General features: G+C 51.6%; 2 protein-coding genes and 1 long non-coding RNA gene across 3 annotated transcripts in view; 2 read left to right on the top strand and 1 right to left on the bottom strand.

The window, feature by feature from the left end:
* Positions 1 to 10,594: 10,594 nt before the first annotated feature.
* Positions 10,595 to 12,465, top strand: LOC132535220 (uncharacterized). The gene is made up of 2 exons (XR_009546989.1): positions 10,595 to 10,701; positions 11,850 to 12,465. It is a non-coding gene; the product is annotated as an uncharacterized LOC132535220 (long non-coding RNA).
* A 4,029-nt stretch (positions 12,466 to 16,494) lies between these two features.
* On the top strand, positions 16,495 to 31,618 carry SEC61A1 (SEC61 translocon subunit alpha 1). The gene is made up of 12 exons (XM_007526862.3): positions 16,495 to 16,637; positions 16,909 to 16,976; positions 19,629 to 19,694; positions 19,790 to 19,868; positions 20,749 to 20,880; positions 22,579 to 22,688; positions 22,943 to 23,096; positions 24,406 to 24,566; positions 26,257 to 26,454; positions 26,703 to 26,894; positions 27,210 to 27,286; positions 29,650 to 31,618. Exons 1-12 carry the CDS (start codon positions 16,631 to 16,633, stop codon positions 29,834 to 29,836), a joined length of 1,431 nt encoding a protein of 476 aa, XP_007526924.1. The 5' UTR covers positions 16,495 to 16,630; the 3' UTR covers positions 29,837 to 31,618.
* A 5,363-nt stretch (positions 31,619 to 36,981) lies between these two features.
* The window catches only part of RUVBL1 (RuvB like AAA ATPase 1), a 37,978-nt gene continuing 4,756 nt past the window's right edge, over positions 36,982 to 70,203 (bottom strand). Inside the window, exons 2-11 of the mRNA XM_060180289.1 lie at positions 68,681 to 68,767; positions 64,111 to 64,243; positions 57,140 to 57,291; positions 53,136 to 53,225; positions 52,268 to 52,417; positions 50,331 to 50,394; positions 48,620 to 48,818; positions 42,077 to 42,179; positions 37,963 to 38,054; positions 36,982 to 37,340 (exon numbers count right to left, since the gene is read on the bottom strand). Coding sequence (XP_060036272.1) covers positions 37,181 to 37,340; positions 37,963 to 38,054; positions 42,077 to 42,179; positions 48,620 to 48,818; positions 50,331 to 50,394; positions 52,268 to 52,417; positions 53,136 to 53,225; positions 57,140 to 57,291; positions 64,111 to 64,243; positions 68,681 to 68,767 — 1,230 coding nt within the window. The 3' untranslated portion in view covers positions 36,982 to 37,180. The remainder of the gene's footprint in view (positions 37,341 to 37,962; positions 38,055 to 42,076; positions 42,180 to 48,619; positions 48,819 to 50,330; positions 50,395 to 52,267; positions 52,418 to 53,135; positions 53,226 to 57,139; positions 57,292 to 64,110; positions 64,244 to 68,680; positions 68,768 to 70,203) is intronic.

The following is a 70,203-nucleotide window of genomic DNA, read 5'->3' on the forward strand; positions in this document are numbered from 1 at the left end:
ATTTATTATTTATTCCCTTTTGTTACCCTTGTTGTTTTATTGTTGTAGTTATGATTGATGTCGTCGTTGTTGGATAGGACAGAGAGAAATGGAGAGAGGAGGGGAAGACAGAGTGGGGGAGAGAAAGATAGACACCTGCAGACCTGCTTCACCGCCTGTGAAGCGACTCCCCTGCAGGTGGGGAGCCGGGGGCTCGAACCGGGATCCTTACGCCGGTCCTTGGGCTTTGTGCCACCTGCGCTTAACCCGCTGTGCTACCGCCCGACTCCCCTTAATATTTATTTTTATCTATTTTCTTTTCATTAGAGATACAGAGAGAAAGAAACAGAGAGAGACCAAAGCGCTGCTTAGCTCTGGCTTCTGGTAGTGCTGGGGATTTAAGAGTCTCAGGCATGAAAGCCTTTTGCATAACCATTATGCTATCTTTCCAGCCCTTCTTAAGAATATACTTGTACACAAAATATCCTAAGCAGGAGTGGTCAGAAAATTCCCTAGAAGTTTCAGGGTGAGGGCAGCCCCAGGTTGTGACAGCTCTTTCCCAGGGCTGAGCTGAGTTGTGATGACTGTGTCCTGGTTTCCAGCTGTTAGCCCAGGTCGGGGCGATAGGGCCACAGAAACATGCTACTTACGACCCTACTTCAGCCACCATGAAGGAGGGGTCACTTGGACCTGAAAGACTGTACCCAAGTCAGCGAGACTCTAGGAGACCAGGGGCCATGCCTGTCACTTTACCATTGTGCCCCAACTACCCACATGTGCCTGGCACCTGGATGGATTCTGGGGTAACCATGTGTGACTGGCTTCCTCTCCCTTTGCTGACATCAGCTTATCCATTAGCCACTTGAGAAAGGGGACCACTTCCTGTCCCTCATGTGACACACATCTGGCCTCTGTCTTTTGCACCCATATTCACCACACACACACACACACACACACCCCACTCAACACTTCCTGGCCACAGAAACCCTTTCTTCAAATGCATTTGCATTTCGCCACCCTAGGAATCTGAGTTAAAATGCATAATGCCTCTCTCTGGAGCAGGGTCTTAAACAGATTTTTTTTTTCCTACAAAGACAGAGCAGTTCCTCTGAGTGGCCTGTGCTGGCTGGTGGTGGCCAGGGTTGAGACAACCCCACAGGTCCCTGCCTCCCGGCCCCATTAACAGTGCCCTGCAACTGCTCCACCTGGTGGGCGGGAGCTGCCTCACCTCCAGCCTCCAGGAGGCCTGGATGGCCAGACTACCTTTCCAACACCTTATGTTCCTCCTGTTCAGAAAGGGAAGAAAAAGCATGTTGTAAGGTGTAAGACAGGAGTGAGAAAAACGCCGAGCAAAGAGCCTGTTAGCTCTGAAAACACAAAACATTCTCAAGCAGCCATCATTACCATCACCACCACCACCACCACCACCACCACCACCATCACCAACACAACCATCACCACCACCATCGTCACCACCACCACCGTCACCACCGCCATCACCACCATCATCACCATTACCACCACCACCACCACCGTCATCACCACCATCACCATTACCACCATCACCACCACCAACACAACCATCACCACCATTACCATCACCATCACCGTCACCACCACCAGCACAACCATCACCACCACCGTCACCACCACCATCACCATTACCACCACCATCACCATCACCACCACAACCATCACCACCACCATCATCACCACCGTCACCACCACCATCATCACCACCACCACAATCACCACCATCACCACCACCATCACCACCACCACCATCACCACCACCACCATCACCACCGCCACCATCACCGTCAGCATTTTCCAAGCAGCTCCGTGCTTGAGTTGAATCTCTCATGATTTTTGGGAGGCCGAGCAGGTGTTTTTGCGAGTGTTTCATATACTGCGGTCCCAGCCCCTTCAGTTGATGTGCCGGGAAGCAGGCTAGGGTGAACTTCCGTGTTTATTTGAGGTCCTGGGTGCTTTTGCACCTGTCAGTAAGCGTGAGAATCCCTGCCCTCCTCTTGCCAGATGTCATCAGCAATTCCATTTTGAAACGCCTCCATTTTGAAATGCCGTTCTCACTTGCACTGCAGGCTGTCCCAGCACCTCGTGGAAGGCTCTGTGCAGCTCGACCTGTCTGCTAGCTCTTGTCTCTGTGAGGCAGGGTTGCCTGACACAGAGCAGCAGAACACAAGAGGGAAGTGATTTGGATGCTGAGGCTGAGAGAGGCCCACAGCTGTCGCCACACCCCCACGCAGCTTGTGTCCATCGGCCCCATCGTTTGTACTGACTGGCTTTCTATTGAGCAAACCCTTTGGATCCAAACTTAGAAAATAAAACTATACTCATGAAGAAAGACTTTCACTGTGTTTTTCCTACTGCTGTGCTTTGAAAAACTCATTTGAAGAAGGGGTCTCTGTGGCCAGGAAGTGTTGAGTATTGTGGGGGGGGAGGGGGGAAGGGTGATTATCAGGAAGAATATGGGTGCAAAGGACAGAGGCCAGATGTGGGGGGTGTCACACGATAGACAGGAAGTGGTCCCCTTTCTCAAGTAGCTAATGGATAAGCTGATGTCAACAAAGGGAGAGGAAGCCAAACATCAAAATGTCACACCTAGGAGTTGACTGTGTGTGTGTGTGTGTGTGTGTGTGTGTGTGTGTGTGTGTGTGTGTGTGTGTGTGTGTGTTTCTGGGCATGCATGTGTGGCATATGCATGTATCTTTTAAATCATCTTATAAGGTAATGATGATGTCTAGCGCATTTGTCACGTATGTGTGTGTACCAATGCATGCCTAAGGGTGTGTGTGTGTGTGTGTGTAGTGATGAACGTGTGGACTGGAGTGTGTATGAGGGTTTATGTGACGCATGTGTTGTGACGTTAAATGCTAGCCTCTGAAGAGAAGCTCGAGCTTTCTCTGGTGAGGAAAAGGAAACCATGACTCTACCCTCACTGAGCATTTCTTTTCTTTTAAATGTTTTATTTTTTTATTCTCTTTATTTATTGGATAGAGACAGAAATCAAGAGGGTGGAGGAGATAGAGAGGGAGAAAGAAAGAGAGACACCTGCAGCCCTGCTTCACCACTTGCAAAGCTTTCCTTCTGCAGGTGGGGACCGAGGGCTCAAACCCGGGTCCTTGTGCACTGTAATATGTGCGCTCAACCAGGTGCGCCACCACCCAGTCCCATGTTTTGTTTACTAACTGATTGGATATGGACAGAGAGAAATTGATTTGGGGGGGAGAGAAAGACACCTGCAGACCTGCTTCACCATTCATGAAGCTTCCTCACCTTCCAGTGGGAAACAAGGGCTTGAACCCAAGTCCTTGTGTGTGGTGACATGGATGTCCAACCAGGTTCTCCAACACCCAGCCCCCTGAGCATTTCCTTAGAGAGTATGGATTGCACAGATGACTCTTTCTCTGGTTGGGATGTGTTTAGAACTTCTTAAAAAAGCAATATGTAGGGGCCAAGTGATGGTACACCTGGCTAAGCACACGTATTACAGTGCATAAAGTTCTGAGTTCAAGCCCCTGGTCCCCACCTGCAGGGGGAAAGCTTCACGAGTGGTGAAGCTGGGCTGCAGGTGTCTCTCTGTCTCTTTCCCTCTCTACCTCCTCCTCTCCTCTCAGTTTCTCTCAGTCTTTCTCCAATATATTAGTAAGTAAATAATATAGTTTTAAAAAAAGACAATATGTGCCTTTGCCAGTTTGGCATTCCTAGTCTGGCTTTTTTAAAAGACCAAATAGCCCTCTGTCTGATGAAAATAACATGCCCCCCTCTTGTCTAGATCCCAGGCCCCAAGATGCAACTTCCTGCCTGTGAACAGAAGACAGCAGTTCCATCTTCTCTTTGGCAGAAGCCCTCCGGCACCTGAGCCGTGCGCCGCACCTGCCAGGCCACTGAAGTGTGAGCTTCCCTCCATCACTGCGGTCACCTTAGCCGGCTGCTTGCTCACGCGGTGGCAATGCTTTTTCTTTTTTGGCCTGTGTTGGCAGAAGCATTTGCTTTTAATTATTTTCCAAAGGGTGTGTGTGTGAGTGTGTGTGTGTCTGTCTGTCTGTGTGTGTGTGTCTGTATGTGTCTATGTGTATCTGTGTGTGTGTCTCTGTGTGTGTGTGTCTGTCTGTCTATGTGTGTGAGTGTGTGTGTGTCTGTGTGTGTGTCTGTGTGTGTGTCTCTCTGTGTGTGTGTGTCTGTGTGTGTGTGTCTCTGTGTGTGTCCACCCCTCCAGGACTACAGGAGCCTGGGGACTGTTGTTTTCGACAGGTTATGTTGTTTTCGCCGGGCTGGCTTCAAGGGCGGGTAACAGACGACCAGGGACTCATGGTTGAGCTGTAGGCAGTATCTCTTTATTCATGCAGGACACAGCACAATCTAAGACGAGCTAAGTTAAACTCAAAGTACAGTACTGTAAAACTCACAATGCTGTCTTTATATATACTTGCCAAGTAAGGTGGAAACAGGATGTGACATAGAGAGGGTGGAGAGAAAAGTGACTGGTGAAAATCAGAGTGTGACAAAGAGGGGGCAGATTAGGCGAGAATCCTATCACTGAACCACAAATGCCCTGGAGGGAGGGTGGAACTTGTTAACAGTGGTTATGTAAATAGAATGAAGTGGTTATGTAAATAGAATAGTGTTAAGCAGGGGGGATTTAAACCAAATGAAACAGAAGAGGTCTCATGCATACCAACAGGGGACAGAGACAGGAGGGGGAACGGCACCTTCCTCTCCGTACTCTGCACCACTTCAGATTAGTCAGCACTGCCTGCTGCGTCCAGCCTCTGGACTTCACACCAACCTACCCAGCCTGTGAGAAGGCTGCTGCTCATATACTTGTTCCCATTTTAGAGATGAGAACCTGCGGCTTGACTCAGATCACAGGCTGGAGGCTCGAGAGTGTCAGGATTCCTGCCCCTTGGGAGGCAGCAGCTATCCGTAGAGGAAGCCCTGGCCCCACCCCCACCCCATGCTGTCTGTGGGTCCCGGGTTTCAGCCGGCCAGGCTCCCATGCCAGCTTGAGCAGCTACAGCTCAGTTAGGAGCTGGAGGCAGCAGGACGTGAATCTCAGAGACAAGATAAATCATCACATGCGGCCGGCTGCTAGGCCTGCCCTGCTCTTGGGTTACACTCGGAGGCAGCATATTGAGAAAGGAAAGCCCTGGGGCCACCTGCAATGTCCCTTTGGCCTGCTGTGTGGTGGGCGGTGGCTCAGGGCAGTGGCTCAGGCCGTGAGAGGCTGTCGTTTCCTTAGAGCTGTCAGAGAGCCATCGCCACACCCTCTGCCAGCCTCTCCGGCCAGCCCTCCCTGTGCTTCCCAGAGGCGGTATCCCTGCTGCAGTGGCTGCCAAGGAGTCGCTGTGTGAAGCAGCTCCTCCCTCTGGTGGCTACACTGGACAACGGTGCTGACTCCATGGTCCTGACACATGCCCTCCAGGAGAGCCGGGTTTAGGGCACTGTGTCAGTCCCTCCTCGGCCTCTGTCTCGGCCTCCTCACCACCTAAGTCCCCTAGTCCCTTCTTCTGCTTCTACCCCTCATCTGACTGGTTTTACTCCACTTGTTGGTTTACAGAGCTCTGTAAAGCAGCCGTGATGGCCTTGGTTTTCCTGTCTCCCTCCTAGCCTACTATTCCCATCTCTTCTTACAGATACGCTGATCGCCACTGGACTCTAATGAAGAGACACTCAGCAAACCTGGGGAGAGGGACTAATGGTTGCAATTTACTCTCAGCTGCTCTCTGAAGAGGAAGATGCTCCCCTGTTATCCGGCTAAGCTACCTGCCGAGGTTCAGAGAGCACTAAAAGCCTGGCTTTGAAGTGGGGCCTCTGACCCCAGAACCTGAGCTCCCGTCTCCACGTCAGACTCACGGCATTGCCTCCCTGTAACTTTGTTCCTTCTTTGCCTTGAGGGGGTACAGTCAAGGAGGGAGGAGGGAACCTGGCGTCAGGCCCGGCACCCTGGCTTGGCAGGGCCCCCCCCATGTGGACCTGGCTGGGAGCCGGACAGATTTGGGCAGAAATGAGAGGGCCAGGGAGTCGGGCACTAGCACAGTGGCTTAAGCGCAGGTGGCGCAAAGCACAAGGACCGGTGTAAGGATCCCGGTTTGAGCCCCCGGCCCCCCACCTGCAGGAGGGTCACTTCACAGGTGGTGAAGCAGGTCTGCAGGTGTCTGTCTTTCTCTCCCCCTCTCTGTCTTCCCCTCCTCTCTCCATTTCTCTCTGTCCTATCCAACAATGACGACATCAATAACAGCAACAATAAAACAGTAAGGGCAACAAAAGGGAATAAATAAATAAGTACATTTAAAAAAAAGAGAGAGGTCCTGGAAGCAGTCTTTCAGAGACAGGCTGCCCCTCCCCTGTTTGTTTTGTTTTGTTTTGCCTCCAGGGTTATCACTGGGGCTTGGCAGCCATTTTCCATTTTATTGGATAGGACAGAGAGAAATGGAGAGAGGAAGGGAAGATAGAGAGGGGAGAGAGAGGGATAGATACTTGCAGACCTGCTTCACTGCTTGCTAAGTGACACCCCCCCACACACACAGGTGGGAAGCTGGGGGCTCGAACCGGGATCCTCGAGTGGGTCCTTATGCTCTTGTGCTTCATACTGTGTGTGCTGAACCCAATGCATTACTTCCCAGCACACACACACACACACACACACACACACACACACAACTTTGTTCACAGCTGCCTGACAGCTTCTTTCCTCCTGAGCACAGGGCTCAGGTAGGACTGACTGGATGCCACCAGGCTAGAGCAGAGCACACGCAGGACGAAGAACAAGGACAAACGGGAGCTTGTGGAGGCCAGAGACAAGCAACCAGCTCCCTGCTATGCCCTGGTCTCACCCTCACCCTGTGGATGCAGCCCATCCAATCACCCTGGCTGCCCTCCCCTGTGCCCCCCCCATCCTGTCACTTTCCACCTGTGCTCCCTTGAGGGCTGTGATGTGTGTGGTTAAACTTAGCGCATCCCTATGCACCAACTCGGACAGATGTCACGGCAGACACTGAGAAGCATGCAAAGCGTAAGCACACAGCTGGGTGGGGTGCCTTACAATACACACCGCCCTCCCCAATCCCAGCTCCAGGAGAAAGACACAAATAAGACCCCCAGGCCAGTGTCCCTCCCAGACACTGCCTCGCCCACAAGGGTAGTTGCTTTCCCAAGTTCCTGATACCAGAGAGGAGATCCTCCCCCCATAGTGGGCACAGGGCATGTGTGCTCTTCTGTCCTCAGCACTACGGGCCCAGCAGCACATCTGCAGCAGACCATTCGCCACCGGAATCTCAGCAGTTTCTTACTCCACATGAGACGTAGCCTCCATCCCTGCCCAGAATCTGAGTGGACTTGTTTATACCTGAGAAGGCAGTAAAGTGACACTGTGAGACTTCCAAGGTTACAAGACCAATGCCACATTTGTTGAGACGCTTGCTGAGACTCCATGTCAGAAGTCTGACTGTCCCAAGGCTGCCGGGTGCCCAGGCCACATGGAGAGGCCATGTGGGGGTCGGCTCTGTCACGCAGCCCAGCTGGGATGCCAGCTGACAGCCAGAATCAAGACCAGACACGTGAGTAAAAGAATCCCAAGAGATTCCAGCCACTAGCTGTCCAGGCCTCACCAAAATGATCAGACTGAATAAGAAAAAAACACAGGGTGGCCTGGAGGGTGGCACGGTGGGTAAAGTTGTACTCTCAAGCATGAGGTCTCAAGTTCAACCCCCAGCATTACATGTGCGAGACTGATGTCCTAGTTCCAGCCCCCTTCTCTAAGTCTTTACAAAAAGAAAGCAGGAAACCCGGAGTATCAGATACAACTGACATTTTTTTAAATAAATGTCTTATGATTATTTGCCACTTAACCTAAAATTCAGCTGTAACTAAGCATCCCCCCTTTTCTCTAAATAGGGAGCCAGGGGGTGAACCCAAATGCCACGCATGTTAGGTAGCAACACTGAGCTGCCTCTCCTCCAAACTTCATTCTTTTTCCCAGGGGAAGGAGAGAGAGGAAGAGAGAAGTGATAGACAGGAGAGGGTGGGGGTGGACAGCATAATGGTTATGCAAAGAGACTCTCCTGCCTGAGGCTCCAAAGTCCCAGGTTCAGTCAATCCCTGAAACCACCATAAACCAGCGTTGAGTCATGCTCTGGTTTAAAAAATAAATAAATAAAAACAAAAAACAGCTAGATAGGAGAGACACCATGACACCACATTCAGGAATAAAGACTCGTCACCCGACCTGTGCTGGATTAGCACAGTCAACGGCCAAGACTTTCCCGCTACGAGACAAGTTCTCAAGATCTTCCCGCACAGTCATTACCGCCCAGCTGTCATCCACATTGGTCTCCAGCTCCCACTGATTCTGTGCTCGGAGAAACTAAGATGGAACTTTCGGAAAGCAAACTGGCGTCTGTTCAGTGATCTTACCAACAAATCTATTCCTGCAATTCCAATTAACTCTGTCCCCTCTGAAGATTCCTACAGGCGCTTCCGCCAAGCCATCTTCAAAGCAGCTTCCCAAGCCATTCCTCGTGGGAGACGTGCTAACTATACGCCTTGTCTTGATGCTGAATGCGAGCAACTACTAAAGCAGTATGATGAGTCTGGCGACCCAGATGTGGCCGACCATCTCATTGCCTCCCTGGATGCAGCACGCCAAGCCCGCTGGCAACAACTCACGGAAAGTCTGAACTTCACCCACTCAAGTAGGAAGGCCTGGAAGCTTCTTCACAGTCTGGGTGCCGGTAGCCAACCCCCTCCCGTCTCCCATCCTCCCGTATCTCCAAACTCAGTGGCCAGTCACCTAACTCAAGTTGGACGGACGTGCTAAGATCGACCCAGTCTGGAAAAGAGAAATTTCCCATGAGTGGTCATCCCACTTCCGTTATCTTGTCCATCTCCAAAACTCTCTCCCTTTACACTGTCTGAACTGGAAGACACTTTGAAGAGGGTTAAACCGGGAACAGCTGCTGGCTATGATAACATCACCCCAGAACTCATTCTTAACCTGGGCCCCGCGGCAAAGAAGTGGCTCGCTTCATTCCTGTCCTACATCTTGGAATCTGAGTCTATGCCCAAAGTTTGGCGTCATACGAAGATTATAGCAGTTTTGAAACCAAAGAAAGACCCAACACTGGCCGCCAGCTAAAGACCAATTTCTCTCCTCTCCGTGTGTTACAAACTCCTTGAGAGGCTGCTTCTGTCACGTATTTCTCATCTTACAGAGAAATTCCTATCACCTGCCCAAGCTGGTTTCCGCCCAGGAAGATCTACCTGCGAACAAGCCCTGGCCCTCTCAACTTACATTGAAAATGGATTCCAGAAGAATTTAAAGACGGGTGCTGTCTTTGTTGATCTCACAGCAGCCTATGACACGGTCTGGCACTGTGGTCTCCTAGTCAAGATCTCAAGATGCCTGCCTCCATGGGTGGCCAACACTATATCGTTTCTTCTCCAAAACAGAAGATTCCGGGTGCATCTGGGTGACAAGTCTAGCAGAAGGAGACTTGTCTCGAGTGGCCTCCCCCAGGGCTCTGTTCTGGCTCCTACGCTATTTAATATTTACATCAATGACCTCCCAGAAACTTCTTCAAGGAAGTTCATCTACGCCGATGACATCTGCTGTGCAACTCAGGCATCCAAGTTCGACATCCTCGAGGAAACACGAAAGACATGTCTCTGATATCTGATGACTGTAAAAAATGGCGATTAATCCCTAGCACTGCAAAAACGGTATCATCTGTTTTCCATCTACACCATGCCTCGGCCTCGCGTGAGCTTAATGTGCAGCTTGGCGATACGAGAATCCGGCATGAAGCCCAGCCAGTCTATCTTGGTGTTACTCTCGATCGCACTCTGTCACTTCACAAACATCTCATAAAAACTGCAGCAAAGGTGGGCGCGAGGAATCACATCATTGCAAGACTGGCCAGCTCCTCATGGGGCGTGAGCGCTTCCACACTACGATCATCATCTCTGGCATTATGCTATTCCACTGCAGAATACTGTGTCCCAGTATGGTTCTATAGCCCCCATGTCCACTTGGTCGATTCCAAATTATATTCCTCCATGAGAATAATTTCTGGAACCATCCATTCCACCCCGGTTCCATGGCTGCCAGTTCTTAGCAACATCACCCCGCCAGATATTCGTCGAGATGCGGCATCATCTAAGTTCATTTCCCATGTCTTCGCTCGACCGTACCTGCCAATATACGCGGATATCTTCGCCCACCCTGTCCAACGCTTGACGTCTCTTCACCCAATCTGGTCCCCTACGCCTACACTGAACTTCTCTGTTCCAGTCTCTTGGAAACAGAGTTGGCAGTCAGCTGAGGTCAAGAACAAACATCTCATCACAGACCCCTGCAAGCGTCAACCTGGCTCTGACCTAGCATGTTATGATTGGGCCCTCCTCAATTGCTATCGAACAGGCCATGGCCGGTGCGCCGCTATGTTCCATCACTGGGGAGCCAGAGACGACCCGAACTGCCCCTGCGGCTCCAGACAGACTATGACCCACATAGTCAACGACTGCCACCTCTCCAGATTCAAAGGAGGTCTCGAAACTTGACATCAGGCTCAACCTGACGCTGTTGACTGGCTATGGAAGAAGGGCAAACGCTAGCAGAAGAAACCACATTCAGAGTGCTCCCACGTGGCACCAGGGCTCAAACCCAAGACCTCGCGCATGGCAAGGCAAACACTCTACCAGGTAAGCTATCTCCAGGCCCTAGCACTTGGCATTTTTTAAAAAAATATTCATTCCCTTTTGTTGCCCTTGTTGCTTTATTGTTGTTGTTATTGATGTCATCTTCTTGGATAGGACAGAGAGAAATGGAGAGAGGAGGGGGCGAGAAAGACACCTGCAGACCTGCTTCACCACCTATAAAGCGACTCCCCTGCAGGTGGGGAGCCGGGGGCTTGAACAAAGATCCTTATGCCGGTCCTTGCGCTTTGCACCACCTGTGCTTAACCCATTGCGCTACCACCCGACTCCCAGCACTTGGCATTTTATCTAGCAACTCAGGTCAGCTATAGAGTTTTTCCAACTGAGACCTCAGATGCTGGAACAAGGACAAGTCCTTCCCCCTGTGACTTGCTCAAATGCCCAGAAAGCATTTGCATCATCAAGTTTTTAAATGCTAAGTTTTGAGGCAAATGGTTCTGAAGCAAAGCAAATCAGACTAGAGAAGTAGCTATGATGTGACATGCAGTTTTATTTTTTAACTAGTATTGCTGATGTCCCATTGGTTTACAATACTATAACATTTCCTGTAAGATTCACTTGTGCCTGTAAGATTCACTGCACCTACGACCGCAACCCCAGCCTCACAGTTTGGGCTCATTCTCAGTGGGTGGCATTTCCTTTGCATGGTATCAATGTAATCAAGCTTAGTCGCTGTCTTGCCTGTACAGACTGCGATCCCGTGTTACCAGCTAACGCGTTAATGTGAAAGAGCTCTCCTAGTGGTCGGGGAGGTGGCACAGTGGATAAAGTGTTGGACTCCTAAGCATGAGATCCCGAGTTCAATCCCCGGCTAGAGTTCTGGTTCTTTCTCTCCTCCTACTCCTCTCATTAATAAATAAATGAAAAAAATATATATATCAAGCTCTTCAATGCAGAGGAACCCCACTTTTAAATGTTAAATGGTCTGCAGGTGTCTATCTTCCTCTCTCCCTCTCTACCCCCTCTCAGTTTCTCTCTGTTCTATCAAATGGGGGGCGGTGCTGCTAGGAGCTACTGGTTTGTGGTGCTGACACCAAGCCCTAGTGATAACCTTCTTGGAGAAAGAAAAGTTACAATGTGGGAAGACTGACAGGAGTTTAAGCTCACCACTGACGTAACTGATTTGGTTTCAGGCTGCTGAAGTTTTTCCCCACGGGGAGAAATCCACAGAGAAAATGGACCTTTCGTGGAAGGGCTCACTCATTTATTAGAAAGAACTAAGCACCGAGATAGTCCCTGCTTCCTGGCATCACAGGAACAAAGAAAGCGCGCAGTACCTCCCGTGAAGTCCTCCTGCCAAAAATGTTTTGACCACATCCCATGCATCCTTCAAATATGACTTCTGAGTTTTAAGAAATGGAGAAACAAGTCATGCAACATCACAGGGAAGGGGCCAGAGGACGCAGAAAGAGGGACATAGCAGGAACACAAGCCTAGAATTGTCAACCGGTCACGATGTGGACACAACTACAGGTGGACTCAAGAGGAGCAGAGAAACTGTCTGGGTACTTTTTTTTTTTTTTGCAAATTCACATTTTAAGTATATTTAAAAAAATTATTGGGGGCCAGGCAGTAGCGCAGTGGGTTAAGCACACATGGCAGGAAGCGCAAGGACCAGCATAAGGATCCCGGTTCGAGCCCATGGTTCGCCATCTGCAGGAGGGTCGCTTCACAAGTGGTGAAGCAGGTCTTCAGGTGTCTATCTTTTTCTTTCTTTCTTCCTTTTTTAAAAAATATTTATTTATTCCCTTTTGTTGTCCTTGTTTTATTGTTGTAGTTATTATTGTTGTTGTTATTGATGTTGTTGTTGGATAGGACAGAGAGAAATGGAGAGAGGAGGGGAAGACAGAGAGGAGGAAAGAGACACCTCTAGATCTGCTTCACCGCCTGTGAAGCGACTCCCCTGCCAGGTGGGGAGCCGGGGGCTCGAACCGGGATCCTTCCACCGGTCCTTGTGCTTTGCGCCACCTGCGCTTAACCTGCGCCCCACTCCTGGTGTCTTTTTCTAGGCCCCCTGTCTTCCCCATCTCCCATTTCTCTCTGTCCTATCCAGCAACAACAGCAATGGCAACAATAACAAGGGCAACAAAATGGGGGAAATGGCCTCCAGGAGCAGTGGATTCCTAGTGCGGGCACCGAGCCCCAGTTGGCGGCAAATATATATATATATGCAATAAAGATTATATATGTAATCTTTATTGGATAGAAATCACCAAAAATCAAGGTTGAAGGGGGTGACAGAGAGGGAGAGAGACCAAGAGACACCTGCAAAGCTTTCCCCTTGCAGGTGGGGATCAGGGGCTCAAACCTGGGTCCTTGCACACTGTAATGTGTGAGCTCACCCAGGTGCGCCACTGCCTGGCCCCGTATTTAATTCTCTACACTCACAGGTAAGAACACCTGGTGGCTGTCTTTCACCTCTTTACTTCACTATAAGCATAATTACCTCCAATTCCGTCCATTTTGTTTCAAAGGACACAATACCAACTTTTCTTTTTTTTTTTTTTTTACTTTATTTATTAATGAGAAAGATAGGACAAAGAACCAGACATCACTTTGGTACGTGTTCTGCCAGGGATTCAACTCAGGACCTCCAGCTTGAGAGTCCAATGCTTTATCCACTGCGCCACCTTTTGGACCACACAATACCATCTTTTTAAACTGCAGAGTAGTGCACTGAATATATATATCCCAGAACTCCTTTAGCCAGTTATATGACGATGGCCATCTAGGCTACTTTTGGCCATTGTGAATAACAGCTATGAACAGCGGTGCATGTGTCTCTCTGAATTGGTGTTTGCATGTCTTCTGGATAAATGCCAGGGGTGGGTTACTGGGTCATAAAAGCACCTCTACTTGAAGGACCTGGTCATGTTGGGTCTCTGGGCCTATCCTAATGGGACCACTTTATCTTAGATCTTCTTCTTTTAAGTAATTATTTACTTTATTCCCTTTTGTTGCCCTTGTTGTTTCTATTGTTGTAGTTATTATTGTTGTCTGTCTTCGTTGTTGGATTGGACAGAGAGAAATGGAGAGAGGAGGGGAAGACAGAGAGGGGGAGAGAAAGACAGACACCTGCAGACCTGCTTCGCCGCCTGGGAAGCGACTCCCCTGAAGGGGGGAGCTGAGGGCTTGAACCAGGATCCTTACGCTGGTCCTTGCGCTTTGCGCCACATGCGCTTAACTCACTGTGCTACTGCCTGACTCCCTTTATCTTACATCTTCAACATGAATTCTGATGGAAGGTCGGTCTCTTATGGTGGTGCTGGCAAACGAGCCTGTAGTATGACCACGGTGCCATCCTCAGTGGAAAGATCACTCTTTTCATTTATTGCCTCCAGGGTTATCACTGGGGCTTGGTGCCTGCACTGTGAATCCACTGCACCTGGAGGCCACTTCTTCCCATTTTTGTTGTCCTTATTGTTATTGCTGTTGATATTGTTGGATAGGACAGAAAGGAATCAAGAGAGGAGGGGAAGACGGAGAGGAGACACCTGCAGACCTGCTTCACCGCCTGTGAAGCGACTCCCCTGCAGGTGGGGAGCCGGGGCTCGAACCGGGATCCTCACTCAGGTCCCTGAGCTTTGCGCCACCTGCGCTTAACCCGCTGGGCTACCGCCCCCCCCGCCCCTACCCCAAGTGTCCTCTTTACAGTGTGAGACTAAGGCTGGGGAGTCCTATTAATTGCTCCTCTGGTAGAACCCTTCTTGATGGAGGCAGTCATGCCTGAGACAGCTACTGGGCACTCTTCAGATCTCTAAGCTCCAGAAAGGGAAAAGGATTCTGAGTTCTCCCCTGGGACTCGGGCCCTTGCATGACCCTCTTCCTCTCCCTGGAAATCATAGGTCTGCTGTCGGCACGTTTCCTGGTCTGACTCATTATGCACCTGCTGTATATTAACGGTGATAAAGCCTGGCTCCTCCCCACAGCTCTAGTGCTACCCTTCATTTCTGCCTAAGACCCACTTCTCTCTGTCACCTTTCACAGACCAAAGGCTGCCTTCCAGTTTCTAGCCTCCCCGTCTTCCCTGGTAATTCTGCTCATTTTCACCGGCTTGTAAAATACCGGGGTATAGACGACAAGCCTCACTTTTTTGTGTGTGTTTTGCTTTTTTTTTTTCAGATAGCTGTGGCCACCAGACTAGGATATAGGCAAGGGGATTAAGAGCAGAAGTAATGTCTTCAGCTTCCGGGCTGTGGGTTGAAATGAAGAAAGAACACACCGAAACGTTGGACTTTGGAGACAAACTATAAAATGCAGAGCCGAGTTCTCTGGCTTCCGCTCCTGTTCCTCTGTAGAGACAGCCAAATCCGGCTGTCAGTCCCAGGCCTCTGGACTCGCGAAAGCAATAACCCCGTCTGTCCTCGGGCCAAACCTCCTCCTCGATTCTTTGCTTCAATCCGGTTTCTTTTAATCTCTTGCACATCTTATCCTCGTAGATGATGACATCAAAATCGATTCTTTGCTTCAATCCGGTTTCTTTTAATCTCTTGCACATCTTATCCTCGTAGATGATGACATCAAAATCGATTCTTTGCTTCAATCCGGTTTCTTTTAATCTCTTGCACATCTTATCCTCGTAGATGATGACATCAAAATCGATTCTTTCCTTCAATCCGGTTTCTTTTAATCTCTTGCACATCTTATCCTCGTAGATGATGACATCAAACTCTGACACAACCGACAGTGAGATCTCCTCCTCCTCCTTGTTGTTTTTTCCCCCCCATCACCCTTTTTTTTTTAACTTATCAACTTTGTTCTAGAGGCTAAATCCAGCCTAGGGGCGGCCAGAGCTCCGGGAAAGAGTGTCCACGGCTCCTGGATCTGAAAAGCCGGCTGCACTGTCTGCTTTGCTTTACTTTATTTATTTGGGGGGTTGGTGGTCCTGTCACCCCTTATACCCCTCAGACTGAAGTTACCCCCGTCCTCATTTGAACTTTCCGCCCCGCCCCCCCGAGTCGGGAAGGTTTAAAAATTTTTTTAAAAAGGAAAAAAAAAAAAAAAGGGGAGGGGGACAAAAGCCACCCTCTTGACTCTACCTACCCCCTGGACAAGCATCTCCAAATGCCGGTTCCCCGCGAGGACGCAGAGAACAGACACCGCGCCCGCAGCCTGTTTGTGCTGGTCCCCAGCGATCCCCGACCCTGGGCCACGCGACCGTCCCAGCTCGGCCCGGCCCGCCATCTTCCCCCGCGGCCCAGGGGCGGGCACGCCGCTCACGACCGTTTCCTCGGCCTGGGGGCACCCCCACAAGGTCAGACGTGGCATACGGTCGACTCCTCCAGGGAGTCCGCCCGGATTCCCCCCGGTAGGCCAGCCACCTCGTCTCCCGGGAGCTCAGCCCACCCGCGCTCAGTAGGAAGGGGCTCGGCAGTAGTAACTTCCGGCGCCGGCGTCCCGTCTGGGTTCCGGGCGCACGGCGTGACCGAACAAACAAGGGTTCCGGCTGCTGCCCGCCGCTGCATGTGGCCCGCAGAGTTCCCAGCGCGTCCGTCCGTCCGTCACTCAGAGTCTGCAGCGCGGGGCGCGGGGCGCGGGGCGCGGGGCGCGGGGCGGGCGGGGCACGCTCGGTCCTGCTCGCGGGGGAGCCAGCAGCCCTCCGCCGCCGACCCACAGCCGCACCGAGACCGCGCGAGCTCTCGCGATGCCAGTTGCGCAAAGCCGCCCGCTCTGAGCCGCGGCGCGGCCCTTTGCATGCCGGGAGTTGTAGTCTCGGCGGAGGCGGCGCCCCAGCGGCAGCGCGTGGCAGGAAGCGGAAGTGGGCCCCCCGGGCCGCCCCGTCCCCCCGGCCACGCCCCGCGCCGCCCGTCGCGGTGCTCCGAACACTGACGTGTCTCTCGGCGGAGCTGCGGCGCGGGGGAGCGGCCTGCGCGCCTCAGTCGGAGCGGGAGGCGGGAGCCGAGCAGCCGCCGCCATGGCGAGTGAGTTTCTCGGGGCGGCCCCAGCGGCGTCGTCCCCGGCCCCGTCCCCGTCCCCGTCCCCGTCCCGTCCCCGGCCCCGGCCCCGTCCCCGTCCCGTCCGCGTCCCGTCCCCGTCCCGTTCCCGTCCCCCGTCCCGTCCCCGTCCCCGGCCCCGTCCCCGTCCCCGTCCCCGTCCCCGTCCCCGTCCGGCGGGCGCTCGTCCTCCGGGCCCGGGCGTCGCGGGAGGGAGGCTCCTCGGGGCCGTAACGCGGCGTCTCCTGTCCGCCCGCAGTCAAGTTCCTGGAGGTGATCAAGCCCTTCTGCGTCATCCTGCCGGAGATCCAGAAGCCGGAGAGGAAGGTGAGCGCGGCCGCGGGAGGGATAGCGCCGCCTCAGCTCGCCGCGGGGGAACTCCCAGCCCGGCCGCCCGCGCGCTGAGGAAACGGGACGCGGCCCAGGGGCGGTTTCCGTCCGAACCGCCGGCCTGGCTGTGCGGGGGTCGGGGTCGGGGCTGTGCGGGGTCGTGGGCAGGGGCGCCCCTCGCGGGCTCCCGTCTCAGTCTCTCTCTGTCTCTCTCACTCACACTCACACTCTCTCACTCTGTCTCTCACACTCTCTCACTCTGTCTCACTCTCTCACACTCTCTCACTCTGTCTCTCACTCTCACACTCTCTCTCGCACTCTCTCTCACACACACTCACTTTCTCACTCTCTCTCTCTCACACATACTCTCTCACACACATTCTCTTTCTCACACACACACACACTCACATACTCATTCTCTCTCACACACACTCACTCTCTCTCTCTCACATACTCATTCTCTCACACACATTCTCACTCTCTCTCTCTCACATACTCTCTCACATACATTCTCTCTCTCACATACTCTCTCACACACATTCTCACTCTCTCTCACATACTCATTCTCTCACACACATTCTCTCTCACATACATTCTCTCTCTCTCTCTCTCTCACATACTCTCTCACACACATTCTCACTCTCTCTCACATACTCATTCTCTCACACACATTCTCACTCTCTCACATACTCATTCTCTCACACACATTCTCTCTCTCACACACATTCTCTCTCTCACACACACACTCTCTCTCTCTCTCTCTCTCACATTCTCACTCTCTCACACACATTCTCTTTCTCTCACACTCTGACTCTCTCCCTCTCCCCCACATCGATCCTTCGCCTGTGTCCCGCCCGCAGCCTCTCATGGCCAGGTGGCCTCGGCATGTCCCCCCCTGCAGGCAGGCGGGGAGCGGATTCTGGCGGCGCGTCTGGCAGTGTTGAAGGGGCAGGTGCGAGTTTCCCTCAGCCGCCCGGAGTCCGCCCTGGGCCTCACAGGCCGACTGGCCCCTCTCCCGGGCCCTGGATGTTTGTTTGTTTCTTGTCTCTTTCTTTCTTGGGATAAAAGTGAGGGACGGAGGGAGGGAGACAGGCACAGAGAAGGGCAGAGATGGAGAGACATCTGTCTCTGCTCTGCCAGTCGTGAAGCTTCCACCCTGTGTGTGTGAGGGGGGACCTGGGACTTGAACCCTCGTCCTCATGATGGTGGAACCCCCCCCCCGCCCCCATCGTCGGGTAGTCAGAGAAGTCACCACACGTTCTTGAGTTTTCTGGCAACCCAAGGTTTTTTTCAAGAGCCCGATTTTACCCCTTGATGCTGCCCCTCACGAGGTGTTTCCCCGTGGAAACTCAGTTCTCGGGTCCTCAGGAGCTCAGAGGCGCAGGTCTGGGGAGAGCCCCTCTGCTGCTGCGCGGTGGGAGCCTCTCTCTGACAGGCCTGGGGCAGCCTGCAGAAGACGCAGTCACTCCGCCACGCACCTGCTGACGGCCGGGTGGCAAGTCGGCCACACAGAGGCAGCGAGCTCCCACCCCTTTATTGTTGTTGTTATCGATGTCGTCATTGTTGGCTAGGACAGAGAGAAACGGAGAGAGGAGGGGAAGACAGAGAGGGGGAGAGAAAGACAGACACCTGCAGACCTGCTTCACCGCCTGTGAGGCGACTCCCCTGCAGGTGGGGAGCCGGGGCTCGAACCAGGATCGTTACGCCAGTCCCTGCGCTTTGCGCCACCTGCGCTACCGCCCAGACCCCCTGGAGATTTTTTTTGTGATCCCTTTCCCTGTAGCCTTTTTTTTTTTTTTTGGCTGGGGCTCGTTTCCTGCACTATGAATCCACTGCTCCTGGAGGCTGTTTCTTTCCCTTTTGTTGTTTATAGTTGTTTTTGCCGTCATTATTGTTATTGGCTAGGACAGAGGGGAGAGAAAGATAGACACCTGCAGACCTGCTTCACCTGCAGGTGGGGAGCCAGGGGCTACCGGGATCCTTATGCTGGTCCTGTGCTTTGCTCCATGCCCACTTAACCTGCAGTGCCACCGCCCGCCTGGCACCCACCACACACACACACACACGGCCCTTTCTTAAGATTTGTATGAGACACACCCCCAAGTTCTGCTCAGCCCCCGCCATCTGTGGTGCCATGGTTAGAGCTTGGAGCATCAGGCACACGAGCCCTGTCGTCTGCTGAGCTGTCTGTGTCCCCAGCCCTCCTGGGTGTTGCTCAGTACAGTGACATCCCGTTGGTGAGAGAAAGTACACTCTGGAACAGTCACAAACTCCAAAGGACATGAATGTGTCAGGTATAAAACCTCTTCAGGTGGAGAGTGACTGCTCACGCCAGGGTCGGGCCTCAGGCTCGTGTGGCTTTGGAAGTCCTTCCAGTTGCAGCATTCCTTGATCTGGACTCTGGCCCCAGCATTGCCTCGGCTTTGTAAGAATTCCTTTTCTTATTGTGAAGTAACAGTTCCGTGTGGTCCAAGAATCAGGCGAGATGACGGTTATGACAGTCTTGACATATGTGTCTTACAGCTAGAAAACACGCCACATTCGTGCCTTACATCCAGTACATGAACAGAGACAGGGGCTCATTTTGGAGGCCACGTCGGCTAATTTGCTCATGAAAATAACTTGTTGCCCGAATTCTTTCTTTAATAGATTCAGTTCAAAGAGAAGGTGCTATGGACAGCCATCACACTCTTCATCTTCTTAGTATGCTGCCAGGTAAGCACAGATTTTGCCGTCCGGTGTGGGGGACGGGGTAAGGCAGTGGGCTTCAGGTGAGTCCACTGATTGCTTTTCTCTCTGTTTCCTTCCAGATCCCTCTGTTTGGTATCATGTCTTCAGATTCAGCCGACCCTTTCTACTGGATAAGAGTGATTCTCGCCTCGAACAGAGGTAGCTCGGGCTCTGTGCCTTCCCCTGCCGTGTGGGCTGAACGGGCCTCTGTTAGTTAAATGACATGTTTGGGCTTTGTGTGGCATCGAGAGACTGTGCTCTGCTGAACAGCCTTAGAAAATGCTGGATTCAGCAGCAAGGCATACTGCAGTCTTCGTCTGAATGCATACAAAAGCCACAAGGAGAGAAGTCTACAGTGTAGAGCGTAAAAAGCGGGGAGAGCAGAATGCGTTTCAACCACGGAAATGGTGCCATTTCCACCTGTCTTTCCCCAGCGTTGATAACATTCTTTGGAATATGCAATCTGCTCGCCAGCTTTTTCTTTTTGTCACGCCTATAGCTTCTGTATATCTGCGTGTCAAAAATATGTTCTAGCGTTTTGTATACTATTGGAAGATGGGGGGAGAAATTTGCTGATCTTGCTTTTGCCTTTTTTTTTTTTCCTCCTGTAGTTCAGTTCCCAATCATTTGAAAGGGTAGCTCAGCTTACTCTAATGAAGGTGAGGTTCATTCACACTTGATATGATTGTACAGGCCTCCTTTTCAGGCCTTGGACGTTATTTGAATGTTATCCTTTTTGTTAACTGATGGAGACGAACCTTTTTTCTTATCTCTATAAAACCAGAGCGCATCTGTGATGAATTTAAATGCCGTGTGGCCTCAACAGAATAGTTGTTACCTGGCATGCTGAACAGAAATGAAGAGAGTATGCTCTAATCACTGATGTCTATGGCTAATTCTCTGCAGTAAACGTTGCCAGCACGCCAGAACACTCTGGGCTTGTGCATGAGGGAGAAACAAACTTGACTCAGTGGTTTGCTTAAGAATGTTCTGCTTGTCCAGCGCCTTCCAGTGACTCTTGCCTCCTCCTCCCCTCCAGGCACCTTAATGGAGCTGGGCATCTCTCCCATTGTCACCTCCGGCCTCATCATGCAGCTCTTGGCTGGCGCCAAAATCATTGAAGTAGGCGACACCCCCAAAGACCGAGCCCTCTTCAACGGAGCTCAGAAGCGTAAGTGAGACACTGAATGGTATTCTGGTGTTTGCAGTTGAAGATCTGTAGTTTGGGACACTATTGTACGGCGTGATCTTGGCCTTTGAGGCCTGTGTTATGGATAGAGCACTCCAGGAGAGCTGGGTTCGAGGCTTTTGGGGTGGACTTGGGAAGGAGGTGAGGGGGAGATGTCAGTGCCCCCAAGGCGCTTTGGTGGAGTGGAAAGATCCGGGCTTGGAGTTCTCTTCCTCCCCTCCTCTCCTTCACCCCCAGTGGCCAATTTCCTTACCACTTAAGAGGTAACATCTACTTCAGAGCTACCTGGCAGAGAGTTGTTTGTCAAGTGTTTTCCTTCCAGGATTAAAAGTATTCAGGCAATAGCGCAGTGGGTTAAGTGCAGGTGGCACAAAATGCAAGGACCAGCGGAAGGATCCTGGTTCGAGCCCCCAGCTCCCCACCTGCAGGGGAGTCACTTCACAAGCAGTGAAACAGGTCTGCAGGTGTCTGTCTTTCTCTCCCCCTCTCTGTCTTCCCTGCCTCTCTCGATTTCTCTCTGTCCTATCCAACAACGATGACAACAACAATAATAGCTACGACAATAAAACAACAGAGGCAACAAAAAGGAATAAATAAATAAATAGATACTTTTTAAAAAGTATTCAGCTGAAGGAATGGGTGAGTCTTTGACGAGCTCTGCTGTCTACTAGCCCTGTGGCTCGAGACAAAGTTAGACATCTGTCATGTCAGTTTCTTCATCTGTAAAAGTTAGGATGGTGATGATATTTGCTACTTAGCAGACCCATACTTGTGTTTAGCCAAAAGAACTTTGTGGCAGAGGGCTGAGGGAGATAGCATAATGGTTACCCAAAAAGACTTTCATGCCTGAGACATCAAGGGTCCCAGGTTCTAGCCTCAGCCCCACTCACTGTAAGCAAGACCTGAGCAATGCTCTGGTATAAAAACAACAATAGGGAGTCGGGCAGTAGCGCAGCGGGTTAAGCGCACATGCCGCAAAGTGCAAGGACCAGTGTAAGGATCCTGGTTCTAGCCCCCAGCTCCCTACCTGCAGGGGAGTTGCTTCACAGGCGGTGAAGCAGGTGTCTTTCTCTCTCCCTCTCTGTCTTCCCCTCCTCCTCTGTCCATTTCTCTCTGTCCTATCCAACAACGACAACAACAACAGCAATAATAACTACAACAATAAACAAGGTCAACAAAAGGGAAAATAAATAAAATATTTAAAAATTTTAAAAACAACAACAAAACTTTGTGGCATGTGGCAGAGAGAGTAGACTAGTAACTAGATGTGGGTGGCATTGTGAGACTTTAAAAACCACATTGAATGCAATCCTGAAAGGGCCACCGGCCTGCGTTGCGGTGCTGTAGGTTGATGACGCCACACTATGTGCCCCTAGATGGGGTCTTCAGTGGGTTTTGCTCCCCAGTCCTCCTTTTGTGAAAACCAGACTTGTCATGTTCCACTCTCTCTCCTGCTGTTACAAAAGGAAAGTGAATTTAGGAGAAGGGGAAACCCGGCGCTGCCAGTTTCAGTTAAGTGGCATCTGCTTAGCTCGTCCCGGGCTGAGCCCCTTGGAGGCACGTCCATCATCTTCACCTTGTTCCTTCCCATGTCTGGTGCCGAGCTGGTGCTCACTAACAGTTCCCTCTTCAGTTGTGCGGCGGCCGCCTTTGAGAACTCGCTCTTGTCTTCATTTCTAGTGTTTGGCATGATCATCACCATCGGCCAGTCTATTGTGTATGTGATGACGGGGATGTATGGGGATCCCTCTGAAATGGGCGCTGGAATCTGCCTGCTCATCACCATTCAGGTAACTGTCCCCTGCACTCCTCCCCAGAGTAGAGCCCCACACTCCGGAGAACATGTTTGAGCCAAGCAGAGGAGAAGCTCTTCTTGAGAAGAGCTCATAAGCCCCCTGTTGCCCCTTGGAAAGACAGGCTAGCCGGTGTCTACACAGTAATGTCTGCGCAGCCTTCAGCGCTGATGCTGGCGGAGCCGCTTATCAACGAGGGGGAAGTGATAGTCTGTCTGCCTGGCTTGACTTCCGCTTTCTGATTTTTACAGCTGTTTGTCGCTGGTTTAATCGTCCTACTTTTGGATGAACTTCTGCAAAAAGGCTACGGCTTGGGCTCCGGGATCTCCCTCTTCATCGCCACCAATATTTGCGAGACCATCGTGTGGAAGGCGTTCAGCCCCACCACTGTCAACACCGGCCGAGGTGAGAGTGCTGTGGGCAGCCAGGTCGTCTCCAGGGCTTTGCTGTTGCTGCCCTACTGGTGGATGCTCTCTTGACTGCTTGATGGTTTTGCTCTCTGTAAATTTCTAAAGTTGAAATCACTGAACCAGTGCTCTTGGTCCTAAAGGGGCAGCTTTGGAAAAGGCCTGAACTTGAGGTCACCACCTCGGTTCAAATCCTAGCTCGTCCCTCAGTCCCTGAGTGGTGTAAATTGTAGTCATAGATGTCTTTGGTATCTGGGAAAGTCTGCCTTAAAAAGATAGATGACTTCTTTCACCTTTACATATGTTGCCAATTCCGACAAGTCCCTTGACAAATAAATATCTGTGTGCATCTGAGTCTTTGATTTGAATTGGATAATTGGAACAGAGTCCCTGGCCTCCAGAGATATTGATGAGATTGAAACTAGGTTCCTGGACAAAGGAAGATTGAGTGTGCCCAGCAGACTTAGGGAAAAAAGTGTGAGTGGAGCAGGAAGTGCGGCGAGCCTCCAAGAAGAGCGGGCAGAACAGATTTGACTCTTCCCTGGCTGCTCCTGTGGTGCCAGCAGATTCAGGATAGCCTGGGAGGATGGGAAAGGCAGGCCCTTTCCAGGATGGGGATGAGAAGGTGGCAGGGTGAAGGGATAGTTTCTCAGGGGTGTGGATCTCAGAACTGGCCTGGAGGCCATCACAGGGCACGAGGGGGCAGCACCAGAATGGGGACCAGGCCAGGGCGATCAGGTCTAATAGCCGCTGGCTATCGAGTTGCATGGTATAAGGGAGCAGGCTGGCGAGTCAGCAGGAACTGCATCTGAGAACGATTGAGCCTGGACTGGAACGGAAGACTGACCGCACAGCCAGGTGATAGTTCTAAGCATTGGCTGGCAGTGTGAGGAGCACAGAGGCAGAACCCCGCTTTTCGGGCCGGTCTGCCCTTCAGAACTGGAGATCCATCTCCAGACTGGGGCCTTCCAGGGACAGGGTCTGGTCATCTCTGCACCCCCTTCCAGCATAGAACCCTTTCATGTCTAATAAGTAGTCCACACATCTGGCAACCTCTGGTTCATTTATGCCAAAGACAGTCGGCTAATTCCAGAGGGTGGAGGAGGTTTTTTTGCACGTTAGTTGCCTGCAGGACAAACGGCAGTAGAAATAGTGGACAAGATGCTTACACTGTATCTCAGTGGTTAGGAGCAGTAACTACGAATTCTGTCACTAGTTACATTTCCCTGTTTTGATCGCAGAGAAACTTGCATCCAAACTAAATAGCTTGTTTGTTCTTTTACCATGTGTCCCTCCTTTGCCAACAGGAATGGAATTTGAAGGCGCCATCATTGCCCTGTTCCATCTGCTGGCCACCCGCACCGACAAGGTCCGTGCCCTCCGGGAGGCCTTCTACCGCCAGAATCTCCCCAACCTCATGAATCTGATCGCCACCATCTTTGTCTTTGCTGTGGTCATCTATTTCCAGGTGGGTCCGTGAGGTGGTGGTGTCAGGTTCAGAATGTCTGTGTCCACCCCACAACTCGGGGGTGTGTATGTTCCGCCTTGCCATTTTGAAAAGTGACAGTGGCATTTAAAGGGAGCACATTTCTCTGTGATTTAGACAAGTGCGCTCCACTGAGCGGGGAGGCTTACCTGAAGTGAACAGAACCAGGACAGAGCTAACACTTCTCAAATTGTGTTTCTTTGGATTGGGCTTATCAGCAGATGCAATTTTTGGTTCTTAATTCCAAAAGAGGTGAAAAGTAATACAGGAGTTAAAGCTCATCACTATCTTAACCTTCATCTTTGGAAACAGCCCTCCTTTTGAATGCTCAACTTTCCAGACTTTCCTCAAGAGGGCTAAATGGCTTTTTGCCTTTTTATAGTTGAATATTTGCTATTTATTTTATTTTTGACTATTTGGACATTTGAAGAAGAAAACAAATGCTGAAAAGGCAGTATAGTGCTTGTGGAGTAGCTAGCTCTCTACCAGCTAACTGTTTGCTTGCTAGCTTGCTTTTTTTTTTTTTTTTTTTTCCAGTGGTAGCACTGGAGATTGAGTCTGGTTCCTCAGAGACTGAGCCATGAAAGTCTTTTGCATAACTATCACGCTCTCTTTCCAGCCTCTGCCAGGTACTTCTCCCCAACACCAAATAGGTTGCTTTCTTCTCCTGACACTAGTAGATGCCTAAGAGCAAGCTAGTGAGTTAGTGAAATTAGTGGACTAGTGAAAGTTTGTTTTAGGGCTGGGAGACAGCATAAAGGTTATGCAAAAGACTCACATCTGAGGCTCAGAAGACCCAGGTTCAATTCCCATAAGTCAGAGCTGAGCAGTGTTCTGATCTCTGTCATTCTCTCTGTCTCACCCCTCCCCCTCTCCCCCTCTCCCCCTCTCCTGCTCTCCCCCTCCTCTTCTCCCCTCCTCTGGCCATCTATCATTAAAATAGATTTTTTTAAAGAATATTCTAGGGGATCGGACAGTGGCACGCCAGCTCAAGTGCACATAGTACAAATCACAGGGACCCACTGAAGGATCCCGGTTCGAGCCCCCAGCTCCCCACCTGTAGGGAGGATAGCTTCACAGGCGGTGAAGCGGATCTGCAGGTGTCTGTCTCTGTCCCTCTCTATCTTCCCTTCCCTCTCAATTTCTCTGTCACATCCGATTTAAAAAAAAGGGCGGGAGGGCCACCAGAAGCAGGCACCGAGAATGTTTTAAATCTTCTGTGTTCTGAGCCCATCTGGGGACTCTGGGGATTGGCAGAAATAATAGAAAAGAAACCGTTTCTATTCTCCATGAGTTTTAACCCCATAGAAACCTTAGCTTTTCTCTTTATGATGGAAAGTAGGCTGCCGTGAGGTGTCAAAGCTCAGGAGAGCTCGCCAACAGGTGGTGCACTGGGGACCTGGGCGGGTGTGCTTGGAGCTTGTCTGGGTCCCCAGAGATGCAGGTGGAAGGTGGAGGTCCTCGTTTCTTTTTGACGAATGCAGCTGTCTCACTGTATTATAGTTGGGTGCATTCTGGAGCCTTCTGCCCATGTGCCCCAAGTGCAGTGGTGGCCAAGCTGAGCATGAGAACCCTGGACCCGCACTGGGGCCGCGAGCTGGCAGCAGCCCTGGCTGTTCCTGCTGCCTGGGGCAGAGCCGTGAAGGGTGTTTTCTTCTTTCTGGCTTCTCAGGGCTTCCGAGTAGACCTGCCCATCAAGTCAGCCCGTTATCGAGGCCAGTACAACACCTACCCCATCAAGCTCTTCTACACGTCCAACATCCCCATCATCCTGCAGTCGGCCCTGGTGTCCAACCTGTACGTCATCTCCCAGATGCTGTCAGCCCGCTTCAGTGGCAACCTGCTGGTCAGCCTGCTGGGCACCTGGTCTGTAAGTACAGCTGCTCCCAGAAGCCCCTGCCTGTTGCTGGGCTCCGGCAGGTCTCAGTGGGCACCCCACCGTCTTGCTCCTGGTCAAGCACCCCACCCACAGATGGTCTCTAATTGAGCCTCACACACGTATATGCACGTTCTCTTTCTAGTACGGAAGCTGCATTGTGGGCACTAGAGCGAAAACGAGGTTCTTACTGGTTGAGAGCCACAGTTGTCCTGATAGGCCCTCTGTCTTCTTCCTCCCAGGATACTTCTTCTGGTGGTCCAGCACGTGCTTACCCTGTTGGTGGCCTCTGCTACTACCTGTCCCCTCCAGAATCTTTTGGCTCCGTGTTAGAAGACCCTGTCCATGCTGTCGTGTACATAGTGTTTATGCTGGGCTCCTGCGCCTTCTTCTCCAAAACGTGGATTGAAGTCTCGGGCTCCTCTGCCAAAGACGTAAGTGTGACCTGCTGTATGGAGGGAGGCCCTCAGCCCGGGAAACACTCACCGTACCTGTTGCTGGCAGAAAGAGTCCTGGCGAGAAGTGGTCTGTGCGCACGCGCGCACACACACACTGTCCTCGGGACAGGTGAAGACGGTACTCAGCGTGGGAAGCTTAGTGACACTGAAGCTAGACATCGTCAACGTTCCTGTTTTGCAGATCTTGTGTGTGTCGTCGTGCTAAAGACGACAGCCTGCCGGTGTCAGTAGCACCGTGGAATCCCCACCTTCCCCCCAGGTTCACATGTCCTGTTTCTCCATGGCCCGTAGGTCGCAAAGCAGCTGAAGGAGCAGCAGATGGTGATGAGGGGCCACCGAGAGACTTCCATGGTCCACGAGCTCAATCGGTGAGTGCTGCGCTCGAGCCCCGCCTCTGCCTTTGTGGCTTCCTGTCCGCTGAGCATTCTTTTTTCATATATATTTATTCCCTTTCATTGCCCTTGTTGTTTTATTGTTGTAGTTATTACTGTTGTTGTTGTTGGATAGGACAGAGAGAAATGGAGAGAAGGAGGGGAAGACAGAGAGGGGGAGAGAAAGATAGACACCTGCAGACCTGCTTCACCACCTGTGAAGCGACTCCCCTGCAGGTGGGGAGCCGGGGGCTCGAACTGGGATCCTTACACTGGTTCTTTTTTTTTTTTTTTTTTTTTTAATATTTATTTATTCCCTTTCGTTGCCCTCGTTTTATTGTTATAGTCATTATTCTTACTGATGTCATTGTTGTTGGACATGACAAAGAGAGAGGAGGGGGAGACAGAGGAGGAGAGAAAGACACCTGCAGACCTGTTTCACCACTTGTGAAGCGACTCCCCTGCAGGTGGGGAGCCGAGGCCTGGAACTGGGATCCTTACACTGGTTCTTTTTTTTTTTTTTAATATTTATTTATTCCCTTTCGTTGCCCTCGTTTTATTGTTATAGTCATTATTCTTACTGATGTCATTGTTGTTGGACATGACAAAGAGAGAGGAGGGGGAGACAGAGGAGGAGAGAAAGACACCTGCAGACCTGTTTCACCACTTGTGAAGCGACTCCCCTGTAGGTGGGGGAGCCGGGGGCTCGAACCGGGATCTACGCCGATCCTTGCGCTTTGCTCCATGTGCGCTTTGCTCCATGTGCGCTTAACCTGCGCTACCGCCCGACTCCCCCGCTGAGCATTCTAATAAGGATTAGGGATTTCCGGTTCATTACGTCTTCTCCATGGGTTACAGAATAGAAAAGGGCCTCGTGTCTTTAAATATTTATGAGCTCGCTAAGTGCTGGGCACTGGAGACATACAAATAAACACATACAGACCCCGCTCAGAGGAGCCGCTGGTGAGGGAGACGGAGGCACGTGGCCACGTAGGTCTGAGATGAAGCGCGTGCTCCACGCAACACAGGACTAGCAGGTCCCAGCTGGGCTGCGACAGGCAGGGTGCCAGCACCTGCAGGGGAAGAGCCAGGAGTCTTCCGAGGGCAGGTGGCCTGGAGTAGAGGGGTTGGCAGAGACTGTCCCTGTAGAGAGCCTACAGAGATGGAGGGCCAGACACTGCCAGGCTGCTTGGGGAGTCTGGCTGCAGCGTCCCAACACTAAGGAGCGGGTTCATTGTGACAGTTAGTGACCAGCTAGGTCTGGGGAGGGGGCGTCTAGGAGGAGTGGTCCCAGGGGTACTTTCACCATTTGCAGCTCTTTCAGACAGTAGAGTCACCTCCAGGAAATATATTTTGGGTTTCTAGAAGCGGAGCGCCTCTTACAGCTACCCACTTCCTGCCACTCAGAGACTTTGGTAGACAGGCACAAACGGAGGCGGCTGTGTCGCTGTGCCACGGACAGGTGGCAGGCGGTCGGTCTGGGCCTCGCTTGCCTCACCTGGAGAAACCACCACAGGAAGGGCCGGGCTGGCCGGTGCGCACTTGAAGTTGACTCTTCACTCCCAACAGGGGCCATAGGCAGGTGTCCTCAGTTCTGCACAAGGGTTCTCTAAAGCCTCCCGATTGGCCAGCACTGTTGAGTGACATGGAATGCTGGCTTTTCTGCGGGATTGCTGGGAAAGTCATGATGTGTTGTGTTTTTTTTTCCCTGAGCAAGAAAGAACGTATCATGACTTTTCTGATAACCCGACAGTAGCCGTATTAAAAAGTAAAAAGGAGGCGAGAAGATAGCTTCTTGCTGCTCAAGCCCTAGCACCACATGGAAGTCCCGTGGTGCCAGAGGAAACTCTGGTTCTGTGGTGTCTGCCTCTCTTTGAAATAAAAAGACTGAAAGTGAGAATTGTGCCTAAAATTATTCAGATGTTACCGGAAGGGCCACGAGGTGGCTCAAGCATAGAGGACGTGCTTGAAGCCCTGAGATCCGACCCCGACGCGGCCTAAAGCAGGAAGGCAGAGGCAGAACGTGGCATGTGGCGGCGCAGTGCTGTGATCAGTCTCTCTCCTCTAAGACAGTTGAAAAAGCTGGAAGATGAAACTAACTTCAGTGATGTATTTTATTTGGCCAAGTGTATTCAGAATATAGTTTAAGTTTAATCTGAGAAAAGTCAGTTATTTACATGACTAGTACGGCTTTGTGCTGGGTGTCAGCAGAGTGGGGATCGAGGACTAAGGGCCTGGGATCCTGGGTCAGAAGTGGGGGGCACACTGGCCTGCCGGGCCCCTTCCTGTGCGGCCTGCTGCGGGCTGGGCTAGGCCACAGGGCTCTGTCTGCCTCTCAGCCGATCATCTCCCCTCCCCAGGTACATCCCCACCGCTGCTGCCTTTGGAGGACTGTGCATCGGGGCCCTCTCCGTCTTGGCTGACTTCCTGGGTGCCATCGGGTCTGGGACCGGGATCCTGCTGGCCGTCACCATCATCTACCAGTACTTTGAGATCTTCGTGAAGGAGCAGAGCGAGGTTGGCAGCATGGGGGCCCTCTTGTTCTGAGGGCATCTCCCCAAGACCAGGGAGCAGAGCTGCGCTCCAGAATCCAAGGAGGAGCCACGACCCTCCACTGTGGGAGCTCTCATGCCTGGGGAGCGCTGCTATGGTGTCCGGACTTTGGTTTAACAATGTTTTTGAATTTTGTATTCTTTCATTCCACTTTGTAAAGTGCTACAGATTTTCCAGTTTGAAATTTTGCTTTTTCTTCTGGCATTGGCAGCAGAAGCATAGAGGAAGGGGGACGAGTGACTATCCCCAGCACCCCTGCAACTTTTGTCTTAGCCTCTGTACTCTCAGTGCCCTGGGCAGCTGCAGTGTCTCAGCCGCCCCCCTCCCCACCCCCATGGGCTGTTTTGTTGGTTAGAAGCACAAACACTGTTGAAATCTCTCCGTTTGCTTGTGGAAGGGCGTGAGGCAGGGAGTCCATGCAGTTTCTGGCGGACTCATTCCTGTCCCCTGCACAGTCGGGTAGGATTATCGGGCTTAAAAAACTCTTCCTCTGGAAGACACACCTGCTTTCCCTTTTATAACTGGCCTCTTTTTAGGACAGTTTCTTCCCCCCAAAATGGGCTGCATCTTTCGGAAGACACTCTTGGGCCATGTGTTCATTTTTCTACATGTGCCTGTTGGCTTTTCTCGTTGACTGTTCTCATCAGGCTCTGAGACTAAAGAGTCGGTGAGCTCTGCCATCTTTTCATGCTTCAGTTGGTGAATCCATCCTCTGATGGGTCAGGTTCAGAGTTGTCAGGTTCACAGAGGCACACCTGGCCCAGTGAGGTAGACATGTCTGTCCACTTCCTGCTGTCACTGGACTGGCCTCCCCATGGTTCACTCAGTCCTCCCACTAGACCCCGAGAGAGAGAGGAGAGCCCTGTGGCCAGCCCTCAGCCATGGAAAGAAGCTTCTCTTCACAGGCCATCACTACTTTCTAGGCTGAAAACTCCCCAGCCCTATTTTTAGAAGTTGATTTTTTTCATCATGCCTAGGACCAAATGCAAGTAAAGTAACTAACAGGAAGCCACTGGCCTCTCCCCTTCTCCTCAGGAGGACAACAGGCCCCCCAGGCCTGTGTGGAAATCAGGGTCAGGAGGCTAGTGTTTTTTGGTAATGTGTCCCATTTGATATAAAACGGCTCAACGATTATGTCTAAAATAAATGGTTTGTAATAAGAGTCTTATTACATCTAAAAACTTCAGATCTTCTCTAAGGCCTTTTGCGAGGCCCCTCTCGGGGCAGGGCAGCGGGGACAGCAGAGCGAGAACTACAGCCTGAAGTGTCCTCACTGGAGGGCATCCCAGGTCTAGGCATGGGGTGGGGTAGAGGGAGCCCCCACTCCTGCCTCACCCAGCTGTGGGCACACAGTGGCCTTCAAAGCACAGCCGTGGCCACAGTTCAGTCAAGACAAACACCAACTGTCTGAGTTGGGTGGGTGGGACTTCCTAATAGACTCCCTGGCAGTGCTCACCAGGAGACAAGGACGTGGAGCTGCTTGCCTGAAGCCACCTGGCAAGTCAGCAAGAGAATCAGGCTGGGCCCGGCAGGTCTGGGCCCACGGCCCAGGCGACCCGACATCTCACATGTGGCCTTGTCAGACCCGAGCCTCCCCCACCGCGGCCCACAGGGCCGAGGGCTCCAGCAGGGTGAGCCCCACAGTCCTGCCTGCAACTCTGGTTTGTGGTCCTGGGTGGGGGCTGGCCCAGCTTCCAGGGGACTGTCACTGTGGACGCCAAAATGGCGTTGAGATAAAAGTGACTAAGAGAAATAAAGCCAACATTTTACAAGCTGTCGGGTTGCAATCTCTTGGTTTTCGTTTCCAGTTGCCTTTGGTTCCCAAAACGTCAGTGAGCGAGAAGAGCCTAGAGCCCTTCAAGTGGGGGGCAGAACTTTTGTGTGAGTGTGTGTGTGTGTGCATGTGGGAGGGTCCGTGGAAGTTTTGCTCTCAGCTTCCTTTCCCTGTGCCAATGCCCCCCCTTGCTGGGGTGTTTGATGAAGTGCAGGGGCCCCTTGGAACACCGTCTGGGCTGCTCACTGCCCTCGACTAACTGCCACATCCAGTGAGGCTGCTTTCCAAGCGGCGCCTAGCATGGTGGGCACAGGGCAAGCGACAGCAGTGCCACACCCCAGGCTCCCACGTGGGAAGGTGACACCTTCTGGAAAGAAGAGCTTTGCTGAAGGTTGTGAAGTTGACTGTGCTCATCCCTGGCAAGGCCTCCCCCAAGCCCCCAGCTGCCACCCCCAGCCCAGTGCTTCCCCTGGGACCCCGTGACAGGTGGGCAGGGCTCTCCTCAGCAGGCCCAGCCTGGTCTTGGAGGATGGCTGGCCTCCAAGGTGGCAGTGGCCGGGGCAGAGTGTACCCTGGGGCCACAAGCGGGCCAGCCTGGAGCTCCTCCCTGATGCTGGAGGGGCCAGGGGAGCAGGAGCTGTGGAGACCCAGGCCTGCAGGGTGATGTGCTTTGAGCTCCATACAAGGGTCAGAACCCATAGGAGTGCCCTGCCTGCCTGACACTGCCTTGGCCCTCACCTCCTGCTGGCACCGCACCAGAGCGGGGGATCCGGAGTCCCGCAGTCCGGCCTGTGTGCGCCGGCTGAGCCTGCTCTTCTCCGTCACCAACTTTCCCAGGAAGAAACATTAGCCCCCGGCTATATTTTTGCCACCAGCACTATTGCTGTTTGTCGCATGCCACTGGTCCTGGTAGCAGTAATCATATATAGACACATATATGGAAGAGAGCATAGCACTGAGGCTTCCCTCGTAGCAGTAGACTGGGTCTGAACCTGGGTCACACACGGCAGAACAGCACACTATCGTATCAAAGTGAGCTCCTTTGCCCACACAGCCATTGTGTGTGTGTGTGTGTGTGTGTGCGCGCGCGCTACTAGGGAAGAGAGAGAAGGGGAGAGCAGCATTGCTCTACCGCTCACAGGGCTTCACCCTGCACCCTTGCGGGACCAGGGGTTTAAATGCGGGTCTTTGTGGTGTGTGTACTCCACTGGGTGCAGCACCACCACCGGGCCCCCGACTTAGCCTCGTTTGACAGATGTGAGCACAGAGGTCACTGAGCCATTGAGCGGCCAAGCTAGGCACAAGCCCCAGACCCCCTCCTCAGTGCCTGCTCCTCAGTTGCTGGGCCTGGCTGGCACACGGAACAGGGTCCTGGGAATTGAGACCCTCATTCAGGGGCCTTCCTCAGCCCCTAGCTCATTGGGTGCTGCTGCTCCAGGCCCACCACCTTCCTCTCCCGGAGGACCCCTCAGCACCCCACCTCCTGTTGTCTCCCTTGAAAGCCTTTCTGGACCCAGTCCCAGCCAGGCTGGAAGAAGTCCCGAGAAAGCTCACACCGGCAGGCCTTGGGGCTGAGCGCCCTTCACCCCAAGGGGTCGGGGAAGAGCAGGGCTTCTGAGGGGAGGGCCTAGAAGGGGTCTTGAGGGCCCAGCACCCAGCAGGACAGCTTTGAGTATGGCACCGATTTCTGGGGTGAGGACCTAGGAAGCCAAGGCAGGGTAGGGGAGTCTGCACTGCACACCCCTTGGTGTGCTGTCCACTCTGCCTTCCCTGACTGCTCTCCCCACACTGACTTCCCTTCCTCCACGGCTGCCCTGGGCTCAGCCTGCTGTGGAAAAGCCAGCTGGGCCGCTGTGGGTGAGAAGGCTCAGACCATTTCTCTGGATGGGGAGAGGGCGGCACTGGGTGCATCTGGCCACGAGGGGGTGCTGTGGACTCGCAGTTGTCGGGATGAAACCTCCATCCTAGGGAAGAGGGACTGGGTGCTACTTCTGCTCCCTCCCAGATCCCCGGCCCCCAGCCAGCATGGTCAGACCCCTCACCCAGGTTCCCTGCTGGCCCCTCACCGGCCAGATCCCGTGGCCTCCATCTCCACCAACTGGTTGCTGTCACCTCCAAGCGCCCTCGAGGCCCCTCACTTAGCAGCGGGCTCTCAGCTCTTCCCCACTCCGTTTGTGGATGGTTGGTGGAAGCTGACCTAGGAGGCCTGAATTTCTTTTTCTTTTTCTTCCTTTATAAATTTTATTTATTGGATAGAGACAGCCAGAAATCGAGAGGGGATGGGGGAGACAGAGAGACAGCCACAGCTCTGCTTCACCACTAGCAAAGCTTTCCCCTACAGTGGGGACCAGGGGCTCAAACCCAGGTTGTAAGGTGCACTCAACCAGGTGTACCACCACCCGGCCCTGGCCCCGGCCCCGGAGGCCTGGTTTTTTCCATCCTGTGGGCAGGTCAAAAGGGGTGAATTTACAGGATTCAGCACTGGCAGCTCCCGTGGGGTGGGAGGCACAAATCCAGCAGGCTGAGAGTGTGTGAGTGTGCCCAGAGTGCGACAGGCGAGGGGTTCCCGCTGAAGCGTATCGCCTGTGAGCACCCGGGGTGCCAGGCAGGCCGGAAGCCAGCCCACACCTCCTGGGGCTTGCTGACTCGTCCCAGGAAACATGGAGACCTGGGTGCCTAGGCCAAGGTCAGGTGCTTGGGTGGCATGGTCCCTGGAAGCACTGGTGACACCTGTGCCCATTCCCCAGTGGGTGCAGGTGCCACCCCAAGGCGCTAGCTCCCCCCATACCCATGCATGGCCCCCTCCCACTGTGTCCCCGTCCCCATTAATCATGCCGAACTGACGGCATGACGGGGCTGGGACGGCGGGTGACGGAGCGGGCAATCGGCAGGCGCCCATCAGCCCATCTTATCGCGCCGGCCCAGCCGCCGCCCGAGCACGCTGCCCATTGATCGTGCTGGCTGGGGCCCGGGGGTCAGCACAGGCGGCCAGCCTGACAGCCGCATCCATCCCACCCCGACGCGTGCTGATGGCCGCGAGAGCCGAGCGGCCCGGCCATTAATCACTGTGCCTGCCGAGAGTGACGGGAGGGGCGACAGGGCTAGCAGGCAACAGCCAGCCCCACTCCTGGCCACTGCGAGGCTCCCTGCACCCAGCTGCCTTCACCCTGCCCAGGCCTGCCGTCACCCAGGGGGCCGTGGGGGTAAATGGATGCGTGGCAGGCAGTGGACACTGCTCTGGTGCTCAAGATCAAGGGGGAAGGCTGGGCTGGCCGGGACAAGGGGTGGTCACTGCTCTTCTCTGGGCATGAGAAAGACAGCACCTCTGCCCCGTCTCCTCTGTCCCTGAGCTTGGGTGGCTCCTGGCCTGACAGAAGATGGGCCCTACCCAGGCCTTTGGAACAGCAGAAGCTTCCAGGTCCCTGCAGACAGATCAGGCTCTCCTTCCCAGAGCAGGGCCTGGGGTTTCTCCACTGAAATACAGCACCATGAGCATGTCACCTCACCCAGCCTGGCCTTTCCATGTGACATGGAAATGGGCCCAAAATCAGAAGAGACCTGCCCCACCGGCACCAAAGTCCGGACAACCAAAGCCAGGGCCCCACTGCACCCCATTCCCGTTCCTCTGCCAGGGAGCCCTCTGGAGCAGGGCCCATAGGCGTCTGGGCTGAGCGGTGCCGGCTGAGTGCCCACGCTATCCCATCGGTCCACTGGCCAGGGGGCCCGAGACACAGAGGTCAGCAGGCACAAAGCCCCACGGTGCAGCTGTCGGGGACAGTTGTAAGCCGAGCAGTCACTTTCTTTGTGAACATGTCCTATTTCCTCCTTTAAAACAAAATATGCCACAGGACAGTGGCCCAAGAGGTGTGGTAGGTGTGAATGGAGGACGGAGGGGGACAAGGTGGCTTCCCCACAGGGCCAGGGAGCTGGGCTTCTCCTTGGTCACCCAGTGTGCGTGTGTGTGGGGGGGATCCAGTCACTTCTCTGACCAGCCCCCATCCTGCCTCCCTGTAATATTACCACAATTTTTCACACGGGAGCTGAAATAGTGCAAAAAATGGGGCTGCTGTAATTGTTGTTAGATTGTGTGTCAGTCTGATAAGATGTAACAAATATTTCCCTCCCCACCAGGGTCTGTTTCCCTCCTGGTAATGGATGGAGAAACTTCGCATAGTCGGCGAGGGATCGCTCGTAAAAACTTCGTCCAGAAGATTAATGTAATAACCACAGGCCTTGCTGGGAGAAACAGGAGGAAAATTACAATAACCCAAACTGGCCTGCCCATCCAGAACTATCTCCTTGGCTCTGGAATGGAGACATGGGTGGTGGGCCCGGAGAGCTGAGGGAGGGCCAGAGCAGCCCCCACCCCACCCCCTGGATAGTGGGCCAGAGCCTGCTTCCGTCTCTCTCTGTCACCCGCCTCCTCCTCTCCTCCCAGCTGGTTCTGATCTCAAAGCCCTATTGACAGCTGAATGCCAACAACCCAGCACCCAGGAGGCCCTCAAGTCTTGCCTCCCACTCCAAATCCTCAGGCTGAGATCCCGCGAGAGGCCATCAGTGTGCAATGCCCCGACCACCGCTCTATATCCGGCAGTGAAGTGCTGCTCTGGGAGGACCGGGCCTTGGCCGAGGGTGAGAATGTTCCAAGACTGCCGGGTGCTGTCGGTTCCCACTCTGTCTGGGGCTGGTCATCATGGGGTGGGGGTGGGGGTGCGGGGCAAGCTGGAGGGACACAGGAGTCACTTCCAAGAGCTCCTGTGAGCAAAACTGGACCCACTTGAGTAGTGAAACCATTAGGATAACAGGGTGGGAACCTAGAGCATGTGGCAGTTATCTATCTAGGAGCCCTCACGGAAGTGGACTTCAACTCCCCAGACTCAAGTACAGGCGAGGCACAGACACCCCCAGAGGCGGGCAGGGGGTGCAGAGGGAGAACAGAGAACAGACCCACGTGGCCTTAGCCAGGCAGTCAGGGTCACACAGCACTGGTCCCTTCCTCTGTGACCCCCACCCCCCAATGACAAGATAAACCCCACTAAGAGATAACCAAGTCTAGCTGGCCGGCACCCTTCAAATCCACCCAGGTGATTAAAAACAAAGAACGGCTAAGAAACTGTCACAGCTAAGAGGAACCCAAGGGGTAAGTGTCCCAGGGGTCACAGAGGGACAGAGTCGGGTCACTGAAAGGGTGGGAACAGAGCAGCTAGCTGGGCAATGTGCCGGCTGGGGGTGGCACACCGACACCCTGAGCCTGGGTGTGAGGGGCCTGGGGACTCCCTGCCTGTACTGGCGTCACAGGAAGTCTGAAAAGCAAAGCCTATTAGAAAAAGCTGTTTTGCTTTTGACTGAGAGACAGAGAAAGATGTCATCAAAATAACCTCTAGGAATTTACTAGAAAAACATGCCAGGCGAGGAGGGTTTCTTCAAAGCAGCCACAGGAGAACTTGGGATAATTTAAAGGAGCGTTTTCCATGCTGAGCAGGGAGGTGCCCGCGCAGGGCTGGGAGGAGGCCACCCGCCCACTCGCACACTGGCTGCTGAGGCTCACGCAGACACCCGCCAGCTCACTTCATGTACTTATCCTGCTGGTCAGCCAGGATTTTGGCGGAGGACTTGGCGTCATAAAAGAGCTCGCTGATCTCCTCCACGTGCTCTTTCTCGATGCCGTCCTTGCCGTTGATCTTGGCGAGCAAGTTGGCCGGGGTCAGCAGCTGAACCGAGTACCTGGGATGGACAGGAACCAGGGCAGTGACATGGGGCCTGGGGTGGGCTGGCTGGGGAGGGGTCTCCTGAGTGCCGTGCCGGCTGCTTCAGGTGCAGAAGTGGAGAGCTGTGACTTCTCAAAGTCAGGACTCCACCGGAGGGGCGGGGAGGGGACACAGTCCCTAGTCCTCTGTCACAGTCTAAAAGCTCCGCAACAGGAAGTGACGCACTTGGGATGGCTGTGAACTCAGGTGTAAAAGGTGCCAGGTGGGCAATGCCATGTCCAGACCAGGTCACTGAGCACAGCAGACAGGGGACACACAGCCCACGGACAGCATGGGTCCCACCCGCAGGTCTTTCAAGCGCCACCCGACCGAGAGGGACAGCCTGCGATTCTGCTTCGTCCCCAGGAGGAGAGGAAGGGCCCTGAGGGACACAGGGATGAGCTCAGGGCTGTGGAGTCAGGACTTCACAAGGAGCTTCCATGGGCAACGGGCCCGGCACCCGGTCAGGAGGGCATCCTCGTCTGTGCCCCTGCTCCCTACCTGCAGCTCAGCCACACACCAGGCCTGGGGCACAGGAGGTGGAGAGCCTGTGTGCTCAGTCAGGGCGCCTGGACCTGGGTCCGGGGAAGGCGGCTCACCTCAGCGTGGTCTTGGTGCCGATCTCGCCCAGGTGGTTCAGTGCCTCCTCGCTGATGTTGATCCCCTCTGTCTGCGCCCGGATTTTAATGATCTTGTGGAGAAGAAGGAAGGGACACAATCAGCAGGGGCTGAGCTCGAGCATCCCGTTTACAACCATGTCCCGTCTTCTCTCCTTTCATCCAAGAGTAGAAGAGGCGCGGGGCCTCAAGTGACCCCGGAGCTGCAGCCACGCACACAGGACGTGTGAGCTGTGTCCCCGGGTGTTGGCGTGTACAGTGGCCCCTCAGCTCCTTCCCACTGTCACCTCCTGACTTGGACAACTCTCCAGACCATCCGTCGGCCACTCCCAAACCCTTCCTGCTCCCACCAGGACTCCAACCCCCATATCCGGCCCGGGCACCAACTCCTCTGAGCACTCAGGCAAGAAGAGACATTTTTCCACTCTTGATAAATGCGGTAGCTAAATAAATCAACAAAAAAGTTACTTTGGGAGATTTCGCAGCCCTCATAACATCGCTGGGAGCTATCTAATCCATCAAGAGGGGGCTGGCGGCGGCGTGGCAGCCAGAGGCTGGCAAAGCTGGAGGGGCAGCAGGCTGGCGGCGGCGGCGCGGCAGTAGCACAAGTGGCACGGACTCTTGTGGGCGCTGAGTGCTGAGTGATAAGGGGCAGCCGGGATAATGATGCTGTGTGTTGTGGAGCCGAGATAACTCGAGGACTTCGAGCCTCATATAATACAGGAATTTTTCACTTTGGCAGCTTCGTAAACAAGATATCAAGAAGTCCTATTTCAACTGAAGTCATGGAAACACACCAGGGGCAGAGGCGCAGGAAGCGGCCAAGACTGAGCCCTCCAATCAAGAGGGGGACCCCAGCTGACCCTCAGGCAGGGTCCCTCAAGGCCGGGAAGTGTGGAGCCTGGTGACTCTGGGCAGGCTGCCCCGGGAAAGCCAAAGCCTACGGAATTGAGTCAGGGGGTAGCTGGTGAGCAAGGCTTCCATTCTGTCCAGAAAGACGAGGGACTCAGGTTCTGTATGAAAAACCAGGCTTCTACCAGCCGGCAACTGGTTCAGACATATCACACCGTTCAAGTCCAACTCATCTGCTCAGCCAGTGGGTGACCTCTGGTCAGGACCCCTGGGCAAAGTCAAAATGCAGCTGAGCGAAGGGAAGTGACTAGACGAGACCAAGGAGGACAGGAAAAGGAGTGCGGATGGGGACTCCAACCCCAGAGCTGTGAGGTTAGAAATGGAAGGGGCATGCTTCTCACTTAGCTGGAGACTAAAGAAGTCTCGGGTTTCTGCCAAGAGTGACCCCCCAGGGAGAAGCCAGTGTTCCCCTGGCCCCACGCACAGCCCACTTGAAGTTGGGCTTCAGCAATGTCACGCACAGCCACTCTGCTCTCACTCTGCCCATCAGGCCAGAACAATCCCAAGAGCTCCTGCCTCAGACTGCTGGGAAATGGACAGTGCATAAATCAGATCTTGAATCATTTAATAACCCGCAGGGAGGGTTTATGAGGGTGTCGGCGCTGATGGCAGGGTACACTTCGTTCGCTGTGTGAAAAAGCCTAGTCCAGGCCAGGTGGTGGGGCACCAGTTCAGCATACTTATTACCATTGTGCAAGGACTCGGGTTTAAGTCCCCAATCCCCACTGCAGGGGTCACACCTCGTGAGCAGCAAAGCAGGTATGTAGATGTCTATCTTTCTCTCTCCCCATCTCCCACCTTCCCCCCATTTCTCTCTGTCCTATAAAAAAAGAAAAGGAGGGAGTTGGGCGGTAACGCAGTGGGTTAAGTACACGTGGCACAAAGCACAAGGATCGGGTTTGAGCCCCCGGCTCCCCACCTGCAGGGAAGTCGCTTCACAGGCGGTGAAGCAGGTCTGCAGGTGTCTGTCTTTCTCTCTCCCTCTCTGTCTCCCCCCCCCCCATTTATCTCTGTCCTATCCAACAACGACGACATCAATAACTACAACAACAATAAAAAACAAGGGCAACAAAAGGGAAAATAAATGTATTTTAAAAAAAATTTTTAAAAAAGAAAAAGCGCAGGGACCAGTATTAAGGATCCCGGTTCAAGCCCCCGGCTCCCCACCTGCAGGGGAGTCGCTTCACAGGCGGTGAAGCAGGTCTGCGGGTGTCTGTCTTTCTCTCCCTCTGTCTTCCCCTCCTCTCTCCCATTTCTCTCTGTCCTATCCAACAACAACGACATCAATAACAACAACAATAATAACTACAACAACAATAAAAAACAAGGGCAACAAAAGGGAAAATAAATACAAAAAAAAAAAGCTAGGCCAGGCCCCAGCCGACATGCTAATGGTAAGTCTGGCTCCTGAACGAGCAAGGAAGTGATGCCCCTGCTTATAGAGGAAGCTAGAGGCCGCTCCTCCTGGCCGAGCCCAGTCCAGAACCAGCCCTGGAGCAGGTGGACACAGAACACTGCAGAGAGGCAGGAGACTGCAGGCTCCCGGCCACATGGAGAAAGCACAGAGAACTGGCTGAGAGGGGTTCGACTCTGCCCCTGGCTCTCGGCCCGTGACACCCCATACTCCTGAGCTTCCTGTCAACCTCGGTGCTACCTTTGGTTGCGGGGTGAGGGGTGGAGGAGTTCTGGTGGTGACCCGCCTGGTTGAGTGCACACATTGCAGTGTGCACACCTGGGTTCAACCTCCCTAGTCCCCACTGCAGGGGGAGCTTCACAAGTGGGGAAACTGGGCTGCAGGTATCTTGTCTCTCTCCCTCTTAATCTCCCTCTCCATTTCTCTGCCTCTACCCTATGTATTTTTTTTTCTTTTCTTTTCTTTTCTTTTCTTTTTTTTTCCCTATCAGAGCACTGCTCGGCTCTGGCTTATGGTGGTGCAGGGGATTGAACCAGGGACTCTGGAGCCTCAGGCATGAAAATCTCTTTGCATAACCATTATGCTATCTCCCCAGCCCTATATACATATATGTATATGTATATTTTCAAGTGGCAGCAGGGCCCCCAAGGGATATCTGCAAATTGGCTAGAATAGTGCCAAGACCACAGTGGTAGTCCTGGGTCACTGGCACCTTGTCAGCATGATAACCTTGGGGGAAGGGGGCGACAGACTGTCCGTGAGCAGAGGTGAATCACAGACGTGCACCAAACTGCTCCGGTCACTCAGCCCCACAGTGCTCTGACAGAGCACACGGGGCCTCCTTGCCTCTCCTGCAGGACACATGGGGCTCCTGGCCAGGGGAGGCCAGAGAAGGGACCAGTTTCCCCTTGGTTTTGGCTCCTACTCAATAGATGCCTTGGCTGTGACCCACCATTCATCCAAGAGCAAGAGACCATTATCTAGTGACAAGACCCCCAGCCATTGACACTATCTGCTGAATAACACACACAGCCACTTCTGTGAACTCTGACTGGTCGGTACTCAGTCAACACTCTTATGAAAGGGGAATGCCTGGTCCCCGGCACCTCCGACGCTCTTGGGTGCCGGGTAGTCGGGACTGTGGGCAGGGCCAGGCTGGATGATCCTGGGAGCTGCTGGGTTGTGCCCAGGAAAGAGCATCCCGACTGAGACATTTCTAGAAGGTGAGAGGCTGGCTGCATGGCAGTTAAGAAGATGGGATTCTGGATCACACAGCCTGCATTCTGGTAGTGACCTACTAGCCACTGACAAGCTTTATGAACCTGGGAAAATTAGTCAAGTCTGAGCCTGGGTGTCCTCATCACTATGAATGGCAGTAATGACAGCTCGCTGGCTCACATACAGTGTCACCAGTGAGCCGATCATGAGCTCAGCATGATGTCACACAAGACGGCGCTGTGCTCTGGCTACAGGAGAAGGTTGGGTCCCCGGGTCAGGGGCTGAGTTCTGTGCTCAGCTACAGCAGGCCTGCCGGGGGGCCTGGTGGGACAGTGTGGCAGATACCAGGCAGAAGGCTGTGAGGCTCAATGACACTCTGGCCACGTCTGAGTGGTCCCTTCATCAAGCCACCGGGCCAGGGACCCGAAGCTCCAGAGCACTGTGACTTGCCCCAGGCCAGCGGTGGGAGGGCGAGTGGGAGCCAGGGCTGCTGGTGGCTGCCTTTCTGATGGGCCCTAGGGAACGCTGGGAGAGAAGGGGAGGGAGGCTGACCTGTTTCATTTCCTGCGGCGTGTACAGCATGGTCCGGATAATCATCACTCGGTCCAGAAGGTCGAGGGGGATGCCATGCGGCGAGGTGATGTCCTCGGTACCCCTGCAAGGGTCAGAAAGCTTCCATAACCTGGGCTTCTCTGGGGCTGGAAGTGTGGCCGGGGCACCCCGTGGCTCGGCGGCTAGTTCACACCCCGAGTCAGGTCACAGCCTCAGAGTAAACAGGCTGCACGGGGCATCTAAAACCAACTCCATGATTTCTGCATGTGAGAACACTCTCGCAGACAGGGGTCAAACTCTACACTGGTATTTCTACACAACTTTCTCCCACCCACCCCCTTTTGTTGTATTACTTCAATCTTAATAATCCATCAAGTACTGTACTTACACCCAAGTTGCTAGGCATGTAGGCAGCTTCCAACTGTTGTGATTATTACTATTTATTTACCTATCTATCTATCTATCTATCTATCTATCTACCTACCTACCTATTTTTGCAGAACTGGGTCCTCACACATGCACAACTTCACCACTCCTGGACTGGGTTTTCACTCAGAGAGAAAGACGGGAAAGGGCAAGGGCGAGTTATCTCGGCACCAGAGCTTCCCCCCTTGCCAGGCTACCTCCCATGTGGTGCTGGGGCTGGAAGCTAGGCCACGCACCTACCAGGTGAGCTAGCTCTCGGGCTCATTGCTTTTATTACTAATGATGCAACTGTATGTGCCAGTCACACACACCTTCTCAGCCATTCTCACAGAGCCTAACAAGCCTGGATATCTATGTGAATGAATGAATGAATGAACTAACAAACCCCTGGAACCCAGAGGAGCCATCACCCAAAGGCACAGGGAAGCTTTATAAGCAGTGGTGCAGTAGCATTTCTCCTTCTCTTTCTGGCCTTCCCCTACCTCTCTGTCTCTAACTGAAATTAAAAGGAGAGGAAAAATAAAGAGAGTCCTCAGGAAGCAATAGAATTGAGCAGACAGACTTATTCCAAAACCCCAGCAGGCAAAAAACAAATAAAATATTTTTTACGTTGAGAAGTGAAAAAAAAAAAAATTCAGGCAGGGGAGACAGCATAATGGTTATGCAAACAGACTCTCATGCCTGAGGCTCCAAAGTTCCAGGTTCAATCCCCCACACCACCATAAGCTAGAGCTAAGCAGTGCTCTGTCAAAAATAATAATAATAAATTTTTAAAAAGAAGAGTTCTTAGCAACTATTAGATGGTTTCACTCTGTAGAATCTAGACCTGAAACACATGAAGTTGCAAAAAACAAACAAAGATCAGAAGTAAAACAAACTGTCTCTTAAGACTTTGTGAGAACTATGGCGGTTATGGCAAGGGGCAGGGAGTGGAACACAGAACATGGTGGTGGATATAGTGTAGAACTGCATACTGCAATCTTTTTTAATTAATTCCTTTATTTATTAGAGAAAGACGTGGGGGGGGGATGCCTGCAGCACTGTTTCACCACTCATGGGGCTTACAGCCAGGGCCTTGCGCACGGTAGGCACTGTGTCACCTCAGTATGCCCTGTAATTGCACAATCTTGTGAACCACTGTGAATCATAACAAATAAATACATAAAATTCCATTCAGAAGTAAAAGTTCTAACTTCAGAGACCCAGGAAGGAGGTGGAATGGCGCGAGAGCATCTGACCTGTGAACAAAATGTCCCCAGTTCAATCACTGTTGTCGCTTGTGCCAGAGTGACACTCTGATTTTCTCTCTTCCATTAATCAACAATCATTGTTTAGGGTATTGGGCAGTGGTGCGCCCGGTTAAGGGCATACATTACCATGCAGAAGGAACCAGGTAGAAGCCCCCCACCCCACCTACAGGGGGGAAGCTTCACAAGTGGTGAGGGAGCTCCACGGGTGTCTCTCCCCCTCCCTACCTCCCCACCCCTCAACTTCTCACTGTGTTAATACAATAAAGTAGAAGGGGGGGGTGTGGGGAAGGTTGCTGGGAGTAGTGGTTTCTAAGCTCGAGATAATAGGCTGCTGCCAATTTAAAAAAAAATCTTTTAAAAAATTTTTTATATTTATTTATTTATTTATTTTCCCTTTTGTTGCCCTTGTTTTTTTTTTTTTTTTTTTTTCCCTCCTCCAGGGTTATTGCTGGGCTCGGTGCCTGCACCATGAATCCACCGCTCCTGGAGGCCATTTTTTCCCCCTTTTGTTGCCCTTGTTGTAGCTTCGTTGTGGCTATTATTATTGCCCTTGTTGACGCAATTAGTTGTTGGATAGGACAGAGAGAAATGGAGAGAGGAGGGGAAGACAGAGAAGGGGAGAGAAAGATAGACACCTGCAGACCTGCTTCACCGCCTGTGAAGTGACTCCCCTGCAGGTGGGGAGCCGGGGGCTCGAACCGGGATCCTTACGCCGGTCCCTGCGCTTTGCCACATGCGCTTAACCCACTGCGCCACCGCCCGACCCCCGCCCTTGTTTTTTATTGTTGTAGTTATTGTTGTTATTGATGTCGTCATTGTTAGATAGGACAGAGATAAATGGGGGGGAGACAGAGAGGGGGAGAGAAAGACAGACACCTGCAGACCTGCTTCACTGCCTGTGAAGCGACTCCCCTGCAGGTGGGGAGCCGGGGGATCGAACCGAGATCCTTAACGCTGGTCCTTGCGCTTTGCGCCACGTGCGCTTAACCGCGCTGCGCTACCTCCCGACCCCTCTTTTTCTTTTTTAAAGAAAATGTCTTAGCTTTGTGTTCACAGAACTAATAAAGACTTAAGCCAAAATAATCTGGTAAGAACTGCCAGGCACCTTTCAGGAATTAGAGACAATATCTCTCTGAAATTGTTCTGTAGTCAAACTTCAGAAGCAGCGTTCCCTGTAATGGCAGCAGCCTTTCCCCAATGACAGGAAGTGCAGTAGGAAACACCTTTTCGGAAAGGTGAAAGCTACCGCCCCTACATCCAACACACCCTGGCTCATCAGGCACCAGAATGCTATCAAGAAAGCCATTTGATTTTTTTGATGAGGTAACCATGACAGTTCAATGGTGAAAAGAATATTCTCTTCAACAAACGCACCTGGGACATTTGGGTTTCGTGTGTAAAAGAACGAAGCTAGACAGACAGACCCAACAAAAGTGAACCTGGGGAGAACGCTCTTCACCCACTAGCAAGAACAGGATCAAAGCAGCAAGTGTTGGTTTAGGATGAAGAGAAACTGGGACCTCCAGACGTTGCTGAGAAGATGGTCCAGCAGCTCCTTGGAAGGTCTGAATATAGCTGCTATTGCATCCAGGATTCTACTCCTAAGTCTGAACCCAAGGAAACTCGGCAGCTCCGTCTCCACAGGAAGGGTACACAAATGTCACAGCAAGACAGACAAGACTGCAAGATAACAAGTTAAGGGGTCGGGCAGTGGCGCAGCGGGTTAAGTGCAGGTGGCGCAAAGCGCAAGGACCGACGTAAGGACCGCGATTCGAGCCCCCGGTTCCCCACCTGCAGGGGAGTCGCTTCACAGGCGGTGAAGTAGGTCTACAGGTGTCTTTCCCTCCTCTCTCCATTTCCCTGTCCTGTCCAACAACGACAACAACAATAATAACTACAACAATAAAACAACAAGACCAACAAAAGGGAATTAAAAAAAAAAAAAGATAGTGATTTAAGCAACCCAACGCCCATCGACTGATGACTGGATAAACTTAAAGTGCTATTAAATATTCCGTTCTTTGGAACCCTATTCAGTCTGAAAACAAAAGAACTGGTGTGTGTTCCAGCATGGATGAATCTTGAACACATGAAACTACGTGAAAGAAGTAAGGCACAAAGAAGCACAGATTACACAGTGCCATTTATAGGAGATGTCCCGAAAAGACAAAGGCACTCGGAGACAGGAAGCCGACAAATGGCTGCCAGGCTGCGGGGAGGGCTGCCAGGGCACAACCAGGCAGGGCTGGGAACACACTGCTGACAAGCCCAGGGCTTCTCCTTGGGGTGATGAAAGTGTTCTAGCGTTGACTGTGTCGAGGGTTATACAACTTCGTGAATATACGGAAAACCACAAAACTTTGTTTCAGATGGATGAGTTGTATTGTGTGCGGATTAGAGTTCTAAAAAGCTGATGTGGAAAAGTGCCCCTCGGAGAGTTTTCTGCCAGGTTGCACTGAAGAGACCCATGTTGTCTAAGGCTTGACACGACTCCAGTGTGAAGCAAAGTGACTCTGTAGAAATGCTGCAAAGACTTCCTGATCCCAGGCATTTGTACCCACAAGAAAAGAGAGCCTTGCCCAGCTTCTAGAGCTGGGTCAAGACTGCCTGAAGGGAAGGCCCTTGAGAGTAGCATGGGAGGCAGAAGGCTTGGATGAGGCAACGATAAGAATCTAGGTCAGGCACTCTGTCTGGAGTGGCTGCCATGTTGTGATGAGTGAGCGAAAGTCCCTCCACGATGGCTTCATGCACCACCACTGTCAGAGCTACCTCACTGGCACCATGGGGCCACTCTGGATAACGATGTAGAAGGTGGCCCACAGGTCACCTCTCTATGTGAGTCTGGAGTTAGTGCCTCAGATATGGCCAAAGTGGTCCCGATGTTCTAGAAAAGTCACCACTCACATGCTCCTCAAGTCTTGTTGAGAGCCTGGGGCCTGAAGCTCCACACTCACTCCACATCCCTTCCCCAGCCTGGGTCAAAGCTGTGTGATCTTAGACAAGTCCCCATCACTGGGGAGCAAAGTTCCCACTTGAGCAGCAATCCCCCTGCCTCTTCAGCGAAGGCGACAGCATTAGTGTCCTCGGGCAGCGAACGAGGCCCTCAGCACCGCTCCTGCTGCCCTACGCCACACTTCCCCGCTGGGGCTGAATAGCAGGACCCTCCGGAGCACACGCTCCAGCTGCCGTCTGCACCCAAACTCACTCTGAGGCTCCTCCCTCCCTTGGGCGGCTGAAGTTCGACCACTGGGAGCAGACACGTCTCTACTCCTCTCTTGATCAACTCAGTCTGCACAGGGCTGTGGCCATGCCTCTCGCTCGAGTCGCAAGCTGGCCAGAGCACTGGCCCCGCAGCGCAGGTGCTGAGGCCAAAGCCACCTTCTCCACACACCTTTCTCCTGAGTGAGATGAAACGGAGAAGGGACTCTGAGAACAAAAGCATCTCCCTCACGCCAGAAGGTGCTGGGCTCGGGGGGCATCTGCTGGGCTGGGGTCCGGCCACCGTGAAGAGAGGGAGGCCACTGACAGGACTCCCCAGCAGGGGGCGCCATCTCTCCAGCCTGAGCAATTTCACCAGCAAAGCTCACCAGGTCGCAGGTCCGGTTTGGGGAAGGGACCTGGGTAGCCATGCTGAACTGGACCATGCCGCCTGCTCTCCAAGATGCCAGAAAGCACTTGACCTGGTTTTCTCCGGATTCAGGGGTGACAAGATGCTGCTGGAGGAACTCAGATCCTGCATGCGAATCCCAAATCTGTGCAAGTGACTAGGTGAGGGGCCCTTAAAGGACCTGCCCAGAGCAGCAGAACAGAGTCCAGACCACCTCACTGGAGAAACAGCTCTTCTTCCGTATGCCAGGCTCCTGGGTACAGACTCCCATCAGAACAGAACAAGCCTGGGTGGGTCAATGGCTTTGGTTTCAAACTCAGTTTGGCTCCAGTCCTTAAGGTCTGGATTCCAGCCACCGTGCCTCCAGGAACACACAGCCTCTGGGACGACCACCCACCCTGCTGCAGACTTGAGAAGGTGTCTTGCCTCCATCTATACACCCAGCTCTGCTGAGGCCAGACCCTGACATTCAAACCAGAGCCCCTCAGGAAACCTGAGGCAGAAAACTGCCAGTGTGGGGACACTGACACAGAGGCACTGGAAGTAGAGAACGGGGTGTCCTTTGGGGCTGAGCAGCCTGGAGAGGATGATTAAGGAGAAAAGTAAGTCAAGAAAGATGGCCCCCCACAAACACAGGCTCCTCCACCCTAAGCACTGGGGCTTTCGTGGCAGGGTGTGCACTGCATTTGACTTCCTGAAGTTCACACCTGCCCCTTTTCTTTCTTCTTCTTCTCTTTTTAAATCTATTGATTTACTAGAGAGGGAGGGAGTACAAGAACACCAGAACATCTCTCTGGCTCATGCAATACCGGGGAATCAAACTTAGGACCTCAAACTTGACAAGTCAACACTTTTCTCCACTGAATCACCACCCAGGCCACATCACACCTGCCCCTTTCAAAGGCAGAGCTAAAAGAAGTGGCTAAGATCCGCTCGGCCTCGTCAAAAAAATGAATACTACCTCCCACCCAGAGCCACTGCGAAGCCAGTTCAGCCCATCTGCCCTTCTGGCTTACTCCTACTCAACAGCCAAATCCGACTGCGCTGGACCCCGGAGACAACGTGGGCAGACCTCGTCTACAGTGGCGGGCGGCCCCGCTGCCTCTGATAACCGGGACTGAACGGGGCTGAGAGACGGGAACTTCCTCTAAATCAACGTAGCGACCCTTTACTCCCACGCTCACGCCTGGCGTGACGGGTCCCCCGTGACCCGGGGGAAGAAACCACCCCGACTGAAGGGGGAGAGCCCGGTGGCCCTACCTGATGACACAGTTGCCGCGGTTGGATGCAAAGATGACAATGGGGGCGATGGAAGACTCCAGGGCGCGGTGCAGGTAGGTAAAGCACTCGATGTCCAGCATGTGGACCTCGTCAACGAACAGCACCCCCGGCACCAGCTCGGCGACGCCCTGGTCGATGTACTTGTTCACCACCTTGTTGATCTCCCCTCGGAGCTTGTCTGCAAGGCGGCAAGCGGCGAGGTCAGTGCAGGGGAGGGAGGCAGCACCTGGGCCCTTCTCCCCCGCTCCAGCGTGATCCAAACCCAAGGCGGGAGCCTGGCCTAGGGGCAGGCCCTGTTGCCGGCTTGGCTTTCGTTCTGCCATCTGAAAATGGAGGTGACCACACTCACAGGGTAAGGTGGGAACCTTGTCACGCACGGGGCCCAGGTTCGAGCCCCTGCACCACATGGAAATGTCAAAGCACCAGGGGCAGCCCCAGTACTGTCCGATCCTTCCCATTCTCCCTCCGAGTGGTCAAAACTGTACAAGCATGAGGCCCAGCTCCCACAATAAAAAAAGTTCGTGAATGGCTCTAAAAGGAGGTACTTGGCAATCTGCATGCATGGCAGGTGCCCTCCTAAAGGGTCGCACCAGACTGCCAGGCCTCAACCCTCACACCCACAGATAGCTTCCTGCCAGCTCCCAGAGACTTCGGGGTTTGGGTGCGCTGATGAAATGAGTTTTCATATGCAAATCTCCCCTGTCCAGCCTCAGTAATGACCCTTTCTTTGGGCCCCGTGTGACAAAGCTCAGTTAATTAACTTTCAATCAAATACCTAGATGAAGGCTGGGGTACGGGGGGTGGGAGGAGGTTCAGAGTCCTCTGGAGGAGGGAACCCATGAGGAATGAAAGGTTCTGATGAAAGGCCTAATTTCCCGGCTCCAAGCAGGACAAGCCTCTCCGAGGTGACACAGCCCTGAGGTCGCAGCGCACAACGCCTGGCTGTCACGGGCAGCAGAAGGGAGCTGCAGGCTCTCACACACAGGGCAGAGGGCCTGGTGCAGCTCCTGCCTCCCAGGCCACGAAGCGGGGATGGTCAGAAGAGGAGGCATGGTCAGAGCCAGGTGAAAAGACAGAAATGGCTCTCAGTGACATGGCGCTCATGGAGAAGTCACAGGTCACTCCATCAGCTAAAAGTTTACAGAAAGCAGAGGCCTTCATGTTTACATGGCTACAGGTGGTAATTAGGCAAAAGAGGGAGGGGCTGGGTGGAAGCACCCCTGGTTGAATGCACATATCACAACGCACAAGCCCCCGACCTGCTTTGCGAGTGGTGAAGCAGGGCTGCAGGTGTCTCCCTCTCCCTATTTCTGGCTGTCTCTATCCAATAAAAAAAAATTACAAATTTAAAAAAAGAAAAAGAGGGACACACCAGTCAGAAAGACTGGGGCAAACTGAGGCCCACAGTCTCTCTCTCTCTACCAGGTTCTGGGGAGAAAGCGGAAGGCTGAGCGGGAAGCCGCCCACAGGCCACAGAGGAGGGCACAGTGCCAGGGACAGAGGAACCTACTGTGTGTGCTATGGCAGAAGCCACCCTGCAGAGTCACGGTGACAACCCACATTCCTAGGCCTCACAGGGCCAGAGCACACAGCGCCTTTAGGGCAATCTAAATGCAGCCTGAGCCGTGAGGCCTCTCTTTGGGCTCGGGGTGTCAGGAGCCCTCCCGCCAGCTCCACGGGCGACTCTGACCTGTGATCTCTGTCTTCTTTGGCTTCATCAGTTGGCCCATCATGGACAGGATGTCTTGCCCCCCCTGCAAGAGAGAAGACTTCTAAAGCAGCTACAGAATCCTCAGTAACCCCTCTCAACTCGCCACAGGCCACGAGGAGTGGAGACCCTACAGCCTTTCCCTGGGAGGCTTGAGGAGTTTCCTAAAACACAGATCAGTGTTTAAGAGCTTTGCAAGGCTCAAACAAAATCCATCCACGCAAATGTCAGTGATGGAGTCTGCCACCACCACCCTCTCCAACTCAGCCTTCTTTCAATCCCATCAGTCAGCCCCACAAAAGGGTAAGTGCCCCACCAAAAACCCAAGCTCTTCTATAACTCAACGATCTGGCATATTCTAGTCCATCTGCCAGGAATAGCATTCTCTTTCCTGGGAAGCTCCCAACTACTCAGTTAAGTTCAGGCTAAGTGTTTCGGGGGTGGGGGGGACCTGGCTCACTGGAGGGTGGAGAGATTGCCACAGGGAAGTCTGAGGGTGTCCCCAACTATGGGTCCACATCCCCAGCCACTAGACACAGTGTCACATTCACTGAGTCCTGCCCCACCACTCGCCCAAGCAGAAGGAGGCAAATAAATGTATTCTCAAAACAACCCCGCCAGGTGGCAACTAAGAGCAAACTCACGATCAGAGAACCTCACGTCACGGACAACCTAGAGACCCAAAGTCATTTGGGAGCTAAGCTCATCGACGTCAGAGAGACGATTCCTGTGCAGCTCTCAGCTCAACACACTATCCAAGGCCTCCCGGGAGGCTGCCTGGGGACAACCTTTTGGACAGGGGACTTGCTGGCCCAAGATGGCATCTTTTGGCCAAAGCTCTAAGAGCCAGATACACCCAAGAGTCAACATTCAAGTCACATAAGCCTTTTCTCCCTGATAAAAAGACGGAACCTTAAGATGAAGAGGAAATGAAACAGAAACATCCCCAGCAAAGGAAAAGGTAGATTTTTTTTTCTTTTTTTGCCACCAGGGTTACCAATGGAGCTCTGTGCTGGTACTATGAATCTACTGCTCCCAGGGGCCATCCCCTCCCTATTTTTACTTGACAGAACAGAGAGAAATTGAGAGAGGAGGGGAGATAGACAGAAAGGGGAAGAGAAAGACAGACACCGGCAGACCTGCTTCACCACTCATGGAGCATTCCTCCATGAGTGCATGAGTCCTGCAGGTGGGGAGTGGGGGCTCAAACCCAGCTCCTCGCACACAGTGTGCTTAACCAGGAACGCCACCACCTGGACCCCCAAAGCTGGGGTTTTTCAATCACACTTTTCCAGCAAAGTCATAAATCTGTGATATATTTCTGTCACACTAGTCAGGGCAGGAGTACCCACCCAGTTTCTACTCAGCCTGAGGAGCAGAAAGTTACCATCCCAAGTTTTAAAAAAGGAAAGAAAGAAAAGAAGAAATGGAAAGAGAGAAAGGAAGGGAGGGAGGGAGGGAGGGAGGGAGGGAGGGAGGGAGGAACAAAGAGGGGAGGGGGAAGGAGGAGGAGGGGGTGGAAAATAGAAGAGGCTGGGGACCTGTCAAGCAGAGGACAGACACAGCCTGGTCGGTTCTCTGGAATCCTGCACAGGGCTCGGAAGGCCCCTGCCCTCCTGCCATTAACACCCAGAGCCTCCCAGGCGTGAGCCGCTGCTGGAGAGAAGCCACGGAGAAGCTGGCGAGCTCAGGGCCGGGCCGGGCTGAGAGACAATGCACATGTAATCATCTGTGACTGGAGCATTTGAATCGGAACAAAGGAGCCCCTGGTAGCTCATGTCCATGTTAATTGCTGAACATTTCAGACAGAAAAGACTCGGCTGCCCCCCAGAAACGGCAGCAAGGCTCTGGCAATTCATTTCCGGAGTCTCCCAGCAGGGAGAAGCGGCTCCGTGCCGCCAGCCCCGCCGCGGCAGTACCTGGGGCCGCGCGTTGGCCACGTCCAAGTCGTGCAGGGTCACGTCCTGGATGATTTCTTTCTTCTTGTGCACGTCTCCCTTCGGTAAGGGGACATACTCTTCGGCTTCGAGGTCGAATTCTGTGGCGTAGGTATCGCACCTGCCCTGGCGCTGCAGAGAGAGCAACCTGAGTGGCCGGGTCCCCGTGTGGCACGGGGCACAGCGAGATAAAAGGCTACCTGACAAAGTCTGAATGTGCCCGCTCCCCTGCTGCCAGGAAAGGGGCTATCAGCTCATCATGGGCTCCAAAACCCAGGTCCAGAACACTTGATACTTTCTCCAAGAGTCTTTCCTCCCTTTCTTCTGACTGTATGCGACCCCAATAAAGGGCAAACCCAGCAGATTAGCTGGAGACGGAGGCAGCTGTTGAGACTCCTTTGTAGGTGGGTGATTTATTCTATGATATGAAGTATTATGCTCATCCATTAAGCACTGCACAGGACACTGGGAATCAGATAGGAGAAGAATGCCAACTAATGCGGCATTCCTTTCCACATGCATATATCTTGGGAAGAAAATACCAAAGAGATGAAAGGAAGATTAAATACACTGCACATTTCAATTGGAAAAGGACTACACTTGTTTCGCTTCCCCACCCGGCACTCCCCCTCTAAACAGGCCTGAGTGTTTCTCTCACAGGCTGTTTGCTTTAATAGGGAGGTTAAGGATGGAGATAAAGGGAAAGTGAACTTTCTTAGACATCAAGGGCCAACCGCTGACCTCCTGTCAGCATGGCTACAGACACCAGCCCCTCCCGCGCACCCCGGCTCTGGCAAGAGCGCCCTTACTGGCCCAGAAGCCTCTTGGGGCAAATCAGGCATGGCCTTACCTTCACAGCCCCGCTGTTGGCTTCAATGTAAATCACATCTCCAGCCTCCACACGCTCTTTTTGTAGACTTTCAAAAATGCTGGGATCCAACTGAAAAGGCCGACAACAACAAGCAAATGAGAGACCTGTGTGACACACTCATTTCTAACTTACTGTGAGGCACCCTTCCAGGACAGACTAGAGGTGGCTAGGACTGCTGGAGAAGAGTGTCTGTCTGTCTGTCTGTCTTAAAGACAAAGTGGGCAGGCCAGGCACGAGAGGAGCACAAGTGCGACCCTGTTCTCCTCCTTCCCTACGCCCCAGGTGGAGAAAAAGGAAAGATGGCCCTGCTGCTCCTAGATGAGAGCTAGTCTCTCGGGGGGACCAGAGGCCCTAAGCCCCCCACTCCTGGGACCAGTCCCTGTTTTGGTCCTTCGCTGTCTCCAGCTGGATGGAGGAGGGACTTTCTGTAATGAAGTGCCTGCTTGAAACTTCTCCCTCTCACAGTCGGCATTTTGCAGATTCTGGCCGAGGCTCTCTGGGTCTCTGCTCCCTTCCTGGTCTAGGTGTGATGTATATGTGTAAGATGCAAAGAGAAGCCCACGCCAGACCCTCGCCCGGCCTTTTGCTCTGCATCCCACTGTTTGCTCCCCTGGGTCTGCCGCTGACACCACCAGCCAAGGAGATGAGCACACGTTGGGGGCTGTCCACCCTTCTCCACGTCACCCACTGTCAGGCTGCCCTGGCGCTCGCTGTCTTGGGGTGGCATCTTTTGTAAGCACTACAGTCAGTGTGCAGAAATAAGTTTCTCTCGGCTAAACTTCAAGGAGAGCTCTGTTGCAAAATTGTGGTTATGGTGGGGGGACAAAAAACTTGGGCTTTTGTCTCATACAAAATCAAAGAGGAAAAAAAAAAAAAACCTTCTTTCTTGGTGAAAGCAGACAGACACAGAAGAACACAGTGTATGATTCCACTTAGAAGAAATGTCCAGAAAAGGCAGATCTGCAGAAAGAAAGGAGCTCAGTGGCCTCCAGGGGCAGTGGGTGGCAGTGGGGGCTATTATACATGGGAGTGGGTTTTCTTTCTGGGGTGATGAAAATGTTCCCAAATTGAATTGTGGGGGCGACTGTACAACTCAGTAAATAGACTGAAACTTGACTGTACACTGTACTTAAAAGTCTCTTTCAATAAAGCTGGTACAGACAACAACCACAGGCAGAAACTGGGAGCTCAGACCCACCGGGTAGGGCCTGGGGACACCGAGCATGAGGGACAGTAGGTGACAGGCCCATCATGATGACTGAGGACACGACCACCACGTCTCTGAGTTCTGCCTGTTCAAACACCTGCAAACAGGCTCGCAGTAGCCGGCAGCACTCATTTCAGAAGAGAACAAATCCACCATTATGCTATTTTCTTAAAGAAACTGTGCAAAGTAGCCTAGTGGGGAGCTGGAATTTAAGCTGCATCCCTTTATTTTATCTACCAAGTGTTAGAGGGTATACTTTTATTTTTTTTCCTGAAGCATTTTTTACATCGGTTAATTTCACAAACGAATTGACTGAAGATGTAATTACTGGGAAGGTGGCAGATCCTGCTAAGAAATCTAATTAATAGAGAATGGGCGGGATGGGGTGGGGGTGGGGGGGGTTAAAAGATATTTGCAGAAGCAAGTCCCTGAGACGGAAACCCTGTTAGGAGAAAGAAAAATGGCCCTTTGAGAAAAGTGGCATTTTTATGATCTCTATAAAGCAGTGACCAAGAATCCACCTTACAGAATCAAAGAACCATAAAAATCACAGAGAGGGGTAGAGATGGAAAAATTACATGGCCAATCTAACACACATCATGAGTGGGCAAACAGAGGCCCAGAGGGTTCACCTGATTTCCCAAAGGTACCACAGCAAGATGGAGGCAGACAGTGTGGCAATTAGAACTAGAGCACATGCTGCCACTTAGCGAGCTGCATGATCCTACGAAAACTCCTTCATCTACGGATTTATTTAGATTTATTTTGTGGCCGGGGAGGTAGGTAGCACATTGGCTAAGGTGCTGGACTCTCAAATATGAGGTCCTGAGTTCAATCTCGGGCACTGCATATGCCAGAGTAATTAATGCTCGGCTTTCCTCTCCCCACTTTCACAAACACATGCTTTTAAAATACTGATTTATGGGAGTCGGGCGATAGCGCAGTGGGTTAAGCGCACGTGGCACAAAGCGCAAGGACCGGCTTAAGGATCCTGGTTCGAGCCCCCGGCTCCCCACCTGCAGGGGCGTCACTTCACAGGCGGTGAAGCAGGTCTGCAGGTGTCTGTCTTTCTCTCCCCCTCTCTGTCTTCCTCTCCTCTCTCCATTTCTCTCTGTCCTATCCAACAACTACATCATCATCAACAACAATAATAACTACAACAACAATAAAAACAACAAGGGCAACAAAAAGGAAATAAATAAATATTTAAAAAATTAAAATAAATAAATAAATAAAATACTGATTTATTCATGGCATATGAAAGAGAGAGCATTTCACATGAGGCAAACAGAGAAGCCAGAGTAATTCTCTGGAACATCCAGTGTCAGGGTTCAAACTGAAAGCTCATGCCTGCCTGAAAGTCTGACGCTCTGTCAGCTGAGCTATTTCTCCTGACGGCTCCACTTCTCTATGGCTCTCACAACAGCACACGCAGCACCAAACCCGAAGCAAGAGCAGGACCCTTTTAATAGCTCTGTGAGCGAGGCCGGTTGGTTGAGTTCCCTCCCGACAGGCGGGACAGTAGGAAGTCACTTGCCCGAGGGCCATGCTGCTAACAGCAGCAGAGCCCTTTCCTGATTACAAAGCCATGCTCTCCCCCAGGGTCCCTGCCACCCACATATGCTCAGGGCTTACAGGACAGGGTACCTGAGGAAGGTCATCCAGGGTCTACCCTGGGCCACGATGGCCTCTCCCGCAGACCCAGCCTGACTCAAGTCACTACAGGTACTGAGGTACTAAAAGGGCTTTGCAGTGGGCTGTTTGGCTACGCGGCTCATAACTGACTGCCCAGTACTGCTTCTGACTGTGAACAGAGCACTGATCACCAGAAAAGAAGAGCTCAGGTTCAAAGAGAGGGTCGGCGGCCAGCACCCATGCTCAGCAGAGAAGCAGATACAGAAGCCAGACCTTCCACCTTCTGCACCCCACAATGGCCCTGGGTCCATGCTCCCAGAGGGATAGAGAACAGGGAAGCTATCAGGGGAGGGGGTTGGATGTGGAGCTCTGGGAGTGGGCAATGTGTAGAAATGTACCCCTCTTATCCTATGGTCTTGTCAATGTTTCCAGTTTATAAAAAAATAAAATAAAATAACAACTCAAAAAAAAAAAAAAAAAAACACCCCAAAACCAAAGAAAGGGCGCAGGGCTGCCTTTACCACATGGTTGTCACAGGGGCTACAGGATGGCAGAGGGCAGATACTTCTTTTTATTATTATTATTATTATTATTATTTATTATTATTATTATTATTGCCTCCAGGGTTATCGCTGGGGCTCCTCGGCGCCTGCACTACAAATCCACTGCTCCTGGAGGCCATTTTTTCCCATTTTGTTGCCCTTGTTGTCACTGTTGTTATTGTTGCCACTGATACCTTTGTTGTTGGCTAGGACAGAGAGAAATGGAGAGAGGAGGGGAGACAGAGAGGGGGAGAGAAAGACAGACACCTGCAGACCTGCTTCACCACCTGTGAAGGGAGCCCCCCCGCAGGTGGGGAGCCGGGGGCTCGAACCACTTTGCGCCATGTGCGCTTAACCAGCTGCACTACTTCCCAAGCCCCTAGATACTTTCTTTAACACTCAAGACTCTCCTAGCAGCAAGTAAGAGCTGTGGATACTGAGTCCCCCTGTGCGTCAGCACTGTGCCAGGTACCGTCCTCAGGTGATATCACCACCGCCCAAAACATACAGGGAGGAGCTGGGGGACACACAGGCTCCACCACTTGCCCAAGGCCATGCAGCACCGAGGTTTCCAGACACATGCCCAGGCGGGTACTCACTTTCAGTTGTTTGGTTCCTTTGGCGGTTTTGAGTCCTATGATCACGTGACTGATGGTTTTGCCATAACCCCCCATGGGGTTCTCTGTCTCACACGGCGTCAGCTCTGTAACTTCACCTTCGTACACCTCCTTGGTCTCCTTTATCCTCAGGCCTGTCAGAGGAGGCAGATGAGCCCTGGTGAGAAGCAGAGTCCTTCCTCTCTTGCTCACATTCCCCTTACTCCTTAAAAACATTTTTTTCTAACCAGGAAACCTTCCATGTCACAAGAAATGACAAATCAATCTTACAAATGTAGGTTCAAGGGTATCACTCTGGAGAGAAAAGGACCACACACACAAGCAGACAGGGAACAGCCGGGCGGAATGCAGAAAACCAGTTGGTTCCAGCTTTTCAGAAGAACTCCCCTAGATCCAGGCAGACAAGAAATAATCCCCTGCCTCCTCCTTTTCTCCTTTCTAATTCCACCACTCCACTGCTGGTGGACTCCATTTTTTTGCCCATAGGCGGAGGGTGAGAGAAACAAGAGACACCACAGCACTGCTCCACTGCTCCGGAACCTTCCTGTACGAAGGCTGAGGGCTGAACTCAGCACTCTAATGGCACTCCACCAGGTGAGTTATCCCTCAACCCTCCTGACATGATTTTTTTCAAAACTGTCTTAGATACCGGCTACACCAAGAAAGGGAAATGTGATCAGGGTGCAGTGCCAGCCGACTTCATTACATCAGCGGCGATATGTGCCCTGGTGTCCTATACTTTTGATTTGGGTAGGAATTTTTATTTCATATTTTCACGTGGTTCTGGGGAAAAGAATTCAGCCTCACACATGTGTGAGACCACTGAGCAGCCTCCTAGACCCAGCTTTTTCATTTAGAGAGAGAAGACAGACAGAAGAGCCTGAAAACTGCCAGCAATGCGCTGCCCCACTATCCTGAGAGCTCCCAGAGTGCTGCCCATGTGGTGCTGGGGCCTGAACTCAGGGTCTGGTGCTTGGTAAGGTGTGCACTCTGCAGACTGAGCTATCTCCCGGTCCTCTAACAGTAAAATGTAAAAGTCATGAAAGAACGTACCACTCTGCTTCTGACACAGTCACGCTGAGCCGCGTGTACATGAGGTCCATGTCAACAGCTGCTGTTACCTGACCTTGCTATGGGAGACTGACGCGCTCTCAGAACTGACTTTATACAATAAGGAGGCTTGATGATCAGGGCGAGGCAGATAGCACGGTGCTTTACACAATAGAATTCCACATCTGAGGGCCCAGGGTCTCAGGTTCGACCCCTAGCACCACCATAAGCTAGAACTGAGTAGTGTTCTCGTCAAAATAAATAAAATAAAGGTTTAAAAATAGGTATAACTGGGCAGGGGTAGATAGCATAATGGTTATGCAAACAGACTCTCATGCCTGAGGCTCCAAGGTCCCAGGTTCAATCCCCTGCACCACCATAAGCCAGAGCTGAGCAGTGCTTTGGTAAAAAAAAAAAAAAAAAAAAAAAGGTATAACTACAATATACTATTAAATTTAAGATAGTCATTGACTTGGAGAAGGAAGGAAATGCAGCAAGAGGGGCGGACAGAAGGGTATACTGCGGGTGTGGGCAGTATTCTCATTCTGGATTGGGCGCTAGTTTCCCGGGTTTTCAGCGTATGATAATCCTTAAGCTACCCAGGTTCTGCGTACTTTTTGGTACATATGCCCACAATTACAAAGTCCCTCTGAAAAGAACTATTCAGGGAAACACTCCCATTTGCTTAAATGGTGAAGGGTGAGCACTGCAGACCTGCACTCAGGAAACACCGTTCTGCTGGAACCCACACCCCAGGCAACAGACATACTGTGGCCCCACAGGCCCTGGCAGTCACTGTCAGGCCACCAGCCTCAGAATCTCAGAGATCTGGGCACCGTGTCCTCTCTGTCAGTTTCAAGCTCCCAAGTGGCCCCAGCGTCTGAGCACAGAGAGAACTGCTCATCCAAGGAATGAGGAGCTCTGTCTCGGAAATGTAGAGACATGAACCGCTTCTGATGGGGGAGCCAGGGAGCCCCTGATATGGTTTGGGTGTCCTCACTATTAAGCCACCTCTGCCCTGACACGGACTGTCCTGATGACACACAGAAACAGTGACAGCAGTGTCAGATACTCCATCACTTGCCACTCTTAAATGTGGCCGTTATCTTAGCAGGGGGGAGGGGTCCCGTTTTCTCTCCAACAACTCGCTCAGGACAAAGACTCTTTCAGACACACCAGTGCAGCACAGGCTTTGCTCTCCTTCATTCGACCTGAGAGCCTACAAATGGATGTTCTAGAATCGCCCAAAGAGAGCCTGTACTCCATTTCTGCCTTGCCCAAATTTTTATTCCTGAGCACCAAGACAAAAATCTCCCAAATAAGAAAACTGAAAACAAACTTGGAAATGTTCTTGTTTTTAAAAGAACACTGCGTATTAAACAAAAAAAAAAAAAAATTTTTTTTTTAAATCAAAACGTTCATATTCCACAGAGACAAGTGCTTTCAAATGGAAGGCCTCCTTATGTTTACTGTCAGGCTGTGATGTGAAATTCCTTGGGGGGGGAGGCATTCTTGTCTCTCACTAGCCCCCATATTTGTTTAGCAGTGACTGTGCTGACAAGCAGGCCAGGGCTGGGGCTGGGGCTAGGGCGGAGGACAATGGAGCCGGCTGTTCGCCAGGAAGGGGCCTGGCTGGGGCCTGGCTGGCGCTATCTCTGGCAACGACAACACAAATGACACAGGTTTCATCTGCCGGCTCAGGTTTCTAAATCCCTGACAGGGACCCTCATCGAGTCACGGAAATGGCACAGACTCCTGGCTTTTTATTTCTGGTCAGCTCTCCGCTTCCTCCCCAACCCCCTCAGCCCACTTCACAGGGACTCAAAGGCGGAGGAAGCTGGCCAGGGCTGCTTTCTGAAGACAGTCAATGGCCTGCCTTGTCACTCGGTGCAGGATCAAGAAATTTCTCTTCACCGTGCTGCCATCAAAAGGATTGTACTGCCCGCTCCCGTCCTTGGTAAATGGCAAATCACAAAACAGATGTCAAGAAAATGTCTCTCTAATTTTTCAAATAGTAACACATTTAAGTCGCTGTGAAACAGCCCAAACACATTCACTCATGTGAAAGTCATCAGACTGTGTCAGAAGCAAACAAAACTCCTAAATAAATGAAAGTACATATGGAAAGCAGGCAAGTCACTGAGCCAGTGGGAGCACCCCACTGCCTATCCCATTGATTAAAGAGTTACCTTTCTGGCATCTGTTCATTAAATTTTGCTTTAGAAGTATTCAGAAAGTTTGACCCCCGCCCCCCCTGCAAATAGCTAACAGGAGCACTTCTTTCTTTCTTTCTTTCTTTTTAAAAAAAAAATTTTTTTTTAAATTTTCCCTTTTGTTGCCCTTGTTGTGTTAGTTATTATTATTGTTGTTGATGTCATTGTTGTTGGATAGGACAGAGAGAAATGGAGAGAGGAGGGGAAGACAGAGAGGGAGAGAAAGACAGACACCTGCAGACCTGCTTCACCACTCGTGAAGCGACCCCCCTACAGGTGGGGAGCCAGGGCTCGAACCCGGATCCTTACACCGGTCCTTGTGCTTCACGCCACCTGCGCTTAACCCGCTGTGCTACTGCCCGACTCCCTTTTTTTTTTTTTTACTTTAATTTTATTTATTTATTCCCTTTTGTTGCCCTTGTTGTTTTATTGTTGTAGTTATTATTGATGTCGTTGTTGTTGGATAGGACAGAGAGAAATGGAGACAGGAGGGGAAGACAGAGGGGGAGAGAAAGACAGACACCTGCAGACCTGCTTCACCGCCTGTGAAGGGACCTGCCTGCAGGTGGGGAGCCGGGGGCTCGAACCGGGATCCTGACGCCTGTCCTTGAGCTTAGCGCCACCTGCACTTAACCCGCTGCGCTACAGCCCGACTCCCGAGCACTTACTTTCTTAAGGCCAGCACTACAGGGAAAAATGTGGGCTGACTCCCACAAACTGAAACACTGCTAAAGAACCACGGCATAATACTTTCTTTTTTTAAAGATTTTATTTATTTATTAATAAGAAAGATAGGAGGAGAAAGAACTAGACATCACTCTGGCACATGTGCTGCTGGGCATCGAACTCAGGACATCATGTTTGAGAGTCCAAAGCTTTATCACTGCACCACCTCCCGGACCACGACGGCATAATACTTAAGCAGGTTCCACATACACCTACAAGCCTCAGTGCCTGGGGATGCCCACAGGGAAGGAAGGCACAAGGTTATGATGACACAGTTCTCAAACGCTGTGGATTCACACAGAATGGAGAGTAGGGTGAGACGGGGAGAAGGCCTCGTCATACTTCAGGGGCTGGCTGTGCTTTGCATCTTGAGCTCAGTAATGACAACGTAAGTATTTATTGGGCTGTTGGAAATATTATTTATGATGTATATCTCTGTTTTTCTATGCAAAAATGTGACATGACTTTTCCGACAGCACAATACCTACATGTTTGCCAAACTAGGTAAGTTGAGTGTGCTTTTTATATGTATGCTGTATTCCAGTTTAAAACAAACACCCAAAGGCTGGGAATAGTATAGTGGTTACCAGAAAGCTTTTTCATGCCTGAAACTCTTGAGGGCTCAGGTTCAAGACCACCATAAGGCAGAGCTGAGCAATGCTCTGGCAGCAAAGTTCACCACTGGCAGTGCCTACATGGTGATAATAAGCAAGATCCAGGTTCAAGCCCTGGCACCACATGGGAGAAGATATGATAGAGTCTCTGTCTCGGCATTTAAAAAAAAAGAAAAGTGGCCTGAAATCACAAATGCATCCAGTAAGAAATATTTTGCAGTTTGAAAAAGTCCACATAACTTAGTCTATGACATAGTTCATGCTCTTTCTAGTTTAGACAAACAAGGACATCACAGGAGACAAAGTCCCTTGGAGTCTGCTGCCAGTTCTGAAAGAGATAACACCTAGAGCCGCGTGGGGCATGAGTGGAATGCAAGCTTGCCAGAAGCCAGAAAGAAGGCTTCTCTTTCTTTTTTATGTTACTTGTTTTTGGCCTCCAGGGTTAGTACTGGGGCTCGGTGCTTACACTACGAATCCACTTCTCCTGAAAGCCATTTTTCCTATTTTTGTTGCCCTTGATGTTGTTATTGTTGTTGGATAGGACAGAGAGAAATGGAGAGAGGAGGGGAAGACAGAGAGGAGGAAAGAAAGGTAAGACACCTGCAGACCTGCTTCACCGCTTGTGAAGGACCCCCCTGCAGGTGGGGAGGAGGGGGCTCCAACTGGGATCCTTTCCCCAGTCCTTGTGCTTAGTGCCACGTGCGCTTATTAACCTGTTGCACTACTGCCCGGCCCCCTGGGAACCCATTCTTTCTGAACATTCACCGTTCCCTCAAATAATTTCCTTAAGAGTATTTACCTTGTGGTCCAGGAGGTGGTACAGTGAATAAAGCATCAGACTCTCAAGCATGAGGTCCTCAGTTCAATTTCCGGCAGCACATGTACCAGAGTGATGTCTGGCTCTTTCTCCTCCTATGTTTCTCATTAATAAATAAATATAAGTGGGGCGGGCAGACTGTCCCAGACTCCTGAATGGGGGAGAGGAGAGAGGCCATTTTCTCTTCCTACTGAATCTTTTGCTTCTACAGTCAGGCAGCTAGAAGGAGGTTCAAACTAAAGCTGTGTGATATACTAGTTAACTAATAGATAACTGATAACTGATTTCACTTCCGGAAGCTGTTTGTTAAGAGGCAAAATGTAAGTTAGCCACATCCTCCTGGCAGAGTGAAGGGCTATAATCAATGTGGAGAGAAAATAACTTAGATCCACCTGCATATCAGATGTCAGGCTCAAGAAAAAAAAAAAAAACTAGTATAGTCATGGGCTCTTTGGAATACAACTAAAATAGGCCTACTAACTATCTGCAAATGGAGACCCCCTAACTCTTCATCTGAACTATTCCAGCCTTTAGGTTCATGATTAGTCAACAATTTGTTTGGCTCTATATGCTAATTCTTTTTTCAGCCACCAGGTTCCAGTTGCTAGCATGATGCCAGCCTGACTTCCAGGGGCAGATGACCCACCAGTGTGTCCTGGAGCTCCGCTTCCCCAGAGCCCCACCCCACTAGGGAAAGAGAGAGACAGGCTGGGAGTATGGATCAAACTGTCAATGCCCATGTTCAGCGGGGAAGCAATTACACAAGCCAGACCTCCCACCTTCTGCAACCCACAGTGACCCTGGGATAAAGAACAGGAAAGCTATCAGGGGAGGGATGGGATACGGAGTTCTGGTGGTGGGAACTGTGTGGAGTTGTGCCCCTCTTATCCTATGGTTTTTGTCAGTGTTTCCTTTTTATAAATAACAATTAAAAAAAATTAATGTGAAGGCCTGGCAAGTGCTCAGCTCAGTACAGAAGCTCCAGGTTTCAGGAAGTTGGTGTCATAAGCCTTCAAGTCCTGCCACTCCCCACATGCTTCCTTCACTCTGGGGCAGGACTAGACCCTTCGGGCTCACTCTCCAGGAGCAGGGCAGGCAAGTTAGCTCCCTTGGACTATACACTGCTTTGCCATGTGTGAGACTCAGGCTTGATCCTAGAGCAAGGGGACTCCCACAGTGTGACGCACAACACTGGTGGCTTAAGTTCCAAAGGATCTCAATGGACAGCGACCTCTAAGAGCACAGTTAAACACCAGAAAATATCTGACTTGCCAGCATAACGTTCGAACCCTGGCACCACATACACCAGAGTGATGCTTTGGCACTCTCCTCACCACACACAGATAAATCTTATTACTAAATGAAACCGTCATCCCACACCTGGCTAACTGAAAGCCGGGTTGGGTGGGGTTTGCCGAGATAACACTGACGGAGCTAAACAGCTGCACAACCTCCAGACAGAGACCTGCTGACAAGGAGGGGAGCCCGTGCCGTGGGGAGTGGGAACAACCCTCCCGTGAACGTGAGACTCACCAATGGCCCTGCGGAAGTTCTCCATCAGCACTTCTGTCTTCTTGATCTCTGTGGAGTAAACTTCACTCCCCACCATCGGGCAGAAAGGCACCTTACTCCCCAGTTCCTGGGCAATCGCCAGCGCTAGAGCCGTCTAGGGAAAGCAATGGAAACAGATTTGCTTTACAGACTTGAAGATACAGCAATTCACAGATATGAGCTCCAAAAACAATTTGCCCAGAACGACTGAAAAGGGAGCCTTTTCACACCCGTGGGCAGGCTTCACACAAAGCACTTGGTGGCATCCGTAAAGGTCCCTGTGGTGCCAAGGTAACTAACATTCATTGAGACTTACCCAGCACGTGACTCTCCCCGTCACCTCTACACGACTACTCTCCTCATTTTACTAAAGAGGAAACTGAGACAGAGTCACACATCCGAAGTGCCTCAAACCAGACAATGACAGAGTGATGAAGAACTGTGGCAGCAGGGCTCCAGAGACCCACCCTGTCTCCATCGTCACTAGGAAAACCCCCAAACTGTTCCCCACTGTCCATCCACAGCTCCTCAGCCATCCGCGATGACACAATGTTCACCTTCTGTTAAGTGACCCACCAGCAGTGGAGAACGACTTTTAAAAAGTCGGGTTCCAAAGCTATGAGCTGACTTAAGCGATCCCTGAACACAGCTTGGTAAACAACAAGCCCATCTTTGGCAAGACAACTACCCCTGGCAGAGGCTAAACAGAAGTAGACTAAAGAGACACACAGCCAGGGCACAAATGTCAAAGTCAAGGCTTTACACCTAGCACAGGACTGGGAAATGCCATAGCTCACTTTTATTTATGGGTTTTTTTAAGGTATTTTTTTAAATTTTTAATTTATTTTCCTTTTTGTTGCCCTTGTTGTTTTTATCATTGTTGTGGTTATTATTATTGTTGTTACTGATGTCATTGTTGCCAGATAGGACAGAGAGAAATGGAGAGAGGAGGGGAAGACAGAGAGAAGAGAAAGACAGACACCTACAGACCTGCTTCATGGCCTGTGAAGCGACGCCCCTGCAGGTGTGGGGCCGGGGGCTCGCACCGGGATACTAACACTGGTCCTTGAACTTCGCACCACGTGCGCTTAACCTGCTGCACTACCGCCCGAATGTAGTGCTAGGGAGAGAAGCGAGCAGAGCAGCTCTCCACCGCCCATGGAAGTCTCTTGCTCTCATGTGGTGCAAGCGAGTGAACCTGAGGCCTCAAGTGTGGAAGGCACATGCTCTACCCACTAAGCTACCCTCCCGTCATACCTTTGTATTTTTAATACTTTATTTATTTTAATGAGAGAGATACAGAGAAAGAAACAGATACAGAGAAAGTGGGAAAGAAACCAGAGCTCAATACAAGGCACAAGGTGGACTGGCTTACTGAGAAGACGCATGCCAGAGACTTCACAGTTTCTGCTCTGTGTGGTGACATAGACCAGAAGGAAAGAGATGTTATCATGAGGGAATTCTGGTCAGGCTCAAGCCGCATGCCGATCACTACTGATCCGCTGGCTTGTGGTATTGATGTGCAACAAGTGTCTCTGGTTATAAACTATGATCCACCTACCAATCGTGAAAACTACATTCACAGAATTGGCAGAGGGTCGGTTTGGGAGGAAAGGTGTGGGTATAAACTTTGTTGCTGAAGAAAACAGAGGATTCTTCGTGACATCGAGACTTTCTACAATTCTACAGTGGAGGAAATGCAATGAGCGCGGCTGACCTTATTTATTTATTTATTATTTATTTATTAATTCCCAGGATGATAGTCTGGAATGCTCAGCTTATGGCGGGACTGGAGATTGAACCTGGGATGTCAGAGCCTCAGCCATGAAAGTCTTGCACAACCATCATGCTATCTCCCCAGCCCATGTCTTAACCTTTCAGCATCAATTTCACCTTTCTTCAGCTTTGAAACAAGAGTCCTACACCTGTACGGGTCAAGAAGGAAAACAAGCTCTAAGCTTGCAACTAAAAAGGCAATCAAGTGTCTCTCTCAGACAGTTGTTTTTGTTTCGCTTTTACCAGAGTACTCCCCAACTCTGGCTCATAACAGTACGGGAGACTGAACCCGGGACCTGGGGAGACTGAACCCAGGACCTTGGGAGACTGAACCTGGGACCTCGGAGCCTCAGGAACACCTAGCTTGCACTTTATAGATTCAGAAACTGAAACTCAGAAGTTACTGACTCACCCAGGGTCCAACAGAAAGCAGAAGAACCAGAATGTGAACCCCAACCTCCAAGACATCCTCACTTTGTGCCTCTCCCACCTCTCCAACACCCTCAAAACACAAACTGTTGCCCGAAGACTTTACTTACTGCCAATCGCATCTGAACTGATTCTAGTCCCAAAGCCCAAACCCAAATCCCTATTATCTGCAGCTTCTCAAGAGTCAAGCAGCCAGCCGTGTGCATTTGAATCTCTAAACAAAGCCTAGGAATCCAGGAAGCGGTGCGGCTGATACACCTGCTAGATCCTCAAGCACCAGGTCCTGAGTTCAAGCCCCAACACACGTGCCAGAGTGATGCTCTTTTATTTATCTATTTGTTTTATTATCTTTACTTATTTATTAGATAGAGACAACCAGAAATTGAGAGGAGAGGGCTGGATAAAGAAGAGAGTCAGAGACACCTGCAGCACTGCTTCACCACTTGTGAAGCTTTCCCCCTGCATGTGGGGACCGGGGACTTGAACCTGGGTCCTTACGCACTGTAACATGCGCTCAACCAGGTGCGCCACCACCCAGCCCTGATTCTCTTTTTTAATATTTATTTATTTATTCCCTTTTGTTGTCCTTGTTGTCTTATTGCTGTAGTTATTGATGACTTGGCTAAAAAAAGAAAAGAAAAACCTCTTTCGAAATGCAAGATTCCCAATACTGTAAGAGACCAAAATAAGGGAGACAGATGATGGCGCATGTTAGTGCACAAGGACCCAGGTTTGAGACCCCGGTCCCCACCTGCAGGGGGAAAGCTTTGTGAGTGGTGAAGCAGGGCTGCAGGGGTCTCTCTCCCTCCCTCCCTACCTTCCTCTCCCCCTCAATTTCTTGCTGTCTCTATCCAATAAATAAATAAAGGTAATAAAAAAAGAGAGAGACCAACATAAGATATGCCATCAAGTCAATTCTAGGATTTCAAATAATAGTAATCATTATCTTACATCTGACTAGTTTTTTAAAGATTTTTATTTAGTCATGAGAAAGAGAAAAAGACCAAGACGCAGGCATATGTGATGCCAGGAATCAAACTCGAGGCCTCATGCCTTCTACCACTGCACCATCTCCGGGGCGCACGTAAGCGAGTCTAATAACTGCCTGAATGCAGCTGGGAGGTGGTGTAGTGGATGATGGAAGTATTTGGACTCTCCAGTTCAATCTAATTATCACATGTGACAGTGATACTCTGGTTTTTATTTCTTTCTCTCTACTAAAAACGTAAATAAATCAGGGGCCAGGTGGTGGTGCACCTGATTAAGCACACACATCACAGTGTGCAAGGACCCAGGCTCAAGCCCTGGTTCAAGGTCCCCACCTGCAGGGGGAAAGCATCACGAGTGGAGAGGAGGGCTGTAGGCGCCTCTCGGTCTCTTTTCCTATCTCCATTTCTCTTTGTCTCTATCCGATAATAAATAATAAAAATAAAAGCCCATAATTTTAATAATAATAATCACTGCCTGAAGCAGACAAGGCGTGCTTTCGTTCTGGAAAGGGAGTTTATCTGGGTCCCACAGCAAATTACCACCAACTTAAAACTCCACTTCTTTACCAAACAACCCCAGGCTCCACTCTCCTGTACTAAGAGGCCCTTCTGAAAAAAAAAAAAAAAAAAAAAAAAGCCGGGCTCAGATGACTCAGAATGCTGTTTCGAGTAGCCCCATCTGTCTCCTCCCAGAGGCTAACAGGCTGCAGCACACCTTCCGCCTGGAAGGTCCCTTCCCCTCTTCCAACTCTGCAAGGCAAATGTCAGCCTTTCCAACACCTCAGTGCAGCTGGCCCTACATTCCAGCTGCATTTCAAATCATTCAGAACCTCAAAACAGCCTTTCTGTGGTGATGGTGTCATTTCTTCCTTCTGTGCTGGGAAGGCTGTGAGCCCTTGAAGATACAAATGCTGCCTCCGGTTCCTCCCTTCTTTCTCCACCCCCTCCCACTTCAATCTCTTGTACAGTGCTGGGTAAAGTTAGCATCTGGGGAAATGCTTGCTGACTGATTTCCTTTGCTCAAGTTAAGATGTCACTCCCACGACTCTATGAAGCCCTAGGCCAGCAGAAATGCATTTCCAAAGCAAAGGAGACTTGAAAGATAAAGAGCAAATTCTAGAGACAATGAGACCCCCTGGAGAACTTCATTCCTTCTGCTCTGGAGGTCAGCCAGGATAATTTGAATTTCAGAAACATGGAGTTAAGCACTCAATTGTATTACTATACATTAGTTTTAAAAACATACATAATAACCAATTTAGCCAAACAAAGACTAGTGAAGACACAAATTCAATTTGGCTTAAGACATTAGGATCATTCTCTTGGGTAGTCCTTAAAAGATGAGAGAAAATGAGTACCTTGCCAGTTCCAGGAGGTCCTGCCAACAAGACAGCTCTTCCAGCCATTTTCTTGCTTTTGATTAATTCTACTATCACACCACATGCCTAGACACCACAATGGAAAGAAATAATCAATATTAAAGCGATTCATGGGGGGGCGGGGGTGAGTAGAGGCTAGGCATCTATGGTTCACATAATTCATACACCCATCCGACCTTCACTGGGAGGTCTGGACCCCACAGACACTGTCTTGGATGCTGGAGATCGGGGAAGGCAGACCAGAAGTGACTCATGTGACCTGGGAAAGTCTTCCAGTGACACTGTATTTGACATCTGAAACTCTGGGCAGGAGTTAAGTGTTCAGGTGAAGGAAAGAACAAAGTCAAAACAGAGGACTGAGCCTGTCCAAGGGCCAGAAAGGCTCAGTGACCAGAAGGAGAATGAGCAGAGCACAGGGAGTTAGTTGATGGTGCAGAGGTAGGTGGGGGGCTGGAACTCACACAGGGAGCTTCCTCTACGTAGAGTGGAAGCCACTGAAAAGGATCTAAGCTATGTGGCACAGAACAATTTAATTTCGAAGATCACAGCCTCAAGTTTCAGGACACCACACACCTCCTGAAATCGGGGGAGATACTGAAAACAAAATTGTCTGTGTGTGCTTAGATGTGCGTCTTCTCAGAGAAAGGATTCACAGACTTCGTCAGGTTCCTAAAGTAACTCATTAAGGGTTATTTATGGGTCATTGGTTAACCATCCAAGAGGGCAGATGAAACCTGTAGTGTCACAAAACACACTGACTTAAACTCTTTGAAGACTGGACCATTAGCATATACAACGCTTCCCAGATGGGTTACTACTGATCTTCATACCTGTTAGAACATTTGACCAGGGAGACGGGTGGTAGCGCAGCGGGTTAAGCCCATGCAGCGCGAAACACAAGGACCGGCGTAAGGATCCCGGTTCGAGCCCCCGGCTCCCCACCTGCAGGGGAGTCGCTTCACAGGCGGTGAAGCAGGTCTGCAGGTGTCTGTCTTTCTCTCTCCCTCTCTGTCTTCTCCTCCTCTCTCCATTTCTCTCTGTCCTATCCAACAACGAACAACAGCAATAACAACAATACTAATAACTACAACAGTAAAAACAGCAAGGGCAATGAAAGGGAATAAATAAATAAATAAATAAATAAATAAATAAATATTTTAATAAAAATAAAAAATAATAAAAAAAGAACATTTGACCAAAAAAAGAGTAAGGCTGAGGTTACACTGATTGCCTGCCCGCATCCCAGGATGACATAACACAAGACTGATTACACTGATTTTAGTCTGACACATGATGACCTATAAAGATACTAAGATCACTAGAACCACTGTGGTCTGTCCACAGAACCCAGTGACATACTCCTCAGTGTTAGAATCTTCTAAGAAACTCAAAGAGCTGGAAGAGGCTTTAAGAACCTTGGCTATCGCTCCTCATTTACACTAGGCTCTCTTCCGACTTCTCTCCAGTGTGAGGAGGCCAGTGAATTAAGAAAAAAAAAATGC

This window comes from Erinaceus europaeus, chromosome 21 (genome assembly GCF_950295315.1).
Source record: "Erinaceus europaeus chromosome 21, mEriEur2.1, whole genome shotgun sequence".
Taxonomy (NCBI): Eukaryota; Metazoa; Chordata; class Mammalia; order Eulipotyphla; family Erinaceidae; genus Erinaceus; species Erinaceus europaeus.

Bases quoted from the DNA above. Each gene is read 5' to 3' on its own strand.
- SEC61A1 (XM_007526862.3), top strand. The intron at 19,869-20,748 runs GTAGCTCGGGCT...CCTCCCCTCCAG, and splicing joins GATTCTCGCCTCGAACAGAG to GCACCTTAATGGAGCTGGGC. The intron at 24,567-26,256 runs GTGGGTCCGTGA...CTGGCTTCTCAG, and splicing joins CTGTGGTCATCTATTTCCAG to GGCTTCCGAGTAGACCTGCC.